This window comes from Haliaeetus leucocephalus, unplaced genomic scaffold (assembly GCF_000737465.1).
Source record: "Haliaeetus leucocephalus isolate CR32 unplaced genomic scaffold, Haliaeetus_leucocephalus-4.0 Scaffold228, whole genome shotgun sequence".
NCBI classification, from domain to species: Eukaryota; Metazoa; Chordata; class Aves; order Accipitriformes; family Accipitridae; genus Haliaeetus; species Haliaeetus leucocephalus.
The window spans coordinates 1,914,651-1,986,739 of NW_010972664.1; the positions used below are offsets into that span (position 1 = coordinate 1,914,651).

Here is a 72,089-nt window from a genome sequence, read left to right on the forward strand (position 1 = left end):
AATGATAATGATAACACTAATAAAATGACAACAGCAATAATAAAAGGATTGGAATGTACAAATGATGCGCAGCGCAATTGCTCACCACCCGCTGACCGACACCCAGCTAGTCCCCGAGCGGCGATTCCCCGCGCCCCACTCCCCCCAGTTCCTATACTAGATGTGACATCACATGGTATGGAATACACCGTTGGCCAGTTTGGGTCAGGTGCCCTGGCTGTGTCCTGTGCCAACTTCTTGTGCCCTGGCTGGGCATGAGAAGCTGAAAAATCCTTGACTATAGTCTAAACACTACTGAGCAACAACTGAAAACATCAGTGTTATCAACATTCTTCAGATACTGAATTCAAAACATAGCACTGTACCAGCTACTAGGAAGACAATTAACTCTATCCCAGCTGAAACCAGGACAAGCACTAAAAAGAATGCCTGGAAATCCCCAGATTGCTTTTCTGAGACACCAATTTTCAACTGCTCTGGTCACTCTAGCTGCTTCAGTGTCAGTAATAAGTGGTCCTTTTAAAAGCTGTAGCTCTTGCTTGTTCCTATTTCAGTGACAAGGTAGGAAGTCAGATCCTCACCAAGTATAAATCTATTTTCTACTGGTGTTAGGAAGTCCTGCTCAGCTGTACCCAAGCTGAGGACCAAAGTCTTTGCCCAGGGAAGAGATGAAGAGCATCTGAAAGGGTGGCAGTAAACAAAGCAGTCAAGACCATGATTGATGGGTGTTCAGGTGATAATCTGTGGCTGAGACATGAAAACAGGATTTGTTTTCTAAGACATGAAACTGTCCCCAGCTGCTTCTCTTTCATCTTATCATATCTTAATTTACAAGCCCCCCGACAGGTTTCCTGTTGCTTTTTATAACATTCTAGCTAATTTCACCTTTTACCCTGCTCTCCCCATCAGGCCAGCAGCTCAGCCCGTCACCCTGTGTACTCAGCACCTCTCTTGCAGGGTAAAGAGATAGCTTATCCCCCAACCCCATGCCCCCAGATTGCCGAGTCTTCGAAGATACACAAACTGATAGACAAAAAGGAACAGTGCTACAGCTGAATCTAGCACATGGTTAAATTCAAAAGCACTCACTATTTCCCAGTTCAAACCCTATCCCAGAAGCTTGTGTAAGCTTATTTTGAATTTTAAGCCTTGTGAAGGTGTGGTGATTGAGACATGTTTATGCATGTCTGTTGTAGTCAAATGCTGGTGAAATTTGAATAGCTTTGATTTTAAAACTGGGGAAAAGTCAAGATCCGTGACTGAATTTTCAGTGTTTACTTTTCCTGGAAATACCAAGCAAAATACGGACTCAGCCAAAAAGATAAAAATGCTAGTGAACTTAAGAGCACTCATTTTCCTCATGCTTCAGTGTCTGTAGAGTCTTACTTTGTCTCCTATCACAGGGAGCTTTATTTAAGAAACGATTAAATCAGCAAGATGGTAAATATTGTATGGCTTGCTTCAGTTAAATACAAAAAGTGAGACAAAATCACCTCTTGAAGCGCAAGGCTTCATCTCTCAAGCTTTGTGCTTGGAAGAGAGGAGCCTAGGAGGGTGTCCAGCCTCACTGTAGCTGCACCATTGCACTGTGCTGAGAGCAAATATCTGCCACTGCCACTCTGAATCCTGCAGTGATTTTTTCTACTACCTGCATAGTAGTGTGAAAAATTTAGAAATTTAGTGTCTTCATCTGTGCTGACTTTGACCATGCAGTCTCAAAGCAGGTTTTAAAAAATATGAAAAATCTGATGCTGCTGCTCTTCACTATGGTAACTCTTGTCCTATTTTATATTTTTAATACCTTCCTAGAATTTTCATAGCTATATAGGGAATTATGTCACATTTTCCATTAATCTTAGAGGTACTTATACCTAACTCTACTAAAATGCTTAACAATTCCAAACTTTTCCCTCCAAACATTGGTGGACTGTTCCGTAAAGTTGGATTGCTAGTACTTGCTAATATATATAAGGCAGAATGATAATTAAGTGAATTTATTTGCAGTATGTCCTGGTTCTTTTTAAATATCTTAAAGATATTTTTAAATACCACAACATCCTTAATATGGTTACAGATAACTAGAGAAGAACATTTCAGTTCACCTCAGCAGATTTCATGTGTTTGCTTCTAACATAGCTGTTAGGCACTGCAGAGCTTCAGCTAGAGAAAGAAATGAAAGGTTATTTTGGATTACTGTCATGAATGTGGTATGAAGGGGAATATAATTGCTGAAAGTGCAGGGAAAATTATGCATTTCATAGACTTCTTCTTTGTAAATGGCATATGAATTCTTAATAAAAAAAGGAATGCTACCTGCTTCATGAAACATGATTAAGAGTCAAAATATAATTAAACTAACTGCAGTTGTTGATAACAAACTGTCTGATGAAAGGATGACTTCCTGTTAGCATCCTTTAGAATTGCCAGAATAACACACTTTTCCATACTGAAAGAAATAGATTGTATTGAGGCTAAGCCTTCAGTAAGGAAGCCACAATCTAAGATGACCTAAGGTTCCTTACCAACCTTAAGTTACAAGAATACGTAGGTGGTAGGTAGCAGTGCATACAACAATGCCTTGTCTTCTTCCCTAGCTAATTCAAATGACTTTTCTTTTAGTGTATATTAATTTTCTGGAAGTTCTGAGCTGGCTCAAGAGCTGATTATGTTTGCTTGCTTGTTTTGTGAGTGTAGATTGAGCTAGTTATTGTCTTCAGTAACTCATTTTTGTATGCTTTAAAGTGTTCATGTAAAGCCTATTTGTGAAATAAGCCTTTCATAAATCAGAAGAAATTAGTTCTGTTTTCATCTCCCTCACACAAAAATGTAGGAAAAGTCACAGGATATCAATGCTCAGCAATGGCATAAATGGAAGAGTGAGGATTTTCAGTGCCAGAAAGGCATTCAGATTTCCAGGGCTGCTGCATTATTATAATGAATGTGTTTCAAAGCCTAGTAAAAGAAGTACTTCTGTCGTGACATTCTCCAAAAGCAGGGTACGTCTTGCATAATTTCAAACTAGTTTTTAGAAACTGAAAATTTATTTTAAATACTGGGTTTTCATCCCGCTTTGAAAAAATAATTGTGGGTAAAATGAACAAGAATAGGGCCTGAAAAATAAGATTGGAAGTGAAACAATGGACACACAGCAGACACACCTCTAATTCTGCTATTTAAATACTTCCAGGTATATGCACAGATCATTACGTAACAAAGACCAGGGCTTTTCAGAAAGAACTGGACAATGATTTGTATCTGAGTATTCTCTTTTATTTTCAAAGGAATTCACCTATGGTAATGAAATTTCTGGACTGACTTTCTGTAGACATTTAATTGATTGAAGAAGTTCACCTTCCCTAATACATAAGCAAAGCAAACTAGAAATTTGAACATAACATAATTCTTGCTGGAAGTGTTTACACTCCAATCCATTTGAAGAAATCTGTCCGAATATTTTTTGTGAAAGGACCAAATTAATTAGGTTAAATGACATGAAACTTCTCGTTGACTTTTGCCTACAACTTACGTTTGATAGTATACCACAAGAAATGACGACAAACAGTGCGTAGGAAGTGGGAAAATCAAGAGTTCAGATAGTTTAAGATCATGAGACAGAAACTTTTACAGATATTTTAAGGGCTTCTATATTTAGTTCTGGATTGTGTAGGTGGTTTAATACCTAGATTTCCTTCCTCACAGATCATCCTTGCTTCCATATAACTCCCCTAAAAATTAATCAGCATGGCAGTACAGCAATACATGTTATGACAGGGGACTAGTGTGTTAGCTGCCGTGCTAGCTCACAAGACAGTTCTTCTTCTCAGATAAATACAGATGGCAGCTCACATCCTACAGCAAGACGTGTACAGGTGGAAAAGGGCAAAATCAGTTAATTCTGGTGGCCATTTTAAGATAGGCAGGATATTATTCAGATTTTTCAGCCTGAAAGCCTTGAAGTCAAACTCCCCAAACTTCACTTGCAGCTGCATTCCCTCAAATTTTCTGCACATCTGACCACAGGGTCAAAACCTGAGGATTATGTGCAGTCAATGATCAACTGCAAAGTAAATAAGTTTTAACACAATTTCTTAACATTTCACTGAACTATAATGACAAAAGAAATCCTTATTCCATTTCTTCATAGCAGCATAGCTTCCTTAATTCTGTGAATCATGATCCAGTGTTTAAGCATGTAGATAATGCAGATTCGATTCCCTGCACTTCTACAGACCTCTCGTGTGATATTAGACAAATGGCTTAACTTGTCTGCCTCAGGCTTCATTTGCAAAATAGGGAGAGTATGTGATTTTACACATCAGACAGTTGTTGCATGAGCAAGAATACACATACTAGCTTGTGCACCAGAAGGGCAGGAGTTCAAACAATTTATTTGCAGGCTCTGACACATCCATTTGGATTCATTCTTTGCACTGAGACAGACATTTAGTAGAAAAAAGTGGTAAATATTGAAGCTGCATCATTAAGACTGCATCATAAAACATACATGCATAGGGGTAAGATTCAGGTATCACAGATAACATTAATTCTGCCTTCCCTTGGCTTTAAAACTTTGTTTTCTTAATCTAATGAGTTTCTGTGTGTGGTACATGAGGGTGCTATTTATTTTTATGGGTTTAGGTATTATTATTTAGGTTTATAGGGGTGTTTGAACCCAAAGATGTTTCAAAGATTTTTGTGAACTTGCACCTCCCAAACAAGAGGAGCATAATATTAACATTTCTCTTCACCGGTTTGTACATATATTAAAAAAAATACTTGCTGTAAACTACCAGGCCTTTATCTAGCTTTCAGAGTTTTGCTGCTCCTGGACCAAGACTCCTCTCCAGTTTGCTGCCTGTATCTCAGTAGAACTTCAGATCATGGATGGAGCCATTGGAGGGAAAAGTTTTGTTGCCTTTTCATCAACCTCTGCTTTCTGTGGCAGCAGCAAGGTGAAGGAGACAGAAAACACAGGATAACACATGTGAAAGAAGTAAAAATTATCAGATAAGTGAGAGTACAAGGTTAAAAAATGTTTCTCTAGAGAAGTGGTATGCAAGGTGTGAATCAAAAGCTCATATACTTTGTGGGGAAGTGAGAGGGGAAAGAGTTTGATAATATGATGAAAAAAGATCAAGATTGGTGGAGGGAATCCAGAAGAAAAGCGGGGTATTTGTGAAGAGGCAAAGCATCCATCTTTCTTCCCACAGATCACAGTTTCAGAGACAGCCTCCCCTTTCCATTCCCTTCTCTCCCCAAAGACAAGTTGCTGACATGTAAGTAATTACTTTATACCTACTGAGTACCATGACTGTCCCTGTGAGTGCTTTTAGTCCACAGCCTGAGGTAAAGTATGTTACCTTAAATCCTTAATGAAATAAATTTATGTGACTGTGCTTCACTTCATCTTGTTGATGGACTAAGAGCAAGTTCCTACCCCGTTCGTGAGGCTCAGCTGATCTGGGGCAACTTACTCAATTGTGACCATTCAATTCAGCCACAGCCCAAAGCATCCCATGAAGCTCCAAGCAAGGCAAGCAGGGCACTAACAGTGACCAGCACAGGGTGCAGCAATCACCTGGCCAGTCCTCCTCAGCAAGGAACTTGGTGCCGAATGCCAGCAGGAAAAGTGCCTCCTCTTCTTTATGGAGGAGCTCAGCATGGCTGCAGCTTGCCCACCCTCTGTCACCCACTGGAGCAAGTGACTGATGGATCAGGGTAATCACCTACACCTGCCAGACAGACGTACAGAGCAGGAGCCAGACCTCCCTGCAGTGAGGTTCAGGCCTGGAAGCGAGCATGGGAGCAAATCGACTGCTCAGGTCTCATTCCCAGTATGTGTGATTCAGCAGGTCCGTTGATGGAGCTAGCCTGAGCCACATCCTGCTTAATTTTGAAGGTATTGCCATTAATGTTAGCACCTGAATCAAGTGTTGCAACAGATAAGCCCACAGGTCTGGTACAGAGTGTTTTAAGGAAAGAAAATAAAATGTAAGATTGAAACTGATCACCTATTCTTGAAGATGAAGATTTTTTTGTGTTTCTGCTGGCTATCAATCAGCTATCATATCAGTTAGATGGGTAGAAAGTAAGTTTTAAAACCAATTACAAATAAAGCCAGCTTGTCCCTCTGTGTCACTTCCAAATTATGAATTTCACCCACTTGAAACTATGTTCAAGCAGAAAGGAAGAATAGCATTTTCCTCTAGAAGCAAAATGAAATTGAAGCCCTGCAAGTGAATATGTAGTGTACCATACTTTATTCCTTTTCATGTTAGCATTTGCACAGCAGTACTAACGCTGTGATGACACAGCGACTTAACACTCTGACATCAGTGAAGAAATTCAGGAGGAGGTGTTTACTGGTAAAAGATAGTTCAAACTACAAAGAGTTTCCTGACAGCAGGTTGCACATTAGAGTTAATCAGAATTTACTTCTGTTGATCTTGATTCTAATCAGAGATAGGCTGGCAGACTTCATGTACCTACCTTGAAAAAATCCCCTGCTGCACTTCCAGTGCTTGTGCATTAAGTTGGTCTTCTCAATGCTGAACGACGCGTGTTGTGTTTTGTGTATGAGATTAAAACAGAGAGCCTAAATTTATTTTTATATCAGTTTTCTTTATCGAAAAATCTCATATTTGAGCTTTCTGAATAGATGTGCAAGGCAATTGTCACTCTATCTGTACATGCATTTCTGGGAGTCTGAGCTTCAGCTGGATGACTATGAAACAAGTCATATAAATCTGCAAATAACGTGGTATAAAACGCCTTTGTAGCTTAATAGTAATCTCAGTGTTCACTAACAAAATCCATCGAGATGTTCTAGGCATGAACATCAAGATGTAGCTTTGAGCTACATTTTAACATTCACTCTGAGAAACAGCATGGTGTTCACTTACATGCCTGAACCCACAGCAGCATTGTCCTGCCAGTTACTTTCTGTTATCCATCACAGACAGTAATGTGCATTCTTCTTACAATAAATTGTACAGGAAAACCACCAATGACGTACATATTTCTATTTGAAATTATTACACAGATGCTGGATAAGCCTCTGGCTGTGCTTTACAAGATATCAACCTTGCTGACTTTGAGTTTTCCCAACAGGAATACCTAGAAGATATAGATATAACTTTGGCTCTTACTCTTCAAGGTAATAAGAAAGGGATTTGTTCAATAGGTGAAAGCCAATCTCCTTGAGAATCCTTCTGTCACAATAGTATAGATTTTTATTAGTGTTAGTGCTAACCTGACATGGTGTAGGTATGACTGATCTGTTCATCTACTGCTAATGCAGAAGAATGTGTTGGGATCAAAGTTTGAGATAAGTTCTTGGTACTTCATTTTCCCTTTAGGCCAGGCAGTGTTGGGAGCATGCCAAGGACACAGTCTGAGGGCCTGGCAATAAGACACTTTTTCTTACTCACAGAGTAGCAACCGCTTTTTGTACCAGACACATCTTTAAATTCAGTAGGAGCTCTGCTAGTGATAGGCTGTCCCTGCCATATTTCTTTGTGACTCCATTGACCTTAGTGGCAAAGGATTAGCATAAGAGAAGGAAGAATCACAAAAATTTTTTTTTCAGGAAGAGAAGGAAGCCTAACAGTCTGAGAGAGGCTGAATTCACAGTTCCTGGGACTTGGTATGATGAGGGTATTCCTGCTGCTCTGCAACCTGACAGTTGCTTAAACAAGCTTAGACTCTGCTCTGTTGTTGTTCCCTCATGCTGTTTCAGTGGATGTGTGGCATTAAAAATTCCCCCAATGTAAATTATTTAGCAGAGATCAAGTTTTTGAAGCTAACTTCAGATTATTAGCTTTGCTGAATAGGCAGTTTCTGCAGGCTTCATAAGAATTATACTTTGTATGGGATAGGAGTCTTCTTGATATAGTGTCAACCCTCTGCCAAATCAAGGGTGTAAACTTAAAATATTCTTTAATCCCATCTTGTTTCTCAAAGACTCCGAGTTTCTGTAGCTTCTTCTTTTTTTATTCCTGATTAAAAGCACGTAGGAGCCTATTCAACAGGAAATTAAACACCCTGTTGCATGAAGCCCCTAAGCATTTTGGACAAATTTTCAGTACTAAGTTCTGGATGCTCTCAGTGATGAGTTTGCAGTGAGTGTGGGAGTTTCAAAGATGGGACCTTAAGCATCCAGCTCCATTCCCCAGCATCCCAATGGAAAATCACAGCCTCAATCTTTGGAGTTAAAATTAAAAGTGAGTGTTTAATTTAAATAGTTATAAAGACAGCCCAGCCTTACAACATCTGGCTTCTTTCATGGGGTTTTGGCAGGGGAGAGAGGGTTTAACTTCACTTTTTCACACTTCTTCCTTTTAGTTTCTGTAGAGTCTTTGCCGTGGTCGGTTATGGAGAGATCTCTGCTGAGGAGTAGCAGTGACTGTAACAGTGGCTGGCCCTGGCTCAGATTAGACCAGGAAAGGGAAGTATCTAGCTATGTTCTGGCCCATAATTAATACATATGAGGAAATTGTCTTCTGCTCATGAACATTCCTTGAGGAAATAAAGATTAAATTTGTTAAGTAAATTATTCACTGCAAATTATTCACTCAGCTTCACTTGCTATTCTGAGATTTCTGCAATATCTGAGGAAGCTTGATCATACCAGGAGAGGCAGGGCCATAAAAGCAGAGGCTGAAGACATGATTCCTTTCTTGTACAAAATATAAGTCTTATATTAATTAAAATAAACAGACTAACACACTCTGGGATTGCTTAGCATTAGGGAAAGCAATATACAGCCCCAAGGTATCTCTGAGCCTCCGGTTGAACTTGGACCAGATTTGTCTGATGGACAATGAAATATGTGTTTCTAATATGAAAAAGTATGTTGCCTTTTATAAATATAAAGGCAGTGGTAATCATTCTCATGGGGTCATCTTAATTATTTTTAAGTGGATAGCCTTTTTCCCAATCCGACTTCCCAGAGAGAAGAGTGACATTGCCTTGGTATTTCAGGATGGAGGAGTCAATCCAAGCCCCATAAAATTCACCCTAAAAAACTTCTATTGATTTCACTGAGGTTTGGATCAGGTTCAAAGACCAGCAAGGAAATGGAATAAGTTACCTGCAGTCATGTCCAACAGAAAACTAAGTATGAGATTTTTTTTCTTTTAATTTTACATAGATGCTCATTCCCCTTTGAAAAATTAGCTTCAAATACAGAGGATATAAGCACTGAGCTTATTATTATTTTTTAATTCAAAAGAGCTCCTTTTGTAACATATTGGTTAACTAAATTAAACGAACTTAGTGTTATATATGTTTGATTTTCTTCACTTTCTTACTTTTTAAAACTAGTGTGGGTCAGCCTTCCAAGGGCAAGAGCATAATCAGGTCAGCTTTCAAGCTGCTATAATTTTTCTGATATGTGGATGAGGAAAGGAAATAGATATGGGTGGGTACTATATCTCTTGAAATGGCCTCTTTCTTCCTGTTTAATAAATATTCTACAGAAAGGAAGCTCATATATTACTCTTCAGATGAGTTCCCATTTTATTAATCATGAAGATTTTAACAGTGGCCTGAGACAGGAAATCACAGTCTAATGATCAGCAGAGTCTGATTTAATCCTCATGTTTGGATCAGATTACAAAGAAAAACAATGTACTACAATGTACATCTATGTAGATAAATAGCCAGGTTTAATTACTATTAAACATACATACAGCTTTTATAACTATATATGGCCCTACTGAATTACTAAGGCTGATTAAATATCCATGGTAAAACCTCCTTATGGTTAGAAACTTATATGGACTTTTCAGGTGTTGTTATCAGATATATGAAAAAAACATATGTCTCAGAGTTCACTATTATTAATTAATTATTAGTTATTAATAGTAACAATGATTATGAACTTTGATATATATGTTATTATTAATAACAACAATAATAAATTCAGCTGTCTTCTAGATGAGTGTAGTTCTGATTAAAATGTGAAGTGAAACATCTTGGTTAATAGGTTGAAGTTCAACACATACTCCACTGCAATCCAATAACACAGAGAACAAACTTGCATTATATTTGGCAGAATTTCAGCACCTTAACCCCAGTTCCTCCTCCTCTTCTTACCATCCCAGTTCTTCAAAGGTCTGGAAAGGAAAACCTCGTTATACCATTAACATATAATAATTATTATTTCATCAGTTGCCCATCCATCAGAGTCCAAGAAGGCCTCCAAAACTTTTCTGAAACATTTAAATAGAAGTCCAAATAGCAAACTGAAATGGGAATTCATCTAACCAGCAGTGTCTTATCCCTCCCTGGAGTATTCATATGATAGAGGAAGAATGGAGCAATTCAGCTAAGAGACTACCTGCCTATCTAGCATTGTCTCCTCATAGATGCTTCAAAAACTTAGAAGTGTTTATGGGACTGGGAAAGGCGATTCTAAGAAATAAGACTTGTGCATTTCTTACCAGCTTTCAACCATCAGTTCTTTTCATTGTCAGTTTGCATGGTTTCTTGGTTCAACTTTCCTTGAAATTTGAGTTCAACCATATTAAAAGAATGACATTGAGAAAGTTCATTCTGTGCACTGAGTATTTGGATTGACAAGGACTTCTGAATTTTTATTTGGTGCAAGAGACCTCCACAGTGACTTGCTTTTTTAAAAGAGCTTTTATGTATGCAAAACTTATGCGTAAAAGTTGCTTAGAATAGATTTGCTTGGAAAAAAAAATACTTTTGAAAAACTGTTATAAACATTTTGAAAAAAAAAGTATTTTTACTAAAATTTTTTCTTCACACTTACTCTTGAACCTTTTTCTTGCAATTTAGCTAGAAATAGATTTCTTTTTCATTTGTAGTAATGTTAAATTAAGATTTAATTGAAGCTCTGTGGTTGGCCCAAAAGTTTGGGGGTTGAAACTGAGAATCTTCCTCCATCTTTCAGCAAAAAGTTGGGAATTTTTCATGGTTTCAGGTTTTGTGGCCTATGATTCACAACAAATAAGTTTTACTTAGGATGCTCAAGACTTTTATTTGTTTGACTTTGGCAAATAATATCAAGCAAAATGAAGCAGAAATTCAAAGCTATCGTAATACTTCCACTTTCATTTAGCCTCTGGGCTGTTTTTCAAGAGGGCATAAAAGACCTTTGTCATTCTCCTCTGTCTCTTTGTTGTAAACCTTCTGTTAGACTTGCTATTTCTCCTTGTGACTTTGTCATGAAATCAAGGACAATGGAGGACTGAAAAGTGCTATTTCAGGGAGTCCAAATTCTGTGATGAATGGCAAAAAAAAAATTCCACCATGCAGAAGAAAAAGATGGCTTTAGAAAAATTCCCTTCTTTGCCAAACAGTGACCTTCAATCTCATTGGTTTTATTGCATTACTGTAGAGCTAAGGGAGAAAGGGAGACATTAGGGACCAGCTAGACCATGTACCACAGAACGGTGTGAACATGCTGGGGAATAATATCCCTTGGTCCTCAGAACAGCAGCATACGTTCTTCACATTCAAGTCACAGCAGAAGTGGAAATGAAGCCACAAGACTGAGTGGGGAGAAATGAGAGAGGAAAAGAGGATGATTTTCTTGAGGTTGTCCAAAGTATTACTGAGGCCGGATGGTGAAATAGAAGATAAGTCTTAAAGCATTTCTCACTCTGAACCCTTTCCTTATTTTCAACTCATCTCCTTAGCGCACCTCTCTCTTTTCCCCTCACTGCCTCCTCTCCTTCCTCACTCCTTCCTCAAAGAAAGATTTCAGGTCACTCACCCATACTACAAACCAGCTGCATGAAGTCACATCCTGACAGAATAAGGAACTGTGTAACTGATGTACGCTTGTGCAGTACGCTTTGCTGTACTTAGTTTAGTTACAAGCTAGTAGCAGTTGCACATCAGCTGGATAAACCTGAAATAAAAATGTTGAAGAGAAAACCATCTAACGTGTCTGATAAGGAGAAAAGTCGAAAGCCAAAGGTAAGAATGTTTCATTTTTAATGTCAAAGAATAATAACAGGAATTCTTTATGATTTTTAAAAGGAGGATTTCCTTCTAAATCTTAGCTTCAGGATTTCCTGATGTGCTAGCAAGTGCCACAGTGGTATAATCTCAGGAAGCTATTTGTATATACTCACTTTATAAAAGTAATGATCCAATTCAAGGAATCACCATTGTGAAGCTGCTATAGCTGTGCTGAAGAGTCCTGGTACCAGACTTTGTGTATTGTTATATGCTCTTCATCAGTCTTTTAACAGACAGGCTCACAAAAATCCCCTGTCTTCCTTTCAACTATGATAAACTGATGATGTCCCATGAAAGAGTGTGAGAATCAGTGAAGAATTAGAAAAGCTATTAAATTTGTTTCTTATTTTAATAGATTTTTCTTTTGGATCATCATAACCAAAGGAGGAGAGGGTACCTGGCAATCAGTGTTTGTTATCTTCACTTTTCTGCGAATTATTATATTTTCAGCCTGAAATAAATACTCTGAATAAATTGATAATATGCTACACTGGACACTTTGCACAATCTGCAGTTGCAAGAAAGAGAGAATTTTGCAAGATGCATAAGGATGTGTCCTGTGCTGTGCTAGAAATTTATTTTCAGTCCCTGGACTGGGTGCAGGATGACCTTTGCAAGTGTATTGTAAGCCTGAAGAGAAATGGCTACTGCTAGACCCGAGCGCATCAGTATCCATTTCTATTTCAGTTTGCCAGTGCTGAAAATTTAAATAAGAGATTAGAAAAGCCTTTTGGTATATCTCTGCTCTCAGTAACTCGCTGTCTCCTAGTTTACAGACCCATCTTCCCATTGGTTGGGAATACCCCTCACTTTGTGATTTCTGGCTACTAAACATTATCACAGACACTACTTCAGCAGGAATGTCTTCTGGTTTTACTCAGCATTGGCTTTTGTGTACTGCACTTGCAGTTTTAGACTATGACTCATTAATAACTAAAATTAATGCTTTTTCCATGGATTTGAAACAATTCTGAATCCATTTTCCCATGGATTTGAATGGGGTTTTAAGCATTTCACTGGTTGGTATGGTATGTACTTTGTTTTGTTCAATCGTCATACTGTTTTTTAAAGACAAGGCAGAAGTATAATTAATATCTAATTACACTATAGGTTAAGCAAGAAATGACCATGAGACACTCTGTGGATGGGCTTTGTTTTTCTGTCTGTTAAATAATTTCAAAACCAAATTTTGGTCACTCCCTTCTTCCAAAATAATACATTCCTTAACAACAGTCTGATATTTTTTTTTCCAACACAGTTAGTTAGTCATTCATGAATGCACTCCATGCTATTAAAATGCTGGTATTGTGGCTTCTCAAAAATATACATATATATCATGGTTATGGATTTGATTCACCATATGTGTAAAGCAGGGGTGAAAAGACTCTAACCACTTGACTGAGTGTCAAACCTGCTGACTTTGTCATATTGTAAATGTTTACAAAAATGGAAAGGTCTTGGTGAAGTGGCTCAGGATGTCTTTCTGCCTCAGTAGTGTGCTTTGGAATACTTCACCTACTGTAGTCCCACTTTTGCACAGAAATGTATGAAATTTCCATGATGAGAATGTTTTTGCTGAATGTGCTATTCACAAAAATGGCATGGGAGGAGGCAGCCCCATGTCACACGGAATAGAAATCTTAGCTTGTTGTAGCATGTTTCAAAACATGCCCAGTGGAAGCAACACAAATACTAAAGTTGCTTAATATTGAATTGGGTAATGTGGGGCGCAGGTCCTTACCTCCCGACAAAAGTTACAAGGTTTCACAACTGACTTCCCTAGATCACTTCCTGGCTGCCCCTGCTCTGTGCAGGCAACATTTGGTATCTCCTCATACTAGCAGGGCAGGATGCTGTTGTCACTGTGGAGGTCTTGGGGTACCTCACCTTGCCTTTAGGCAACTTAGATGTCCCAGTGTCTCCAGTACATCCACATGGGGCTGACACAAGACCTGTGGGAGAGCCATAAGGTCTGGAGTGTTAAGTGAAAAATCAGGTTTGCTACCTTAGGCCCTCAAAGGACACCAAAATGATCTTTTTATGTAACTGAATCTTAACCATGGTGACCAGTTGTCTTCATCACAATTGTGTGAACTTCTGTGCATTAATTCAAGTGTTTCACCAAGATTTTCATTTTAATCCTTTTGATTTTATTACTTTCTAATGTGAAGAATATTGGCGTACAGTTATGCCTTTTGATAAAGATGAAGGAATACCGTGCAAGGCTGGTGTTAAAACCCTTCTTGAGGCAATTCGCTGTTTCTGTATAAAGCCTCTAGCAGGGGTGGGCAAGTCAATGACCAATGCTGGACTAATACAGATTTTCAGTATCTAACTGCCAGTTCATTATGTGCAATGCATTTACTTTACTTTATTTACTACTGTGGTGTTTAAGGGACTTCTGCAGACACATTAGGTGCTACACAGGCAAAAAGTAGCATCTTACAACTCTCAGTGTCTGCTATGAAAAGGTTGATACTATGCCATGAAATAGTAGTGTTGCAGGTTTTTTTCGTTATACAGCAGGATTTCTGTAGTGCTGCAGTCATGGTAATAACTTCTTTGCATATCTGGCAGATTTTTCATATGCATGGATACGCATATAACTACTGAACGCATTGTATGTAAACTATATAAATAAACATTCATTGTTAGGCAAAAAAAAATCTACACCCAGTGTCATCCCAGAGACGATTGGGAGAGAAATGGGAGAGAAATGTTTTCAAAAGAGGTACTGGAAAGATTCCCATCTTTTGCCAATGTTTATCATTGTAGCTACATGTACTGCCGTGGAACTGTACATTTATACCTTGTACATCAGCTGAGGACCCAAGTAGCTGAACTATAAAGGAAAAGTCCCAAGGCTTAAAAATACCCTGCCTAATATTGAAGAAATTCAACTAATTGAAGGGCTAAGCTCTCTATTTCAAGCCTGTCCAATCTAACCTATCTGTCTATCCAGCACCTTTCCGGTGACTTTCTATCACAACAGAGCCTGTGCACCTCCTGTCAGGGCATCTACCAAAAGGCAGCTCTCTCTCAGCACTTCCTTTCAGTCCTCAGCTGCCCCCCTTTCTTTTCTGTCAGGTGAGACATGGCTTAGTTTATATGGCATAGCTGTTCTGAGCCGCGGTATTATTTGTGGGCAGGTGAGGTCAAACAATCTAGTTCTTGCACCCAGCCCTGAGGTTCATGGTCATGCTGATGGCCAGTCAGCCTTAGCTCCGTCAGCTCACTGCAGCAGAGCACATGTCTCCTACATTGCTGGAGTTTTAGCTGCACAGCAGGAAAGTACTATACCAAGTAGGGGGAAGTATGCTTTTACTAGATGTGTTTCAGCTATGCATTTGTGCAGTCTGTCCCACCACCCCTTAGAGAGCTGGGGAGGAAGACAGCAGTTGACTTACTTAGAAGATGACAGACCGACCCCTAAAATGACCTGGATTTTAGCCTCTTTGACCCTTATGACATTACAGATGTCAGTGTATCTGGGGAGTGGCATGAAGCAGATTTAGAAAGATGGTAAGAAAAAACATTCGCTTTTGTATATGCTTCAGGCAGCACCATATCCTGGCACCATACAAATAAAACAGGGTTAAAGCATTTCACAGCTACTCTGCATTCCACTTTGCACTGTTTTGCACATTTGACCAGGTGCAAATGACAATGGAAGGTGCAAATAATCTGTAAACCATCCCTGCATGGTCTTGCCCACTTTACAGGATGTAATGTGCTGGGCAGAGCCTATTTCTTTCTCTGTCTCTCTCAAATTCCTACAGACACAGCAAACTTGAGGACTGCCTGATGATTCCTGGCTTTACTTCAAGCTGAAGCAAAGATGACTTTGTGCCTTTTTTTCTGGCTTGACTGAAGGCTTGTGTCTTTATTCTACATGACAGTTGATCTATGTTTATGCTAAAGGTTTGAGACGTTTTTGTTTCCTCATTCTGATTCCAAATGTGCTTGGTACTTGAAACTCAGCTTACTTCTGGTGTGTAAAGACATCCAGGGTCAATGCCTGTGCATTTTGTTTAGGCAAAAATATGTCCAAGCTTCTAATTAAATCGATATTCGCTTACTTAGGTGATAAATTATTATTTGTTTTCAGGGTTAAGAGAAAATAGTGGCAAATCCAATGGGAGGAACTATTTTCATCTGCAACTTTGTTCCCTAGTACTATTTCATACCAATAATTTTCCTTTTTTATAAGCTTTAAATGAAACCCTGCCTCCACAGAAATCAATGCACATTTTTGCCATAGACTTTAAGCCAGGATTTCCCCTTTTTATATATTCTTCACAGAAGCCCTGATTGTCATGGTTTAACCCCAGCCAGCAGCTAAGCACCACGCAGCCACTCACTCACTTCCCCCCTCCCGCAGTGGGATGAGGGAGAAAATTGGGAAAAGAAGTAAAACTCGTGGGTTGAGATAAGAACGGTTTAATAGAACAGAAAAGAAGAAACTAATAATGATAATGATAACACTAATAAAATGACAACAGCAATAATAAAAGGATTGGAATGTACAAATGATGCACAGTGCAATTGCTCACCACCCGCTGACCGACACCCAGCTAGTCCCCGAGCGGCGATTCCCCGCGCCCCACTCCCCCCAGTTCCTATACTAGATGTGACGTCCCATGGTATGGAATACACCGTTGGCCAGTTTGGGTCAGGTGCTCTGGCTGTCTCCTGTGCCAACTTCTTGTGCCCCTCCAGCTTTCTCGCTGGCCGGGCATGAGAAGCTGAAAAATCCTTGACTTTAGACTAAACACTACTTAGCAACAACTGAAAACATCAGTGTTATCAACATTTTTCGCATACTGAACTCAAAACATAGCACTGTACCAGCTACTAGGAAGACAGTTAACTCCATCCCAGCTGAAACCAGGACACTGATGCTGATTCTGAAAACACTTAAATGAATGCATTAGCTGTGATCCCATTGATTTCAATGGGATTTGTCATCTGAGTAAAGGTTATCGCTTGCCTAAGTGTTTGGAGCCTGTAGTGCAGACAGATGCTATAAACAAGTTTTTTGGTGCTGCTTTTTTCTTAGATAGTGGCTTGTGACCCTCCAATGGGGAATACTTATTAAAGAAAAGAAAACAGAAAATAGGTACAGCAAACCTAACAACCTAAAATAATCCAAGACATAATTAGATCTTCTCTAGGACAAGATCTGCAGTGAAGAGATTGCTCAGTGTTAATGAATATTAACTAGGATTTATCCTTGAGTGTGGAAAGCTGAGGGTTTTAATTTTATTTCAAAGGTAAAGACTGGTAGAGTTCTGAAAATAGCAAGTTTTATATTCTTTCACCCTGAAATTTTGAGTGCATAATAAAAGAGTAACTGCTAATGTCACAGATGCTAATTTTCACAACCATGACTGAAGTGATGTTCGTTTCCATTTGCATTTCATTCTAACAATGATAAGAGGTGATGAGTTGACGATAAGCTGTTTTCACTGTACTGCCCGCTGTGCAAATTTATGCTTATAGGCAAAGATGACACATAGTTCTGTCATTAAAGGTCTTTACTGCATTGCCTCTTGAAGAAAGACTGTTTGTCAAAATCCATTTGAACTCTGTTAAATAAGCAGAAATGGGTGACAACATCTGGGAAGTAGTTTTAAGAACCTGGTTTATGGGGAAATAACCTGTGGGTCTTTATCAGGGAGGGTTCAGAGAAAGAAAAAAATTACACTTTTAATAACCATGTATGTGTAGGTGGGGAAAAAAGGGATTGCAGGTGACACTTGAGAAGGTGTTTCCTGTCTCCCTCAGGCTTCATAAAAAATTAGAACAAGGTTAGAGTTAACCTTGGATTATTTTTCTTGTGTGAGTGGAAGGCTCTACAATCATATTACTGCCCCTCTTACCTCTGGTATTTTTTCTTCATTTACGTTATCATTTTGCTTCTTGATCATCGGCCAATGTTTGGGTTTTTTCAACAGCAGTTTCAGAAAGTTGTTTTTGTCTTAACATATATGTTAGCATATCTCTTCTACTAAGGTCTTGACATTTGAGGAATTTTGTTTTCTCACCAGAAAGTAAGGGTCCAGTCTTTGTGAAGAAAGAACAGCTCGCTTTCTCTTGTCCCTTGGCCCCTCCACATTTTGATGCTTAGATCAACACACAGGCTCATTGAGGGCTCACACAGCCCTTGACTAGCTTGTGTGCCAAAGGAAAAAAAAATGACATCTGTGGCCTGGTCCAGTCCTGGCCTCTTTTTGTGTGTTCCCTTGATTACAGCACCTTTATATCTTCACGAACTTTGCACAAAATTCAGATAATTTCTTATTTCTTCCCTGTCTTGGTTTTCCTTCACTAGCCAGGCTTAAGTCCTTAATAGCAGAATATTTTAAAACAAGTGAGAGCAAATTTCCTGAAGGGAATATTTTCAAATTAATATTCATTTTGCTTAGAGTAAAAAAATCCAGTTCAGTTCTTTGTTTCCTAAGCAAGCAAAAGCATTTCAAGAAGTATGTCTGAACCACTTTCTCCAGCCATTTTTAGAAACCAGACAATCAATCACATCATTTATAACTGTACTGTCTGATAAATACTGTAGCACAGCTACCAAGGTGACATAAATCAGCATTAGTTGCCATCTAATTCTTTAATTAGCTTTATAGAGCAGTTGACTTATTTCAATATTGTGTTTCTAGGAAACCACAAATACCCCAAATTAAACATTGCCCAGGATATCTGTCATTGCTGGAAAAAAGCAGTCACTATGTGCGGGGAGGACAGGCAGAGGATGTGGCCTACAGTTTTCTGTAGGTTTCAACACTCTTCTAGTAATCTGTGTCATAGCATAAATCCAGACTGAAGTTGTTATAATGCCATCGCTGGCCAGCTTGTATAAGCAATTTGCAGGTGGCTACAAACACTTCAGCCAGAAGAATCAAGCCCTTGATGTGTGGGCAGAAACCCCTGGCAATACTCCAGAGAAGGAAAAAAAAGTCATCTCAGCCTCTGTAATCACAATATCCCTTAACCTTTATCTTCTGAAAGCTTGCAACAGAGACAGCAGAGTTACTTCTCTTGTTAGAAACAGTTATACTCGCCTCCACAACTTAGCAATGTCATTTTTTTTGCTAGAGATATTGCTGCTTGGCACCAGGCTACAGATTATATATGCACTGAATATTTAGCAAGTCATATGTCCTTTAAACCATCCTAATGGAAAACTTTGTTTCGTGCATCAGATGAAGGTGTCTTATATGTGTGTTGATATTCCACAGGAAGATGAATGACCACCTACTTTATTCACAAGTGAATCTCTCCTGTATACCTGCTTGTTCTTACCTTTCTAGCTTTTTATATCTTATGCCACTTAGAGTGTACCCAAGAGCATGTTCTTACTTTTTCTCTTATTCCCAAACTTGAGGCTGAAATTCCAGCCTAGGGAAAAGTTTTGAGATCTTTAACTGCTTCAGAGAAGTTTCTTCTTTGACTATACATATTATATACTGTACTGCCACTTTTTTCCCCATACCTCTTTGGTTTATTCCATGGATACACAGAAAGCTGGATAACGACTTCGCCTGAACACAGTCTTCAGGCTGCTTAATTGCCAGTCGTAACATCTCCTGGGATCTTTCTGGTAAACTGAATGTCAACTGCAAAGGGTCTGTCATCTCTAACCATCATCCAGCACTGAGCCTGACAAGCTTTCTCTGGGAAGAAGATCCAGTGATCCACCTACTGTTTTGCACCATTATGTCCTCTGGATGGAGTTTTAGTCCCTTTCCTACCCCTTTATGTCTTCATCCCTTTCATCATCTTCACAAGAACAACCAAGTAACCTCACATTCCTGTACTAGATTTCCATGGGCTGCTGAATGGTTATTTCCTTGAGAACTGTAGGAAGTTGTAAGTTCCTCTACTTGGTCATGCTGACCTCATTCAGAAGGGTAGGTTTGCTGTTTTTTCAGGTATGTTGAAAGGCGAGTGAGACATGAGGCTACTGGAATACTTGAGTACTTGGCTTTAGGTTTTCCTGCAGTGTTTCTCATGGCTTCTTCAGGAAGAAGAGAAGCACTAGAGGAATGCTGTTCAACCAGAAAACATGGAAAAGCTATGGTGCAGTTTCATGCCTTCCCTCTACCATTATGTTTGAGATAGAGATGGAGCCATTGACGATGCTGCTTGTCATTGACAGCCTGCAGCCGTGAAATAAAGAAATCGGCTTCACTTAGCAACAGCACAGCCAAAAGCAGATGTGTGAAGATGAGATGACAAAGTGGCCGAGACAGCTGAATGAGCTCACGCAGCTTGACTCTCTGCTGCCTTCACCTGTGCAAAGCAGATGCTGAGCTTTACCACTCATGAATTGCTTTCACTTGCCACAGCTGTGCTGTATTTCTCTTATACTTCTGTCTGTCTGCCTCCTTTTTTAAGATCAGATATTAAGTCCAAAAACCACTTCACAGAGCTGGAAAGGGGACATGGTTCACTGATGGATGAGCAGCTCAGAGCCTGTCGAGAGGGTGCATGAAATGACTGATGATGGCAGAGCAGGCAGTCAGCTCTAGTCATTAAGTACATGGCAAGGCTCTTCTGATATTGTCTGTTGGGGTGTTTCCATGATTTTCTTCCTGTCTCTATAATGGAGCTTATATTTGCTTGATTAATAACTTTTGCTAATTGTGGTAAAATGTTTGGAAACTATGTGTTTGGGATTTTGGTTAGTATCTGAAGGAATCGGAAGAGGCAACATGTTCCTGCCCATTCATGAAAGGTTAAAGCCTTGTACCTGGCACAATCCCCTTTGCAGTGATAGGCCAGATTTGAGTAGGATTTGGAGTATGGCTTTGAATTTGGGGTTTAAAGAACACCTCAAAGCCCTCACTGCTGCCTGTGCCTCAGTAACATCATCTCATTGGTGAGTGTCTCTCAACTAACGTGTGGTTTTCATGGAGGCTGTGGGAGCAGGGGAGGGCTGAAAAGCTCGGTCTCAATTTTGTCATGTGTCAGAATGAAAACACACTTCAAGCACCTGGTACATTTGTTTTTCATGAGGTGAAACCGTAGTTTTCCACTGAGCTGTGATCACAATAACCCTGTGCCACACAGATAATCGAATGGAGAGAAGGGAACTGATGTGCCCATACTAGACTAGTACCATTTGCTGTGCCCAGTACCCCCAGTGAGCTGTTGATTGTATTCATTCCTTTCTGGTATAAGAGTGACCTGAACAGAATCAGCATGCTATCTTGTCTTCAGACAACTAGATTTTTTTCCTGGGACTGCAGTTACAGAACTTATGCTACAAAGAAAACCCAGAATTTAACACATCATAACTTCTGCACTAAGAAGTATTCTTATGCAGTGCTAAATCACGAGGAAATGCTGAGCTGGAAACCTTCTTTCAGCTTCCATACTGGTCCAAAAGCTTATTGAATTTATTTTATGAGTTCAAATTTCCAAGGGGCATATTTTAGATTCCTAGGCATATGTTGTGCAAGCATGTCCAGTTTTTTAAGTCTGCGAGGTTGCAATGAAGTGCCATGTGTGCTTTCTTCAACTAGACAATAAGGATAACTTTTGTCCGTGGATGGCAATAAGCCAACATTGGAACTCAGCCTTCTGACAAGGGAGGATACATGAAGGGGAAAAAATGGTCATCATTTTAAAGGAGTCAAAAGTTAACCCACTGTAATGAGTGGGTTTTGTCTTAACATATCTTTTGTTTTAGTTGGTTTTTTGGTTTAGTTTGGTTCTGTTTTCCAAGATAAAAATAATGTAAATAAATGGACATATAGATCTGATGAAACACTAAAAGTCACAGTGCCTGATGATAGATACTGCACTGAATTTTGCTTCTCTACTGTAGTGCATCTCCATTAAGGCAATTTCAGCTAATCTCACTATGGATGCATTAATCAAGTGTAGTCAGGATGTCTGAAGGAAGATAATGAGGGGGGAAATTGGCCTATTGTTTGGATCTTACTCTTCAGCTAGTTAGTTTGTTTATCATGTTCCATAATATTTGTATCCTGATAAATAAGTTCCAGTCACAATTAGTTATCATAGCAGATGACTAACACATCTTCATTTACTTACAAGTTCAAAATTACTCCATAAATAGATCAATTAAATTTGTGTTCTCTTTACATCACATGCTTATACAGATTTTCAGCCTTCAGTATCAGTTAACAGTGAAATGGAAACAAGGTGGACTAGTAGTATTTTAAAATTTCCTCCCTTTTAGCCAAAGATGCAAGCATCCGTGGTGACAAAGTCCCTAATCTTACATCTTTTTGTCTGAGCACTAACATCCTAAATGCATACTGCAGTATCAGCAGTCTCTTAGTGCCTTCCAAAATTTCTCCTTTAAAATGCCTAAGAAAAGATTTGTTCATTTTTTACTCATTTTTTACTCATTTAGTATTACATACTGTATATCTGCCCCACATAAAGCTGTCACTAGATTACTTTAAAAAAAAAAAAGTTGAGATTCCAAAAGCCTGGTATGGTTGGAGACTGCTGAAGATGGGAATGTTTATAAGCTCTGTGATATTAACTGCAGCACTCAACCTCAGGTGACATAAAGCATGCAAAAAAGAACTTTCTGTCAGTTTTATTATTTCTAAAAAGGTTCCCCTTGAAAGAGAAGAGTGACCTTGCTCTGCTGAGCTGACATATGCCACTGAATTAATGGCTAAGCTTTGCTGTAGGGAAGCTTGCAGAAACATTACAACTCCAATGGCTGAGTTTGCTGTGAACATTAATCAGGTGAACCAACATGATGTATCAAACACTCATTTAAAAGTAATAAAAACTAACTCTCTTCCCCCCCCAAGTTTCTTAGAATTAGCTTATTGTTGGTCATTACCTGTTGTCAAGGGTAAGACTGCAAGACAGCGGTAAAACTTGTATAAGGGTTTTCTAAAGTTTGCTTACTCTTCAGAAAAACCAAATGAGCCTTTGGGATGGTCAAATTTAACTGTGACTTAGAGGTTATTTTTTAGTCCTGTTTCCCTCTGGAAGGTCATTTGAAGGAACACCTTCCACTGAAAACGTGCCTCTCCCTAGCAAAGAATGCAGAAGCTGCCTTTCATTCTCAGTGACTCCCTGGGAGCAGGACTAGGTCCCATGTCATGCACGAACAAAACGTTATGCTAGGCAAGGAGGCTCTGGCTGCCATCGAAATAACTGCTGTTAAGGGTCTGGTATGGCTGTGGTGCAACGGCCGAGTCACAGGGGCTCTGACCAAAACACTGTCATACCAGGCAGGAATATTTTCTGCCTATCCCCTGCTGCTCTGTTCTGGGGTGGGCAGGCGAGTGTGCTGCAGTCAGCAGCTGTGGCCGCTTCTCAGGCTTGCCGAAAGGAACAGCAAAGCCCTTGGGCATGCTGTGTCTCCCTGTGCTATTCTGCGTGCCGTCTATGTATAGCACACTGAAGCCGTAGGCTCCTTATCGCCGCTTCTGCTCTGGCATGGAAGCTTGCATGGCAGTCGCATAGCCACCTCTTCTGGGGAAGTACGCTGGCTGCCCCACTCCATGTGTGCTGGACAGGAGTCCTGGGAGGCTGCGTGCTTCTCAACTCATCTTTGGGCACATATAGTTTCACCTTGACTTCAAGCCTGCAAACACTCATGTGAGTCATTTCTCTCATACAAGAAATCCAGCTGAACCCTGCAAGGTCAGGACCTAGGTAATATGCAGCATTAATAAAATCGTGCTGTATAAATAAGCAGGGAAAGGACTTTAATTGAAGCAAGGTGATTCGGTTTTAAAATATGAGAATTTATCTCTGAATTCGTCTGGTTCTGAGAGGAGAAAGTTTCAGGAGAGGAAAGATGTTGGTATTTAAGAGATTAAACATCAAAGCCTGCAATGCTTACGTAGTGTTTAACCAGTCTTTACTCAGACAGCGCTCCCCTTTACTGCAGTCACAGGTCTGTGGAGGGTGGATTTCCAGGCTTGTCCCTCAATGTTTCTGCCCATGTGTAAACGAAGGGTAAAAAAGGATACTAGGGAGGTAGAAGTGCACATCATGCCAAGTCCTTAACTGTCATTTTCATAGCTCCTCTGAGTTTGTCACACATCCTTAACCTTCTTTTAAAGTCATTTTCTTTTCATGGTTTTGTGTGCCACTGAAAGTCACTTTTAATTAAATGTCATATAAATAATAAAGGCTTAATTACATAATTATTGCAAATACCTGTGTGCACACTCCCCAAATTGGACAGACTGCCAGAGGAGCACTTGGAGTGACTTTTCTCACCGGGAACGGAGAGTGCTCTGCAGCAACTGGGCAGGAACAACGGTGCTCAAAATTCAGGGTCAATGCGCATTTAAAGGAAGAGGAGTCAGATCCCTCCCCCCATGCACATTTTGCAACACTCAGTTGCAAAAAACTTTCTTAGTGTTAAGATCGGTGTTTCTTAAACTGCTTCCTTATTTAGTTCCTCATAAACTTTTTAATCAACACAGCACATTTTTTGCCAGATGAAGTTGCCTTTTTGCTCAGACTTCCTACGTGGCTTGCCTCTTCCTGAGGAAGACTTACAGACCTTGCAAACCATCCTGTCCTTGTTTAACTTCATGAACGGTAGCTTCCCCCTTGCTCTCAGCTGCATCAGTGCCTGCCCCATGCGAGGTGCCCTTTGAAAGCACTTGAGAACTGAGTTTCTAGTGGAAACTCTGACGTGCGGGCTGGGTTATCAGCAGCTACATGCTTTGTGTCAGCATTGGTTCAGGCTTCAAAGACTGAGGCTGGTACCAGATAGAGGTACTGATAAAACAGCCACCCAGTGTTTACTTTAGAGAGAGAAATTTGTTGACCTGGAGGAGTATGATTAACTCATTACTTTATACTGCTTTTCTTTTTCGTCATTTTCCATCATTAAAATTAGGGTGTTTGCTCTGATGCTTCATGGTAGCACTTTTGTTCAAAGACCGCTTTGCTCCCGTCTCTCCCCACCTCCATGCAGTTACTGAATACCAGACCATGATAACAACCAGTCTTTTATAGAGTCATTTTTACACCAGTTAAAAATGCCATTTTAGTCGATTGCCCTATTTGAGTTAGCAAGAACAAGCTGTATCTTTTTTTATTGCTTTTGACTGGCGAAGTACAAGGTTTAGGCCATGTTTCGTGTGGGCTATAACGTTATATTAATAGCTTGGTTAGTGGTCAGAAGTTCTACATGTGTAACTAACATGTAAATAGGAAAAAATCCCTGAGGTAGAGAAGTCTTCTCTTTTTTTGCTTCTCTATTACTCTTTGGAGAGTTACTGAATTTTGTATGCAAATTCTCATTCTTTATACAAAAGTGAGGAGGTTTTGCTGTGGTGGTGGGGGTTTTTTTCACAGACTATCCCAAAAGATAAAAATTCCTATCTTGCCTTCTGGGAAAGTAGGAGACAATTTCTTTGATTACTTATGCAATAAGATAAGCTAGCAGAGTGGCAATATTCATCCCTACTTTGGTAACTCTTAATTTCATTCTCAGAGTAGTCTCCTCCTTCTGAAGGGACTAGGAGCATCAGAGAATAGAAGAAATGAATCAAATTCTGAGCTCCACTTATCTCCATTGATCAAAGCAGCAAGCACAGACTGTCCCCTTGGCAGCTGCTGCAGCTTCTTCTGAGGAGAGAGGGAAGAGTACAAGTGTCTGTGGCAGGCGAGAAAATTGGGCAACATGCTGAGCTCCTTTTTTGTTACTCCCAGTGACTGCATTTGCCCCTATACTGCTTACATGGTATGGATAGTCTAAAGATGAATGGAAGCTAAAAATGAAAATACATGGAGGAATTTGAAGAGATTTACTTGTGCGAGTGGGTCAGTGCAAAGCTATTACGCCATGCTGGACTTAAAAGCTATTTTGAATAGGACTTGAAGCAAAACATAATGGGCCAGAATTTCTCACAGCAGGGAACCAGATCTCTGAGAAGTGTGAATTGTCCAAAGGAAAATATGAGATTAATATCACCCATTATGAGTATTCAGCAGGATAACTGCTGTCAGTTTTGGCTCAAAGGTTGTCTTTGGACATGGAGAATCTCTGACTAGTTTATCATAAGAACTAACTGACTTCCTCTATGGTATGCCCTACAAGTGAAGGATGTTCTATAATGGAAAGACATAGATTGCAGAACCTCTTCTCATTGTTTTTCTATTTGTATACCAATCCATTTTCTGGAGAAAATGACAGGCTATTTACAGACACACCAGATCACCAACTGCAGACTGTCCAAATTAAAATAAACAGCAATTACATAGCACTTACCCCTTTAAAATGATTATTTAAAATTCCTGGATTTCAGAGAATTGAAGATATAGGAAAAGATGGAATAAAATACTGAAAAATGTCTTTGATATTTTCTATTCTGCTAATTTTGTATACCGAAGGGGAAGGGATGAAAGTTAATGCATTGATTTGTAGAAATTATTTGATCCGTCCTTGTGTGGGAAAATAGAAGTGTTTCTCCCCTGCCCATGCCTCCGTTAGATTTTACTGAGCAAATTCATATTTGCTTAACGTATCCGTTGCTAGCTCTTGCATGAATCCAGCCAGAAAAAATCACTTAACTTTATAGGATGCTGAATCCTGGTATCAAAAGTCAATAGCATATTTTCTCCTAGTAGCTTTGCATTTACTTTAAAAGCTTCCCTTCACCTGAAAATAAGGCCTGTCCATATCTTCACAAAGTAGGTGTTCCCTGACGCTAATGCAGTGACTGACACTACTGAAAGTAATAGTCCTGTTCCCTTTGCAGCCCAGAGCTCCTAAATCTGCTTTTCACTATCAGTATAATGGGGTTGAATACATTTTTAAAAGGTGGTAGCTATTGATCACTTAATGGAAAAAGTTAGTATAGAGAATTGCTGAAGCAGCCCTATTTAGTGCTCTCCAGTGCAACAAGACCATTATCTAGAATAGTGGAAATCATCCTGTAACCCTTATTAATATTTAATAGGGATGAAGCAACATTGAAGTACACTACAAAATAGCCCAAGGCTTCTGCACATGTAGGATATAAGGTTGTTTCAAGGGTTGAAAAAGAATAACTGATTTCCCTGTGCTCAAGCTGTTTACAGGTAAGATCAACAATAAACAATGTTTGTCTCTTGTTCCTTTTAAAGTATTTGCAGCACATCTGCACTTTAATATACAGTTATTCCTACTAGACATCTTGAAGTGATTGAATGCAACAGAAAGGTCAGTGTATGTTTAGAGATCGCTGTGTGAGCCTATTTTATACTTTCCTAATATTGCTGTGAATCCCAGCCTCCCTCTTTCTATCCCTCCTGCTCCATGCTGCAGGGCACATTTGGCTGTGTTGACAAGCCAGTGAAAGGTGTTAATCCTGTCTAATAGAACCATAATCCTTGGGGCTGTGTTTTTATATCATAGTATTGAGCTAACCCCTTGTCACAGGATATTGTTCATCTACTTAATAGAAAACTTATTTATGGGAATTTTAGATAAAATTAAAGTGTACAATCCACACTGTCCTTTTCAATTTCACAAGATAAAAACAAACAAATAAACCACTATGTTTAGCCAACAGAGATTTTCTGAGAGATTACAATCAATTAAGAGGAGAGCTGTGTGATTTTTTCTTTTCTTTTCTTTTTTTCCTGCAGTGAATAGTAAATGTCATTTTACTTGTCCAAAAATATTCACAAATCTGGGTCAGCTTCTTCAAATAACCTTTGGCTGGAAATATTTTTCAGGTTAGCTGTGCCCAGAAATGTAGTGAAAAAAATGATGTTATTTCCTTTTCTCTTAAGCTGCAGTGCTTAGAACATGGACCCAAAAAGTGGGTACACTTTCCTCTTCCATCTGGCTGTGCTCAGGGCTCTCCCACTGCTATGTCCACATTCTTTTTTTGGAGGGGGGGGTGGGGGAAGAGCTGGTTAATAAATAAGTGTGGGAAAACAGGGGAATGAAACAGCAAGGAGCTTTTATTTTCGGTTGTGTTCCAGGGGATGCTGATTTACTTCTTCTCAAATGGAGACTTTAACACAGAGTGTCTTCATGGTTTCCTGTAGCTTTTCTTTGTCATATTTTTGTTCTCTCTGCAAACTGTTTTTAGTTTAAAAGTGACTGTGTGTAAGAGAAAAAGGAGCTAATAGGGATAGTGACCCTGTGATTTATGAGCAGGGACAGAATAAGATGGGGTCCTTCCTGGATGGAAACACCCAGGGGAGCATGTGTGTGCTCTGCATAGCTGGTATCATTTTGATGAACTCCTTCCTTAAGATCACGGTTGCAAAGCCTGAATACCACCTCGCCACCCTGTGTGGCATCAGGATCCTGACACTGTTACTGAGAAGTCCCGCAGAGGACTAACTGCTGCCAGGAAAGGAGAGCGTAAGGAGATGGAGCAGAAGACAGCAGCTTGGTAGCTGTGGGCAGAACAGGCACAGGGCTGTACCAGCACTGAGAAACTTGCCAGCAGCTCAAGCCGTTACTTAGGTCTTGGCTCAAGCAGGTCTTTGGTTTTCCAGCTTCCCAGAGGACAGCACTCCTGCAGCGTTACTAACCCTGCCGCCTGGGTAGGGAACTGGAGGATGAGCCTAGCAAGGGTGGTGTTCCCTGCAGCACTCGCTGTTTGGGCAGCTCTGCTCCCCTTACCATCAGCGAGAGATTTCTCCTTGGCTTCTCTTGAAGCAGGTTCGTGTCGGCATTAAGCGTGTCTGCAATGCGAAGGCAGGCAATGGGGCTGGCTATTAAACCAGTCCTTTTCTCCCCCTCTTTTGTTGCCCAAAGGATGGTCTATCTCAGTTGCCTTGGAGGCTACCTCATGAAAACCCTTACCTGGCAGAGAAGATTGAAAAGTGTAATGGTAGAGCAGAGCCAGGATCCCTCAGGCCCTCCTGAGGCTGGTGGCATTCCTGGATGGAGAGCGAAAGGAGGTAGCTGGAGATGCCAGGGGAAGGGGGCACGATCGGTGCTTTAGAAACCTGGGGGGAGATGAAAAGATGGCTCGTGTGGCTTGGGGGGAAGGCGGCAATGGAGCAAGGAACTGGTTTGGCTGAAATCATGTGGGCAAGGTAAATGGGTGAATAAATACAGAAAAACCTGTAACCAGGTAGTCTGAAATCTCTTATGTGTCTTTTCTCTCCAGAGGGGATTTTGAATACTCAGAAATATACTAAGACGATGTTGCATAGTATATAACAGTAAACCCTGCTTCAAGAAATCTGATACTGCATTAAAAGACTTTCATTTACTATGGAAGAGTGAAGAACTTAAAAAAAAGGAGTCTTTCTGGATTTAGCTTTGAGTATTGGTGAAGATATAAAAACAAGCTCTTAAATACACTGTAGAGTTGAGAAACGTCCAAATTCTGGCTGTTATTAGGGCCACACTTAAAGGGGCTTCTGACTTGTCATCAGTGCCAATTTGATGCAGTTTGCCACCATGTGCAGTGCAGTGTCAGACAGTTTTGCCTGGGCACGTCTGGCAGGTATTTCTGTGTGACCTCTCTTGCAAAAACCCGCTGTGCCACTTCCCTCCTTACCACGTCAATTATCCACACACAGAAAGGGTGAAAATTAGAAGGAAGTAAAAGCAAGCCATTCACGGTCTCTTAATGCACAGCTGAGGTGATGCAGCCTTTCTTATGTGTTGTGGCACAGGGAAAAATTGTACCCATGTATGTTTAAAAATCAGATTTTCAAATTGGGGGATTGGGAAGAAAACACAGAGTCTGCCTGATTATTCTGTTACTTACTCCCTCCGCAACACACGCATTTGGGAAAAAATGTATTCATAATCCTCGGCCGTCCTTGCTGGTTCCTGTTGGCAAAGAACTGTAAACAGTCTCCCCAGCTGCAAAAGTGAACTGTATAAATTGCCATAGTTGACACCACCATAACCGACTCTATAGCTCATATAATATTTATGGAAACAGCTTTTTTTCTAAGCTGACAGACAGCAATCTTACCTAGAAGTAACTCATAGATACCTGTGTATAATTAATATGAAATTGATGTAGAAGAACTCAGTCATATCCATGATCTAGTTAGTATTTGAAGCAGTATTGGTTCTCTTACTCATTTTTCTGCTTCTGGCTGTAAAGTCAAAATTTTTTTCCCCTATAGTGACCTCCTAGTTTGTTTCTAGCTGGATGTAGCAGTTCACAGTCCACTGATCTGGGAGGAATTTTTAACATAAACAGGTGACTTGACAGTTGTATTTAAGTCTTAATAACAGACCAAAACATCATCAGTGAGTCAAGGTTTGTCTTCTCTTTTTTTACAGCGCACAAGCAGCTTTGGAAGCTTTGACCGTTTCAGGCATCACTCGATATCAAAGGCAGATGATGCAGCTGAGGTCTGTATAACACAGAGTTTTACTTTCTTCAGTTCACTTTCCCACGATAGTTATGAAAAAACATTTGGAAACTATTGTGTAAATTTTACACTAGTGAGAACTTTGCTTGTGTACTTACATCTGTCTGGGTGACTGAGCCCTTGCCAAAATGAACAAGAGAATCACACCTAAACTTTGGTACTTTGATGGGAAGATTAGAAACAATTTTTCAAAAAGACTGAAGTGCACTTCTGGTTGGTGCATGCCCAAAGTAACTGGAAAGTGTATGCAACCCACAGATGTGTCATTTTTGTCTTCAAGAACCTGCATAAATCCCCTCAATTCTTGTTTGGATTACGGACAATAAACAATGGGAAACAACATTTTCTAGCATAAAATATATTTTCTTTCTGTTATTCATATGTACGGTGGTGTGCTGCAAACCTGTTTAGGTACACAATTCCCCAGGAAAATGGCTATGATTTACTTTTGTCATCCTAAATGCATTGGTGTCCTTAATATTTTTCTGTAATTCCTATTCCACTACACTGAATTTAATTTTCATGGTGAGTTGTTGCTTACTCTTTTATTTCAAATCAGATATGTGAGTTGGAGACTATAAGTGACATTGGAGATGCAGTACAAACTAAAGCAGCAAATAATGGAGGAAGTTTGGGTAAGAAGATGAGAGCCATTTCCCTTACTATGAAGAAAAAGATGGGTAAAAAGTACATCAAGGCACTCTCTGAGGAGATGGTAAATATCGCTTAAGAATCTCGTGTTTGATAACAATAAATGTGAAGTAAAAATGTTAAGTTCATTTTTCCTGTTCATGGTGCAATTGTCATCAGTTACGACAATCCATAAAAACATGGTAACACATACTGAATTAGAACAGCTTTCAATATGTACCCTTTCTTTCATGTGCATGTTAATTTACTCACACATGCACATATACAATTAAAGCATCACATAGCAAGAGCCCAAGATAGGCATTTTACATCATTGAATTTTGCTTTGTCATCAAGGAGCATTTGTATAAGCACCACAAAAAAATCTCCTAATGTGGACCCAAGGGAGTATTGGATGAACCCCATCAGCAGTCTGATACTCAACTTGTACAAAATGCTTAATAAGAAGAATTTTTCTTTCAGTACAAGAATTATTTCCAAAGTCCATTTTGTAGAGGTCAGCCAGCATCCTAGAGCATGACAAGTCATATGCCTTATCTGCTTTAATCTTAGTGAACCTATCTTTATTAAACATAAAAAAACATATAATGTTTCACACACTTCAAACCCTGTTTTCTCAAGGTTGTGTCAGTGAGTTCCAAATTTAAAAAAAAAAAGGAAAAAGGACTTGTCATACTTAATCATTCTAAAAAAATCTAGCTAGTCTGCATCCTATCTCACACGTGTCAATATCAAATAAGTAGGGAAAATAAGTAAGAAACTTCACAAGTAGAAAATAGAGTTTCACAGGATGTCTTGAGACAGTTTTTGGAGGTCAAAGACAAAGATTCCTATTTCATTAGTTTAGTTTGCATTTTTTACTAAAATCTGAGAGGTTGCAATCCATGATTTTTATATTATAAGAAAGAAAAATCAGAATTTCAACACTTACCTTCTGCACATTTACAGCAACGATTCACATGACAGAAATTCAATGAATCATCTGATTGGACACACATGTAGCATAATCTTCATTCTTGCAGGAGATGATGACAATCAATACTGGCCCACTGATTAATCTATGGGTTATGCTGCTGACTGGTGTAATAAGCACTGTCCTTGTTGAAAACCAATATAGTCTTCCATTTCAATGCTATACCTTATAAGTACCTCTAAGGGTCTCTACTTCTTACATGCACTGTCATCTTTGCTTGACTTCATCAGCCAATGGATGAATAATTAATATTTCCCCAAATATAACGTAACATCCTAAGTACTGCAGGATGTTTCAGGTGCATCAGAATATCACGCACATTGACAATGTAAAGAAATCTGCTGAAGAAATTCCTTCCTTTGAAAGGTCATCATTATTTCATTTAGTTGTTACATCGCCCCTAGCTTACCTGTGATTGAAATATGGATCTTATTGTTTTGAATAGGCTGTGATTCCTGAGGTGTGATTTAATGTTATAAACTCAGGGGGCCAATTTCATACACCATTAGATTTTGTGAGAGAAACACACTTCTGTTAATTCTGAAATGCACTGGATTTTGAGGCCAATGTGTAGGTCAGGCAATGTGGTGAGCATGGTGCTAGAACACACCAATGTCGTACGTGTGTACAAGCTGTCTCCAGAACACCCTGGATTGGGTGCCAGCCTGCCACCAAGCACCCATGATTTTCAGAAGTTCAATGCAAAACACAGCTGCATCAGCTAGCACTTCACCATGTGCTTTCAGAATTAAACTTATACTTCCTCCTCTGAGACAATCAGAAAAAACAGCTTACCTGGGTACCCGAGAATTTCCCATTACAAGCCTTTGTCACTGCTGTGGTATACTGCAGTTTTCTGACATGGAGAATCAGTTTAGCTGCTTGAGCAGGAGTGGAATGAAGTAAGTGGGACAGAGAGGAGACAGGGGATTTCTCCAAGATCATAAGGTGCTAGGGGTGGTGCTGGTCATCCTTAGCACCAGGCATCAACTTCTAAAACGCTTTCTCTTATAGAGTGGTTCTTAATAAAGTGTAATGACAAGTTCATCTCCAATGATGATTTACAAGAAAAAAACAACTGTTTGTTTAAAATACATCTCCTGGTAGTTAACATCTGATTTTTCTGTTAAAGAATGAAGAAGGAAAAGATGAGAGTGACCCTGGTGGTGGAATACACACTGAGAAGGTCTCCCTAAAAGCCAGTGACTCTATGGAAAGTCTCTATAGTCTGAACAGTGGCCAGAGCTCATCTAGTAAGTACAAGATATCCATACTTCTTATTCAGTCACTGGATCAATATTGTTATTGTTTAAGTCTGAGGTATCAGAGCTGGTGGTCAAAAATGTGATAGTAGAGAGCTCTTCAGTCTGGCAGACAAAAGTGTAATTTGATTAAATGGGTGGCAGCTATGGTAGATATACCTCCCTCCAGAAATCAGCTGAGTGTTAAGAGGGGAAATATTAACTGCAGTAAAAAAATAACATGGATTATAGGAGATTTTGCTGGTACATATGCCATAAATGGTTTTTTTGGGTTACCACTGCTATGGTGCTGGCACCTATAGGGCTGCAATCACTGGGTGCAGCCACACAAGCATCCTCTCTGGGGGCAGTGGCTGTGAGTTCATCCTTCGCTCTGCAGATGTGAGGCAGACAAAGGAAAAGGTCTCTCTGAGATAATGGGTGACGGGGGCCTGACCTGGTGGCTTCAGGTCATGATGCAGAGAGACACAGTCTGCTTCTCCGCAAACCCACTGAAAATCCTCCCTCAACAGGGTAGTCTCAGTCAGAGGGCAGATGAATCTCTAATGATAAGTGGAGTTTGCCTCCACCTCTCTATCTGCTGCTCTGCTGTGGACATCTGCTGGGCAGCAGGCCACAGCTGTCCATGATGACGTTGCTGTGCCATCACTGCAGGTACCATGTGAGCCTTAAGTGGGGACTTGAGCTGCAGTCCAGACCATTTGCACTAAGTAGTTAATCTGGCCCTGAGATGGAGCTGTGCACTTTAGCAATCACCTCAAACAAAACCATTTTTATGATCATTTTCTATGATATGATTTGTGAAAATTGTATATGGGAGTTTACTTCCAACACACTGCTGCTCTTATCTAAAAACATATTTGGATGGGATATTGCAGAGCTTGCTCAAATTTGCTTGAATTACTCTGCCGATATTTTATTGCTCGACTTGGATAAAATGACAGGCAGAAATGTTGATAAGATTAAAATTTCCCTCTGCAATGCAGGTTCCTTTGATGTTTCAGCTAGTTCTGTAATGAAATAAAATAACTTCTACAGTACTTGTTTTCATTTCTCTGAATAAACAGGAGAAGTTCAGCAGAATTCATTCCCTAAATTGCACTTTTAGAGTACATTTTACTAATCTGCAGAGGTAATATTTCAAAAAGTCTGTAAGTAAAATGTGTAGTCTATTAGTATCATCAGCAGAAAAAGATTATTGTAGAGAAGATGTTAATGAAAGGTGTCCCACTTATTTTCTTCAGTCTCTTGTAGTATGCCTTTTATTGAATGTATTTTTCCTGGAATGTGTCAAAATCACAGAGTACACTCTTTTTCTAATTCTGTGCTTTTGAACACTTTCCTCTTGGCTACTGTGCAGAATTGCATGTCTGGTCATTTGGTGCAGGAGATCTCTCAACTTAACTCTCTTTAAGGTGGGGTGACCAGCTGCTCAGATGGAACGAGCAACAGGGACAGCCTCCGGTTTGATGACGAAGTCCCTTACAGTGGGCCCTTCTGCGGTCGAGCCAAAGTTCACACAGACTTCACACCAAGTCCTTATGACACCGACTCTCTAAAAATCAGGGTAGGACAACCACCAGAATTTCTTCTTTTCCACTAAGTATACCAAGGGGACTTTGTTTACATGTGAAGAATATGTTTACTAATGCTTTTTTAACCATTAAGCACGTGTAACACTCTAAGAGCAAGACCAATCTGGTTTTGCAATGGTTCTATAAGGACTTAGTTCAGACAATCCTGCAAAGCCAACTGCCAGTAAGGGCTTTTTAAGGCATAGACTGCAGGTAGGTATCTTACTGTGGTATCTACCTGGATACCACAGCTTTCCTCAGACTAAAATACATATTGCTTCCCCCATACTAGGTCTGGAGTTAAGAAAAACTTGAGTCTCATGGGATGTGATGTTGCCTCCCCAGCTTTTTCAGTCACAATAATGATATACCAAAAGCTCAGTGGTGCCCATTGTCTTTAATGAAAAGAGTTCGCCTTTCCATTAAGTTTTCTTTAAATGTACCTTTGAACTATGAATTTTCTTTGGCCCTGACAACATGGCAGGGGCGTCCAGGCTATGTGAGTGAGAAAAAGGAGCTCCAGACATGGGCCCAGTTGAACATTACTAAAAAAAGCCCAGCCCTTTTCTTCTTCCATTCACAAATACATTCAACATCATCATCATTCAGACTACTCATTTCTGTAATCTGGACTTCTTTCTTTTCCGTCTTTGTAAACAACTTTATATCCAGATTATATTCACACTTCAGCATCTTCTCCTCTTCTTCACAGTGTTTTCTTTTTGTCAAAATCCTGATCTGTATCTCACTGCAGTCTCCCTCTCCTCCTCTCTGGCCTACATTACAGCCATTGCTCGGCCAGTACTTGCAGTCTTCACCACTTGCCCTCCACTTCCACCCACACCTAGAGCATTTCTTTCAAAACAGCTTAACTGGTCACAAAACAGAAAATGTCTGGTGGCTCACACAGGTTTTGTTTTTAGTCACTGGGGTGGTGTATTTTAGAATTATGAACTAATACTTAGGGTTGAAATCCCCTAAATTTATCTCACAAAATTTCTGTACCCTGAATCTGAATTCAAAGTGCATCTTCAGCTTGGCTTAGAGCCACTGCCTAATCCTGATCTGCATCCACATCTGAAGTTCCTGAGCCTCCATGAGTGTGCAGAGTAATATGTGTGCTTATAGAGCTTTAAACAAATGTTTGTTTAGTTTCCATTTTAAACATCCTCATAGCTCTGAGCTCCATATTCTAACAAAACCAGGTCACTGGAACACAATCAATTTCTTAATTGTGTTTGTATCGAAACCAGTGTGACCACTTTACTTGCAGTTTCTTGACCAGATCAGAAAAGATTTGAAAGTCTTGGAGTTGTTCACAGAGATTTTAACAAACTGAGTTGGATTTTTAACTTTGCCACAGAATGCCAAAGAAGTATGTACCTGGGGATTTGTTGGATAACTTTAAAGACTTTCATAATTTTTATAAGTTCCGTGGTACCTGCCCAGAAGAGAGGACTCAATTCTGAGGTCATGGGAGCAAGTTGTGTAGGGGGTGTGACATACAAGGGAGCCTTTCTACTATGAGAATTACTCAGAGTGACTGTTGTGCTGAGCCCAGACCTTGGTTCCCACAGCATGGCTGTGAACACCTTTACCAGAAAGCCCTCTCGAAGTAGCTGTGTTGTCACTCTTTTTTTTGCACTCACATTTGTGAGTGAATGCACAAGTGTGGATAGCTGAAGCCTTTCGATCTGTCTGCCAAGGCACCTTCCACTATTTTCTCAGTCAGTTGTGTTAATAGTAGTGGGAAAATTTCTCAGTCCTTTGGGAAGGACAGACAGGAAGATATTAAAGGAGTTAAATGTTCTTTATTGCCTTTGAGAAATGTACCCAGTGTTTTTTACTGTCAAATGGGTAAGAGTCTACCTTTCACATAGCTCAGTTATCAGTTTTGAAGACCCTTGAGATGCTGGACAATAAGATTACTGTGTAAATGGTTTGGCACTTATTTGGAAAATAACCTCACAGTGTTCCCTTGCTTTTTGCCAAAGCTATGCCCACTATCCATGGCAAAAGTTGATTGCTGATGCAACCCTATGCCTTTTCAGGGACCAAGCAGAGCACAAAAATGGTGAGCGGGGCTGCTTATGCTCACGTCTCCTTCGCAAAGGTTTGGAGTTAGGACTAACTCAATTTTCTGTAATTATTTTGCTGGGATTTCATAAAAGCAAAAGAGTTAAATCTAGGTAATTTTAAAAAGTTACTTTACACTGACTAGTTAAGATCCTGTGCTGTCTGTGCTGGTTTTGGTCCATAAAGGAAAAGCTACATGTAACAAACCAGATGTGAAAGCAGTGGCGTGCTTTTTTTTATTTTTTCTAGAAAGGAGACATTATAGATATCATCTGTAAAACCCCCATGGGCATATGGACAGGCATGCTGAACAACAAAGTAGGAAACTTCAAGTTCATTTATGTGGATATTATCTTGGAAGAGGAAGCTGCACCCAGAAAGGTAAAGCTGCACAGAGGAAGCAAAAGGACCAAGCCCAAAACACTGCAAGACCTCCTGGATTGTGTCCACCTGCAGGTCAGTGAATGCGTTTCCCAGCTGTATTTGAAACATTTCATTTCTGTGCACTCAGGTTTGAATGTCATTAACAGGCAGAAGTAGAAAGGCAGGTTTCAGCAGTTTTGATGTCAGCAAAGCAAAGCAGCTTCAGGTCTGTCTTTTATCTGATGTGAGTGGCTTACAGAACTGCATTTTACCACATCATTTGGTTAGGCTAAGAGGCTCCATGAAAAGAGGCACAGTGGTGACTTGTCAAGTCTCCGTAACCTGACTGCAATTGTATGCCTAAGTGTAGGAGGTGTGTGACTGTGGACACCTCAGGGACAGGACTGCAGTCAGAATCCAGTGCCAACATTTAGAATTTGGGTTTCTAATTTCTCGTGATCTTTAGGGAGCAATAGTCTTTTTGCACTATGCTCATGTTGCGCCTCTCCCTCTCTGCAACCCTAGTTCTCCACTAAGTGTCAAAGCATAATTAGGTCATGATTTACAGGTAACACTTTTAATAATGGTTATTGCTTTGGTGCTGATGCAAACACTCCTTTCCCTGGAGTATGCCCAGAGTTTCAGACTGTGTCGACACACAGCTCAAGGGGGATCATGTGTGACACAGCATGGCTGAGGGCTCCCTCAGCTTCTCACCCTTGCTTATATTGAAGGGCTGCTTCTGTGCAAAGGCAGAGCACACCCTACCTCAGAGGCCCTCCTGGACCCAGCATGGGAGGCACTCATGGGGTGACCCACAAAATTCGAGATGCTCGGCAAATTAAATCATTTCTGGCAGAGCTCTGTCTTGGTCCAATTTGCTGCTGGACTCTGTTAACAGACAACTCGGGCAGAGATGCTGGAATGGCCAGGAGGACCCCCAGGCATCTCTGCCTCTGTCCTCTCTTGCCAAATGCAGGCCAATCAAACTGGAGAATGGAGCCCATTTCAACCTGACAAAAAAAGTAAAAGAGAAATTGTGCCTATTCCTCTACTAAATATAGTGCTTGTTTACATGAAAGGATTTGCTTGTTTCACTTTGTAGGAATATGCCTCAACCCTCTTGCTAAATGGCTATGAAACTCTAGAGGACTTAAAGGATCTACAGGAGAGCCACCTGATCGAGTTAAATATTTCAAACCCAGAAGACAGGGCAAGATTGTTATCAGCAATTGAAAATCTACAAGACTATGACAGTAAGCGTTTAAGCTTTTTTGAGTCATGTGCAAGTTTTAACTGAAGAAACATTTAAAGAAATAGCGATTCTCACACTGATCTGTTAAATTATTTTTCTTTTAAATATGAAACATGGAGTCAGATGGGTTTCTTATTTGTTCAGATAGCAAACCATACATCTCTTCTAGATATGTATATGATTACTATACTTGTAACACATGAGTGATTTAAAATTTCTTATTTATAGGTCCTACAACTATTGCTTAAGAACAACTCTATTTATGGTGGGGGACCCAACCCCCAGACAGGCTAAGTGACTTCCTAAAAGTCACAAGGTCTTTGCAAGAGCAGAAAATAAACCTCCTAAACTCTGTGCTAGTATCTTAACCAAAATAGAGCTTATTTCAAATAGCTACAGTAAAGAATTTTCTTGAAATTTTTTTAAACAACATTCTGCAGAAGAACACAGTTTTTCCTCCCCTCACTTTATTCCACACTTAAATCCTTATCCAAATCAGTTTCTTTTGTAGGAAGGTTCTGTAAAAAAAAAAAAAGATATATATACTAATAGCTGGTTTGCACTCTTTTCTCAGAATGAATCTGGCTAAAGTTTCTGGTGAGCTTCTGAAAGCTGATCATACAGCGCATGTATATGTATGTGTATTGGTCACCATTAAATTTTCTTCACTTGTTCCTTTCACTGGGAGTGGAAAAGCTAGGATACAGAACAGAAAATACTGTTCTCATGATATTTTAATGATATTTCCAGCCTCATTTCTAATTTTAAATAATTTATATCAAATTCGTAGAAACTACAGCTAAGCATCTACTTAGCCAAAACAGATGTTTTCCTCTTCATTAATACTTGTGCATACTCATCCCTATGCTAAGTATTCATTTCATCAAATGTGCACTTGCAGTTGAGAAGCATCTGAAAGAAAGAAAAGGAGACCTGGAAAAGCAATGTCTTCCTGGGATATTTTTATATCAGTTCTTGTCAGGTGTCCACTTTTTATCTCCTCAGTAGGTAGGTAGCTTTCCAGTTCTCACTCCAGCACATGTACATTTGTATGCACATACCTGCATGCACATATATACCCTATGTTCTTCAGTACAAAAATATCTCTGGGCTTCTAAGCATGTCTTTGGCTACCTTATCCCTTCATCTTTCCCTGTAGATGTTCTCTAATTTCCCTCTTTGTGTCTTTGCTGACCTTATCTTTTACCGTGTGTTTGGGCTTTTTCAGGACCCCATTTGTACATTCAGTCTCTCCTGTTCTTAGTCAGCTTCCAGGGAAAGGTAAGGTTCTTGCAAACACATTGCAGAGGCATTAAAAGGGTTTTCTTCGCCCACCAGGTTCAGTAGTTCTTTCTGGTCTACAGCTTTGTGAGATGACAGGCTAGCAAAGGAGTCTTGAAGAGCTGTCTATGTAGAACTAGTGATCGAAAGAGTGAATCCAGGAAAAAAGGGTTACATTTTCCAAGAATTGTATTGCAGGGATCTAGCTGGAAATCATTTGAAAATATGTTCATTTCCCTCGTCTGCCCTTAAACTGAGTATACGTATATTTGTGTATACCTCTTGGTAACTAGCCGTGCTGCACTTTTTGCACCGTTCATTGTATATTTTTTCTATATCAATATTTAAGGCAAAAAAAAAATTAATGAAAAATGCTAGATTGTAATCTTGCAGTTTTGCATCAGTGTGAAAAACAAAACCAAAAAATAATGGTTTTTAACAGACCACACAAATGTCACATTATTCTGGAGTAGCGAGGGTATGGTTTGCTATTTATATTCCTTGTGTAGCAAAAAGCATAGCAAGCAGCCTTGGACACCTAACCTTTTTAGAAGATGACACTAAGTTTTTCTTTTTCTGAAGGTGTCTTAATGCTTAATATTCTACATACATCTGTGCAAGGACCAAACCTAACAAAGTCCTTACATGTCCCATACACTGAAAATCAGTAAATTTACCTTAATTATCCAAATAGGGTTCTTCCTAATTGGCAGCATGGGATTAAGTCACTTCTCCAGGCAAAACAGTGTCCCTGATGTTATCTGTATGGTAGTCTAATAGTTTAAATTCTTGTACTGGTTCTGGAAATAACATTAAATCTTACAAAGTGGCCCATGCTTCAAAATCAGTGATGACACTGTAGTCTTAGATTAAGAGATGGAGTATTTGCTTCGCATCCACTTTAGATAGGTATAGCCAATTTATCTAATATTCAAATTCAATAAAATAATATTCCCATAATTTATGAATACTCACAGGGACCAGAACCAAGACATCTTTATATACTATGCAAGCTATAAGCATTCATTTAAGTCTAGTTGAGTTTCATAAGACTCATGTATATTTTAAGGTAAGCCATGTATAAGTACTTTACTGGTTTGCAACACTGTCTTGAATCAGGACTGAATCAAATCCTTGCCTTGTCTGGTTGCCAAAGGTTCACAGCATTTGTCACATGACTGGTAGGGACAGAACAGAATTTAACAACATGCTCTAAAAAGGAAGATACTAAAGACTAAAGATTGATAGAAGCTATCTGTTAAGTCATTACAACAAAAGACGGGGAGTCAAGATGATCTTGGGGATAAGCTCAGCATAAGTCTGACTTCGTCCGAATCATTTGACCTCCTTTGTCCTTCTGTCAATCCAATTGGAAAATTAGGTTGAAAGAGCTGGATGTTATTGTGAAAGTGAATTCTGCATCTGAACTGAACTTTCCTAGGTCATTTTTTTTTCCCTAAGTGGGCCTCATTCAGTCCAGCATAAATGATTTTTTAATTAAAATTGATTTTCTGCATTGCTTAGAAGTGAGCAGCATAATTACCCACAGCTACAAGGTAATCTGTTTAATGGCCAAGAGTATTCTAGATATAAGTTCAGCATTTTTCCAGGTGAAAGTTCACTCTTTTTATAAGCTTTGTGAAAAAATATACTAAGGCCACAGACCCTATATAGTGTTCTAAGTCCATCTTTCTCACAGAGCTTGGAAGACTTCCATGTCTTTGGATTACATTCGTGCTTCCACGAAGCACATGTTTGATTAATGGATGGAGTCTCAGGTATGGTCCAGAGTTGAAATGCAAGGGTTTCTGAGTTTTTGTGACTGACTCTGCTATTATTCAGAACAGCCAAGCATGCTGGAATATAGCCTCATTTTACTAGATTTACTATAAATGTAGTAAAAAAAGATTTAATATTTCTTTAATGTGATATCTGATATTGTGAAATGTCCAGATGTTTTTACGAGGGTTTTAATTTCTTTTTCTCTCCTTGGCTTTTTCTTGACATTTATTGTATGTTATACTAAGTGATTTCTTCATGCCGCATACTTGTGACTATATAATTCATGTTGCAGAATAAATAGTTACTGAGTTTTCTAACCAGAAGACCTGCAGCAATAGTTTCCACATTATATGCTTCTTAAAGCCATCCAGAAGGTAGGATTTCTGACAGTGAGAATTGTTTCATCTTACATTTGATTTAGACCTGAATGAATTTGAAAGGAAAAACTTTATCCATCTTATATCAGGAATTAAAAAGTAAGTTTTATTTAGCAAGTGCTGCCACATAGGTTTTTTTTAAGCAGATTTTGTTTCCTGGTACTGTGCTACCTTCATTCTACCTTTCCTGGGAGTCCAGGCCCAAATTCACCATCTTCAAGTACTTCACATAGCAAGGCTATCCTAGAACTGCAGGGCCTTGTAAGCTCCTCACGACCTTCCCCCTTCCCAGGTCTCTTTTCAGATTTTCTATAAGTTGATCAGACCTATATATTTGGGACAAAATGATTGGTTCCCATGAATTCATGGCTAGGGAGGAAAAAAAAGCTCTTTTTCATAAAGTATTTCTTAATAGCTTTCCATTCTTCTCCCAGATGGCTTCTAGACAGGAGATGGATGTCTGTGCTTTTGTAGGATGCTATTTTTAAAGTGAAGAAGTTGCTGGATGGTTAATGAATAAAGTAATAAAAGAAGTTTAGAACTTTTTTCTTGACTGCTTCCCAGGACATACATTTTTATGTGTGCAAAATAGCCTTGATTCTCTTCTCACTTAGATGATGTAAGTCAAGAGTTTCATTCCTGAAGTCCAGTAAGTTACATTACACTGAAGCAATTCTGAGTTACAGAAGAATTAGAGACTTCACTGGATATGTGCATACAGTTAATTTTATAGAAAAAATAAAAAAGGTGCATATATGCAATTTGGGGGATAATATTTTATGCTTATCTCCCCAAATGCACTTCCTTAGCTTACTTTTCATGTATAAGTGCCAGATCATACTCTAAATCTCACTGTTAGTACCAGATAAGGTTTGTTCCTTATTTATTGTACTTGGACAGCAAGATAGTAGATAGCTGAGGACATGAATTTCAGTTCTCAGTTGCATTCCTTACATCAGGACCTAGCATCAAGAGTATCATTTTACACTGGGCAGTCCCTTTAAGTACCTGGGATTACACAATATCATGTCAAAGTCAAATAGTGCTCAAAGACAATCTCCCCTTCTGTATTGTGGTACAAGTCATTGACCTGGACATAATATTTCCAGATTTCCCAAGGAAGGTCATCCTTGCAAGAGTATTAGTATTTTTCACCTTTTTTCAGGCTTATCTGTTTGCTTCCAGATTTTAGAGAAAAAAGAAGCTTCTCATTTCTGTTTTCACCATGGACTCTCCTCTCACATCACTTCAGTATCCCTCCCAGAAAAGCTATGCCACTGACTTCAGTGAGTTCAGTTTTTTAAGTTGCATGTGTGTAAACATCCACAAAAGATTTATTCCTTTGAGTCCCCGAAGTATTGCATGCGTGTACAGAACCACTTCAGGTTTCTCTGCTTCTTTTTCAAGAAGTAGCACCATTTACTGCTTCAAAATGATCCTTCCTGAGTTTGATGCTTTGTGAGTTTTAATTTCATTTTAACACTTAGGTGGTCTGACTGGTGCTGGCACTACAGGTTGATACATGGCCGTCTACGTACCTAGGAGGTCTAACATCAGCCTTGAAGACACACTTTGTTCTATTTAGTTATTGTATGGTGCTGCTCAGTACGTCACCACAGGAAGGCATGCAAGTGACTCAGCCTAAAGCATTGTGCTCCTAGCCCAGTTCTCCTCCTGGGCAAAACTCTTGAAGGCAGACTCTCAGAGGGCACACTTATGAAGTACAGCTTGTTGCTGGGTGACCTTCTTTTCTTCCAAGACAAAATCCAAGCCTCCTGCCACTCCTCTGGTTTAAACTGACATAACCGCACAGGAGTCAGTGTGACCTCTGTACATTCTTGAGCTGAATTGCCTTAAACCTAAGCTTAAAGTGCTTTCCTAATCAGGACTTTAAACTCATTAAAAAGGGAAAAAAAGTTGGTGAAGGAAAAAAGAGATCTATTCCTGCATGTGTCATGCACATCGATGTCATTGAGTAACAAATATTCATTTCAAAGATCTAAACGGCGAGGAAGATAAGTATGCATCACACATCTATTACTAAGGCCTTTAGCCTCACATTTTTTTCAGAAGCCTGAATATAATCCTACCGTTTAAAGTAGTATTAGAATATATGTGTCAAAATGATGCATATCTTGGACTTTTCTGGCCATATCATAGACAACAGTGACTGAAAGCTATTTATCTTATATGAAACTGCTTTACTGTAGAAAAAATGATAGAACTTCCATTTGTTGATAAGATAGCTATTTCTGATGATTCTGCAACATCTAACGGCAGTTTAATTTTATCAATTCCTGTTCCCTGAGCATTGTATCTTTCTTCTGATGTCCAAAAGATTAAGACAGCAAACTTACCTTTACTAATGTGGAACTTGAACATGTATGTGTTAGAGGAAGGAATTAAGTAGAACTGAATGTAAGAGCCAAAAGCAGAAAAGAAAAAGAAAAACATCTTTTCTTGTGAAGCAACATCTAAAATTGAATGCTACATATATTTATAGTACTCAGTATCCTGTTCAAGTGGTTTAGTAGTTACTGCATAATATTTAAGGCTGCTTTAAAGAGAGGGGAAAAAAAAGCACCAAAGTTTGCTTTCAGTCTTTTCTTCTTAAATGGGGTGGGGGGATGTTCTTCAACTTTATCTGCTCAGAATAAAAAATAGAAAATATTTTTACTGTCTCGAACACCTGAACATTTTTGGTTTTCAGTTTTTCTTGTAAAAAAATTCTTCTAGTGTTAGGGGAAGAGACAGAATTTTTACATATCTGTATGTTTTCTAAATAGAAATATCTTATTCTCCTAACTGACCTAAATTCAGATTTAAAAAAAATCTCAGTTCCAGGCTTGCCTGTGTCTTTTTCCCTGAAACACACAAGGCAAAGACATTGCTGCAAAAGAATTTAGGATCTGTTTTTTCACATAGGAACTACTCAGATTATCACAACTAGTTGCAAGGCACTAATACACTGACTGAAACTGCATTTTCTTTTTAATCCACTTGGTCTTCTTTCCATCGTAAAACAAACAAAGTGGATGGAGGTTCCTCTTTGACCTTGAAAATGTAAACAGGATTAACACTTTTTAGGTCACTGCTTCCCAGGGCAGCAGATGATGCTACAGAAGCTGATATAAGCACCAGCAAGCAGCATTAGGCTGATGAGGGGATTACAGAGGAGGGCAGGGGAACCCTGCCTGCAACCGCGCAGGAGGACTTCGCCCAGCCACGGGCTGAGCTCTGTCAGCCCACAGCAACCAAGACCTGGGTCATCTTGGTGCCTGTGGGATGGGTGCAAGGAGCTAATGACACAATTTAGACAAGGCTTTACTGGAGCATCTGCTGTTATTTGTGCTAAAGTACTTCTGTTGCTACTAATAGCAGCAGTAATACCTTCACTGGTGTAATGCCTTTTGTAATTCCTTCCTGACTTAAATCAGAAATCAATTGGACCCTACGTGATCAAATATTTTCCCTGCAAAGAAAGATAACATTTGACATGACAAACTATGTTCTGTAAGGTGAGAAGGCGATCAAACAGTTACAGATATCAATTAAATCTGATGAAAGTTGTACTCTTTCACACAAGTGCAATTAACCATTAATTTATTTGGGAACAAGGTGGGACTTCTATTCTTTGGAAAGTATTTAAAGTAATAGGATTTTTTTTTTTCCCCAATACATAAGGTTATGCTTATAACCTATTCATGCAAAAATGACTAAGTTGAGACATTGGATTCTTTTCTCCAAAATCAGATTAGTTTATTAACTTAATTAGGCAACTGAAAGTTAGAAAATGTTAAACAGAATTAATTAGTCCAAACAAATCTACAAGACTTCCATCAGGACCTAGAAATATTTCTCAATATATCAAAATGCTTTGTGAAACAAGTTCACTGAAATCTCGCACAATGAAGACAGGTCCTGACTTTCCTGCTGTTCCATTTCAATATTTTCAGAGTGAAACATTTCGATTTTTCTTTTCTAATTTATTCTTGTTATACAATATAACACAAGATTTAAAAAAAAAATCCAAAGTGTAAATCTTTCCCATGTTGCCAAAGCTTATAATTTCCAACAGCTGAAACAAATGTCAGTATGGAAATTTTATAATTCTGACACTCTACCCTGGAGCTAAACTAGATTAAGATTTTGATGAAGGATAAAATCCTTCATGTACTAGGACTTCCATTCTGCCTGTACTTGAATTGAGACAGCTTAAATCTGACTAAAGATTCGAAGCTAACTATTTAACCATGGAGTAACAATTAAAGTGAAATAAGGGAAATTTCTTCGCAAAAGCAAAAAGGTACCATTTTTCTGAACAGCTAAAATCTGGGGTAAAACGCTCTGTTTCTTGTGAGATCTGTTTCTTATACTTTGTTTGGCAAGCAAGCCACAGTTTGAAGCAAAAATACAGTTACAGAAGGGAGATAAGGAAAAAGAAAAGTATGGAAGTGAAAGATTTTATATTTTATAACTTGTTTTCTGAAGACATTTACTGTGAGTAAACCTCATGTATTTCACAGCCAGCAAACAGGAGCACAAACTTTAACCACAAGATATATTAGATTCATGATATACAGGTATAGCCTGCCTGTGAGGCACCACCTTGTTGAGCTTTTTTTGAGAGGTCTGTCGATACTCTCCCTGAGTTGCAGATTTTTGAGTTTGAATAGATTAGTCGTACAGCAGCTGAACAAGGACAAGCTATTTGCAAGACAATTTGCTTCTATTTAGTTTTGGAACAGTGTTCAAAAACCATACAGCAGGAGTTAGGCATCTTAGCTTTTTCTGAGGGCTTTGTGTTTTGGAAAATAACCTTTTGGATATCGAGCTAAGCTTAGGAAGTTTCCATCAGCCTAAAGGACCTCAGTCTAAAGGATGAGGCCAAAGTCTCTGGCATTCATCTCTAAGCAACATACTGCAGGATCAAAGCCAACCTCAACATTAGCTTAGATGTTGTTATACTCATGTAATCATATTTTTAGTTCTTTGATGCTGAGGTTTCTGTTTCTGATAGACAAAAGATACCGATCTAGTCATGTGTATAGTACCAATTCTGTTTCTACAGATCTTCATCATCAGTCATGTTTCTATCTCAAAGTCTTGTCCAGGATACTTATTTTGACAATTTTTTTCTCGCTTTTCCTGTTCTTTCTAGTTGAACAACAGCAGAAAAGTGAGGGTGGTCAGGAGATGCTGAGCTTAAGCCCTCACCATGGCTTTGACAAATCACAGTTAAATGACTGCCCAAGAGATTCTGGCTGTTATATCTCATCAGAAAATTCAGATAATGGTAAAGAAGAAATAGACCCAGAAACCCTGTCTGACATGGTGCAGTCAGTAACAATCACTGAGTCAAACTGATTCAGTCCTGCTGCTTTTCTGCAGATTTTCAGAAAAGACAATCAGATTTGCAGGTGTGATGCACAGAAGCAGAAGAAAAAAATCTTCTCAACACCAAAAAGCTACTTCTGTCTGATGTATGATGCTCTAGACTGTTTAATAATATCTCATGCTTTTCTTTTCAATGAATCCACAGACATTTCACTGAAAAAGTTTATACATATGTATTTATAAATATTTGTACAGCAAATGCATCTTCTATAATAATAAAGAATTGGTTTAGGTAGCGGTACATAATCTGGACATGTTCATTTCTGGAACTGTCCAAAATGTAAATATTGTACATATTTATTTTAAAAAGATATGGATTAATCACACTGTCTCTATTTTCAGATGTGTTTTGCTGTTATTTGTACAGAATGTATTTTCATTGATATATCATCATAATAAAAAGGTGGATACATTCACATCCTACTTTGAAAAGTACCGAGCTAATTCTCATTAATATTAAAGCTGTTTCATACCATTCTTCTCCAAAATGGGCGCTAAAGTAGACTATCATCTCCTGCACTTTATCTTTGAGGTATGAAAGAACTGTAGTGTGAATCTGAATCAAGCTCTCTGTGTTCATTATCTTTTAGAGAACATAGCCATCTGAATGGCTTATGCACTGTCAATTTCTTTACTCTTATTTTCACACCTGTTCTCATTCTTCCAAAGCATTATACAGAGAATACAAGCTTGGAGAAAAAAAAAAAAAAACAGTATCAATGATATGCTTTTATGATGATTTTTTGTGAAGATCCTACCTTTTGTGCGTGGTGTAAAGTTTGTTAACGCAGTATTTGTTTGTATACAAACCTGGAAGATAATGTGGTTATTGTGCACTATTGTCTTTCATATGAGATTTTATTGTCATTTCCAAGTATATTTTGCACTGAAATACACATTTTAACTGCCTGTCTTCTTTTAGAGTACTTCCTTCAAAAATAAATAGAATCATGTGTTTGAGCCCTTTAAAAACGACTTGATTTTTAATGTGGTCATTAGATTTCAAAGACTGCTCTGTCTAAGACTAACACAGTAAATGGCAACTCCACTGAGCATTTTTATCATGCATAACAATCTGTGTATCAAATCAATAGAGAAACTTTTTGCTCACCAATTAGTCACACAATTTTCATAATTTAAGGCATTTTGCATTTATGTTAAAAAGTTTCCACATATTGCTGACAGCTTAAAAGAAAATCACCTTCAGAAGAGATGAAACATGGAAAGTTCCACCCCAAAAAGAGTATTTCTGAAGAAGCTATAAACAAGTGGAAAGCTTTTCTCCCTCCCCCCCATGGAAATGCTTTCTGTAGTTTTCATGAGCCCTGAAATCACTGTTGCTGTCAGACTCCTAATACACATATCTGCTTCGAAGGCGACACTATAAAAACGGCAATTTTAGAAAATTGCATTAACTAGATTTCAAAGATTTGGAGTAAATAAAGTCTGTTTAGAAAAATAAATAAGAATGGCAAATGCTAAGACTTGGTTTTGGTTTTAAGTTATTTTTTTATGCTCACAACAATTGTCATCATTTAGCAGCAATGACCCTACATTTCCAGGCATGGTGGGGATGCAGAATCCCTTGAAGGGATGAAGTACGTGAGAGCTTGTATCAAGCAGCTATATTTGTTTCTTAGGGCTTTTCCAACCAGCAGTGTGTCATGACATGCAGAACTGACTTGACTTAATATGACTCTAATAACTTTTTCTGAAATAATGTAGTTGGATTGGCTTCTATCATCTCCTCATTTTACAGGACGAAAGTCAGCCTGAATTCCTCTAAGAGGGGCTTATCTTTTGGCTTTTGCAGCAGAGGCACTTAGTCTTCCGGTTGTTTCTATCTAGACATCTGTGAAATTGCTGAACCTGTAAAAATATGTTGAGGCGAGTTTAAATATGATTATGACTGTCAAGAAATGGGTCAGTTAGCTGTGTCAAGGACTAACAACCACTGAGACCAGAGATGTATCCCGATACAAATATTCTGAGAAATGTTTATTTGCATAGGCTTGCAAATGAAAATAGGCCTCCGTAACTAGTTACAGTGAGGCAGGCAAGGCTTTCAACAGAGCAAAACACCCAACAGCTGCTATTATTTTACCAGAATCAAACCCTGCATAATTTGGGCTGATGGCAAGAGGATAAATGCATGCGGTTAACTAGGTGGTAACTATGGACACAAGTTGTAGTTTAACCACTCCTGTCTCTAATCAGTAAGGCTTTGTCCAAAGGTCTTGTTCAGAAGAATGTGTCAACTGAAAGCTTGTTCAAGACATTTGTAACTTCCTGCGAAGGCAGAGCAGATTAGATCTCAAACTGAGAAGCTTCCGTTCTCTGTAGCTATTCTGAGAAAAAGAATGAGGAAACTTTGTACCACAAAGAAAGAAAATGCGTGTTTCCTACAACAAGCATACCCAACCTTCTTTCATCTCGCAGTGGTCTTGTTAATCACACTGATCATGGATTAAACTCTTTGTAATTTCACAAACAGTCCCCTGACTGGCTTTGGTGCTGGATAATATGAATAGATGATAATTCTAGCAACAGTTGGAGAAAGTCTGGTGGAGAACTGAGCTACTTTTGAGGAATCTTTAAAATGTCCCAGAGACAGGGAAGAGAAGCAAGCAGCAGAGGGTTTGTTCCTCTCTGTCACTTGCTCAATGGTGTCATGTCCCTTTTCATTTTTATTAACCTTCCTCTACAATTAGGGAGGACTACAAGGTTTGAAAGTCTCTTATTTGGAGATAACCAAGAGTCCACTGTTCCCTGCAGCTACGAAGCATACAAAAAGATGCAAAACCAATCAGTAATAGTAGAGGTGAAGCTAACAAGGTTAACCCTACTAGCCTTTAGCTGTTGGGGATTTCCCCTGCCGCAGAGGGCCACAGTGCAGGTGCAGCAGACTTCCCCCGGGGCTGCAGCACTGGGCTGGCTGCCAACACATGTGCTGCTGCCTGCCCGCCGCAGAAAGCTGGTAACTCAGAAAGACTTAGGTGACCACAGAAAAATTCAGGTGGTGGCAGGCAACCTCATGCCCAGGAAGAACCACCTCTGGTCAAAGTTAACATTGCTTTTAGCGTCATTGCCTCATGCTCAGTCCCATTTGACTGCTCTTTGCAGCTGGCATCGCATTAAAGGAGGGCTGCCCTGCTGTCAAAGAGGGTAGCAGAATGCCAGATCACAGCCCTGCAATCCATGCGGACTAGCCTGCAGATCCCAGGAGTCAGCAGCCTGCTCTCCAGGTTTTGTAACAAAACTTCTGAAAGTCAGTGGGCATAAATGCATCAGCATAGAGGCTAGCAACAAGGAGGGTTTTGCGTTCATTTTGCTGAGGTGTGAATGAGCATGTGAAGCATAAGGCAGAACATGGGCATATCTGTGGAAATTCTGGAGAAGACTGATCTCCAAGGAACTTAACTAATTACTGGCTGCCAGCTGGACTTTGCAGCACTCGCACAACCCTCTGAGCCCAGCAGTCCAGCCAATTTTCCACCCACCTGACTGCCCAGTTATCCATCCCATATTTCACCAATCTTACCACTGAGTAGCCAGTCTCTCTTGTGATGTGAGGAAGCCCACAGCTCACACCTGTGATATAAAAGGGGCCTTCATACCATAGTGCTTGCTCCCAGGTGGTGGCAATTAAAGTAATTTCTGGCATTGTCAGGGGATCTGCATCACTCTGGTGGAGCCATTAGAAAAGAAGGTTAGTATGGAGAGCACAGGGCAATATTGAAAAAAAAAAGGAAACCTCAGGTGCTGTGAACCAGATAGGCCAGTTTTGAGATGCCACTAGCTTCACAGGATGAGTACAACCTTCCCCTTTCCCTGGAAATTAGCTGTTCTATTAAGCCAAGGTCAGTACAGTTCTATCTGCCCACAGAAACACACGTAAATCTGTGGTGTCAACAGTTAAAAGGAAGATGTGCCATAGACTCTTTCAGTGCATTGGGTCACATTAGCAGCTTGGTGTCTGTCCTAAGACAGCCTCAATGGCAGTTTTGCAACTGAGTAACATGTCATCATAGATGGCTGAGCCTTCCTTCATGTCAGAGGGAAGTAGTTCCATCATGTCTAGTAACAGCATGGCAAACCCTGTGCCTCTTTTTCACAGTTCAAAACTGAGGGTTTGGGCTACATTAGCTACTGAAGAGGTTATTTGCATCATGCTTTGATGTCTGCTGGCTGTGTATGTTGTACTACTGCTTTGTGCAATGACGCTCTTTGGTCAGTTCCAGGAATACATTACATAGGATGGTATGAGCATCTTCTTTTGGTCTAAGAGTTCCTGCACGAGGTGTTCACTTGCATCCCTGATCTTTGCTTCTTGGTAGGCAATGAGCAGATTTTTCCCTACAACTCAGGGAAGAATGTGGAAGAGGCTAAAATATGGCTGTGTAGAGCATTCAGTTTGTATGTCTCCAGTGTTTGTCTTACCTGATGAACCCATCAGCCTGTAGCTCCTTGTCTGTCTCTGAAGTCCTCAGGGCTGGCCAGAGGGCTGGCACTAGCTAGCTAGCATCCTTTCCACAGATGGACAACAGTGATTTTGTCAAGCTCTGTATTTTACCTGGCTCTAGAAGAAGGGCTTGTCTGTTCACTGGAAGACCAACAAAAGTGGTGTCAAATCTTCTATTTCCTCCTGTCTAGGAAAGGCCAAGAAATGCCACTACAAGCACATGGCAAAAGGGACTGAGAGATAGTAATACGTTCAGGGAAACAGAACTGTTAAATCTACAGGGTCACATCATGTATGCATGATAAACAGCAGTCATTGCAGGAACCTGAATTTCTTTGGAAATATGTATTCTCTAGAAGGAGGAAAGAGGTGGGAGGAGGTCCATGATAAGCTAGGGGGATCTGAGATGGTCATCTCATTTTTTTGTGGCTAGGCAGAGTGTGGTCTGACATGCCTAGCAATCTCTGCTAGGCATGAGATGTGTTTGCTGACTGCATGAGCACAGAAAAACTGCCTGTGCCAGGAAGCCAGGCACAAATGAGGGACAAGAGGGCTGAAGGTCAGGTGGTGTTCCTTAACAGTTCACATACCTTGGTTGCTTAATTTAAACCTGGCCAGTGTCCCACAATGCATGTGTTCCCTGGGTAGAGCCCACATGTCCTCACCTCCTAAGGTGCATTCCCCATGCCAACCAACTACATTAATGCCCTCCTACTTACTGGTGCTTTGATGTGGGGCTGTGGCAAACCCCGGGCTTTCTCAAATGATCCACATTCAGAGATCTCAGATTTCAAAGTCTGATTCTCCATGACTCCTTTGTGCTCACAGTGAGTGAGGGTTAGATGCACTCTTACTACTGTCCTATTACAGAAGCTGTGCAACCCAGGTTTTCCAGAATACCTATCTCTATTCCTCAGTCATGGCTTCTGGAGATGTTCCCCACATATGGGCGGCCTCTCTTCTTGTGTGCCATACATGAGTTTTTAGGGTGGAACACCAAAATGGTAGACATGTTGTGCAACTCAGCATTGGGACACAGAGACAGGTCAAGAGTGTGCAGGACCATGGAGTAGTTTTGACAGACTGTGGGCAAGCTGGTTGACACTGTTTGGGTGCCAGTCATGTCCCTATGGCCGAGGGAAGACGTGGGAGGGCTTCAACCTGAATCATTCCCAGGCCTTAGCTTGCCTGCAGAAGGAGCCAAACTGTGTGAAACATAGCTACCCTGACTGCAAACTAACATTCAAGTGTTGAGTTACTTGGTGACTTGGGATCGAGTTTGAATACAGCAGCATATACTCCACTGTCATGACAGAGCCTCTGCTGCTTCTACTCTCTCAGTTTTTGATGCACCCTCATCTGGACACTACTGGCCTGCTTTGCTTGGGTGCCCAGTACTCAGTGCAGGTCTCAGTGACTGCTCCTGGAGCTGGTTAGCTCAGCCAGAGCTGAAAATCAGGCCCCAGCCTTTTGCCACTTTTCCATGACAAGAAACAAGGTACTTGTAATTTGTGCCTGTGACACATCATATCACAAATCCCTCTAAAATGTTCACCATCATATTAGAGAGCAGTCCCTTGCTGGGACTTTTTTTTTATAAAAAAAAAAATCCTCCAGGGAAAGCACTTAAAATATTATCAGCAACAACCTTACACTTTACAGAATGCAAATGTAAAAGAAATGGAAAGAGAAAGCCACTCGTGGGGAAAATATGCTATAGAGAAAAATGAATACAGAAAAACTGAGGAACTTGCATGCTTTCAAAGAAATCTCTCTGTATATTACCTAACTAAACTACTTTGCCTCCTATGTTTGCTCTCATCTTTAACATAAGAGGTGAATAACTAACACCATTCTTTACAGCGGTGTATTAAAATAAAATGTAACTTACTGGAAGAAGAGTTATTTATCTTTAAATACCTTTGTGGTAAAAATATACAGTAAATACTTCTTTTATTTGCTTGCCTATCTGTCTAGCTACATAGCTATTTAAAGACAGCGATGAAGTATCAGAAGGGGCTAGAACATTATTAGTGTAACTGATAGCTCTGCACCACTCAATAAATGCTATGAACATGCCTACAGGACATCTACCTGTCATCTTAGTTCTTCTTTATTTTTAAACAAAATGTATTAGCAATCTTTGCTCATTTTAACTTGGTTAAGCAAACCATGCTTTATAACCTAGAAAAGGCTTCCATCTGGGGCTTTGGAGGGGTTGTTTTCTCACTTTGCTTTCAGAGTGAAAGGAAAGCCACCATTAGTGGAAGTGGTTGAGTGACCAGTGACTTTGTCAGCTATGGCTTCCCTTCATTAGAGAAAAAAAATGGTAAAATTGACTGGTTTGGACCGAATTTGTGGACATATGTAGAACTTACTTAGTTAAGGGATCAAAAATACTCTGTGTTGCAAAAAGCATTAAGACTGTGGCTATATTGGCCAGGCCCTGCAGGTGGTTAGTGAGGTCTGTGAAAGGAAAGACAATGTCTCAGTGTCTAGCAGAACAGGACCCATGTATGAGAGAAGCTGTATATACTCTGACTTATACTTTTGATATAGCAGTGAATAAGTGTTTACCATAATACTGGTTTGCCCCGTGAGACAGACCATCCACCTATAATTCTTGTATAAACTCAGTCTCTGCAGTACCATAATTTCATGTTTTGCTCTGGAGAAAGACCTGAATCTTGCACAACTAGCAGAGAATTTAGATATTATTTACTAAAAATAAACAAATTTGTGTGAGATGCAATTCAACAATTTAAGATCCTAGATAACAGGATTAGCTACATATTGTACAGTACTTCACAGTTTCAAAATTGAGTACAGGGGATCATTTAATTAAAACCGATTCAACTGAAAATCCTATTTATCTGAAACCAATGTTTGTCCTATCTATAATATCAACAAACTATTCACATGAGCAACTAGCAATAAACAACAGAAAGGTGCACAATGAATGTCAATTAACATAATTTCCTTTCAAATAAACTTGCAGTTTATGTATACAGCTTTAGTACTGTCCTGTGTATCCATTATAAAGGTCAATTAACCTCAATTGCAACTAGTCAGCTTGTTCTAAAACAAAATCAGCATAAGATACCTTTTTTTTTTTTAAATCAGCATCTCAGCAATTCAGTTGCCTGGTACTGAAGAAGTTCTAAACTGCTGAAAGTTTTATGTTAGAAAAAGTAAAAAAAAAAGGGGTGGGTAAGATTAGCTGAAATCGGTGAGGTATCACAGTGTGGCTGCATAAAGCTTTTTAAAAATATTCATTATTCAGCATATAATCATACAGATTCAGAACAACAAAGAGCTTTGGTAAGTGTGTGCCTCAAAGGATGAAAATCTTCCTAAGTAAAGCTTTCAATGCATACGCTAATCCAAGACTACACTAACAAATCTCTTGAAATGGAAATCCTTGCTGAAAATCGCCTGTGTGCTTTAAACACTACCAAAGATTTTTTTTCCCCTCTCCCCTTTGGCTGCAGAATGTCAGCATTTATGGTAAAAGTCAATCAGGTACTCACTTGTTTTGCTTAATCAGGAAGAAATGGTACCACGTGAGCACTGAGATCTCTCATCTGGAATTGCACAAGCATCACTAACTCAAAGGTCCATCAATGTTGTAGAAAGCAAAGGCAAGTGATGGGAAGTCTGACATACTGGTCTGTGAAAGAGGCATATGTGTAACATTTTAAATGAGAATATTTGTAATCACACTCAGGAAAACACAGGTGAATCACTGGACTCAGAGGAACACTTGTTTTCTCAGATGTTAATAATTACATTGCTAATTAAAACAAAAAAAAAACCCCAAAGCTAAACAAACCCGAAACCAATGTGGATTATTGATCACTTTGCAGGACATCATACAATGGCCATTCCAGCTGCTGACCACACCAACTATTGAGCCAGGCTTATATCCAATTTGTAGCTGTCTGAGAGGATAATTCACTTCTTAAAAAATAACATGAAAGGTAGTGTCTGACATCATGAATCAGAATTCTGGCCTTACCAGACGCTTCTAGGGTTTTTTTGAAGCTGATGATAGTTATAAAATGACTATGGTGGTGTCTTCTCTCTTTAGAAAACATACGAGACTGTACAAAGACCTAGGGGGAAAAAAAGATTCCTTACTCGGAGTGTACTAACCAACCTCCATTCACAGAAGGTTAACAGGGCTCTGTGCTTTCTGTGTCCTTTATGATCTTTGTCTTTGCTGTAGGCAGACAGCGTTCAGTACCACAGTGCAATTTTCCCAACAGTACTGCTACTGAGGCTCATGGAATATTAAAAAAATATGCGAAAACTTGAGAACATAATTATACCGGATTTAAAACCGTAGGAAAATTCACCTGCATTCCCTAAGGCCTATGAAACACTTGCTTACTATTGCAGTCTGAGAAATACAGAATCTCTTAACTACATTAGAGTATCCTGACACACTGCTTCATCCTGCTTCAGTGCTTAAGTCTTCCTAAAGGTGATCTTTACTTACCACTTCATTGCTATAGCAAACATCAAACTCCATTACGCTGTTTCACTTATTAGGATTACATCACTATAAAGAGCAACTACTGTTCATAACAAATAAGAGTCACAGCCCTGTTTGATGGGTGTGTGCTTTCAAAATTCAGCAACAAACATGAACACAGTTCATGACTACAGAAGAAGTGAAAATTTTTCTTTTCATTTGTTCACATTGCTAAAAGAAGCCCTCCTAAAACCAAGTCAGTGTTTTAACCTTAACATTACGGTTTCAGCATGAGAAAGTGAAAACAGATGCTTGGCTTGGCTAGCTAACAATGAATGGTTGACCTGTATAGACCAGGCTAGAAATCTTCTGCTAATCCCTAAGTTTCATGTGAAAAGAGAAAATGTGCAGTTATTGATCCAGGACATGCTGAGATGCTGCAGTTCCTTCAACTAAAAAAAATATTTACTATGATCTCTCACTAGTTGAAAAACTTTGCAATGAAACAGTTCTGTACCCACATAAGAACTATTTGCTAGAGGAAAGCATGCCTTGTAAATCATGGGGTTTGGTCTGGCAACATTATAAGAAATAGACCATCTGAGTCAGCCAGCTTGGAGTAAGGTAATACCTCCTAAAAGGCATCCTGAACATCATCAGGGTCTTGTGAAACAACATTTTGATTAGCTAAGTGAAAATGAATCACAAGTGTTGGCATACAGCTATGCCATCATTTTATTCGAAGAATGATCAATCTGTAGCAGAGTGATGAAACATTAAACAGAAAGATCAGTTCAAGACATTATATTCTTACAAGACTCCTAGATCCTCTACTCAAGACCTGATAGTTTCCACAAGACTTATCAGACATGAACGATAATTACAAAGATATGGTAATTGAGGGCATTAAATCAAGCATGCGAGCTAGATCTGCTGTCACAGCAAGAACTTCTTCATTGAGAACTGGCAGAGAAGGATTTTCTTCCCCCTCAACTGGCACAGCAGGATCCTCATCCAGCCACTGGCACAGTAACAGGTTCCACTTTAAATCTATCCATCCACACCCTGTTGAAGTAATTCAGTTAATTGCGTGCATCAGTCTTTGGAGAAATCTTTCATACTGCTAGTTATGTCCTTGGGTAAGTATGGTAGCAATCAAGCACTGTGGTAGCACACTGCTGCCTGCTAGATCTGGAGTCGCTGCTACAGAGCCAAGATTCCACTTAAGCACCAAGGAACCAAGAAGCCCACAAGTCCATCTAAGCTTTTAAATGCTATAAATTACTCAAGAAGGGATGTACCATAAGCATAAATGTTCACCATGCCGCAAAGCACTTTATGGGGGGGAAAGCTAGCCAGAATATGACTTGACAATTTAAAAAATTTGAAACTAATGTGACTTTATTAACTTTCTTTTTTCAGCTTTAAGGGAAAAAGAAAGAAAGAAAGAAAGAAAGAAAAGAAAGACCAAGTAAAACCAAAAGGATTGCAAGGAAGGCCAGACAAAACATTCACCCAGACAGCTGAGCCACTGTTCTTCTACAGACTGTGCCAATATTGACTTCCACATAAAGTCCTATTTTTTATAGAAAAGGCTAACCTTCCACAGTTTACTTACTCATGAAATATAAGGTGAACAGAGACACTGATGCAAATGATCCAGTATATTAAAAAATGCATTGAGCCAGGAAACATTCAAAGTTCTGTTATAAATTATCTTTTAAGGTCTGGGATAGCAGACATAGTGGCTGTGCCAAGCCCTATTAACTGGAATAGCTGGATTTAGAAGGAATCTGCTATTAGGGTTGGTCTCTAAAAGATATAGGGGCTTCCTGTCCCACTCATCCTTTAAAGATTATTTCAAAAAGGTTATAGGTAGTCTATTGTGTTGTTAGGAGCTGAGTAGCAAAGTAGACATGGACAACCGGAAGTATATGTTTCAAAGGAGCAAGGTATAATAACAACTGTTTGATCCCTTCCTATCCTATCCTATCCTATAAAAGTTACTGCTATAATTTATTAGGGTGGGTGAGAAAGAGGCTAAGTGGGCTTGGTTAGCTTTTGAAGTGAACTGAAAATGTTAGGCTGTGGTGTTCTCCTTGCCCTATTGCCTTCAGACAGCAGTCAGAGAAGTAACCAAAGACAAGCAGGGAAGAACTGAGTTTATATGCTGCTGATCTGAATAATAAAGTTTTTCTGCTTCTCTCTCTGGCCTAGGACACCAGAGAGATGAGTTCACACCCCCCTTCTTTATTTTTAGCTACTATTCCACTGAGTCAGAGCATTTGTGGTAATGCTGGGAGTTTGAAAGAGCAGGACCCTATAAGAAATTCTCCCAAACTTCCCACTGACTAGGGACCTGAAAGGCCTGTAGCTGTTCGTTCCTAACTTAAGGCTTGCATGAAATAGCCTATGTGGGGCAGTAATACAGTGCCAGCTCTCTGTGCAGATAATTTCATTCTGCTGTAATACAGCAATTCTCTCCTCTTTATGAAGAAACTAGGGTTGTGGAGGAAGGTTTTGTACAGAAGAGCACTTCCAATTAAGCCCCAAACAATTACAATACTCATGCACGTATTTCTTGGAAGAGGCAAATCTTCACAAAAAGAAATTACTAAATTCCAGAATCAGAGCGCTTATAGATGGGATGAGTCCCTCTCCCTGTAGGACTGTCCCTTAGTAGATAAGTTTATCTTGCTAACATTTCCTGAGGTGAATGGAAAGGTTCTGATACAGAGTGGGACGGTCTTCAAAATGAATTGTATTTTTCCTTTAAATATGACTAATGTGCTAGCTGGTGAGAATTGAAAGGAACAAAATCAGAAAGATGAAAAAAAATTTCCTTCGGTATGAGATCTGATATAGAGATATTTACTATGTAGGCTGTGCTGAAAACCCTCTAACACTTTGCAGGGACCATTCTGGTCCTGCTTACCTGCTGCGGTTGAGGCAGGACAGGGTTAGTGTTGGGACAGCAAGAGAAATTCCCTGAGAAAAGGATTTCCTCTGGCAGGTGTATTGACCCTGGCTAATAAGAAATGCCAAAGAGATGCCAGATTTGAGAGGAGGTTTGAGGACACCTTGATCCAGTGTCCCCACCTTCAGTGAGTTTATGTGAATCCAGTGTCCCATACCTTTGCAAAGCCAAAAGAGACAGCAGACTATGCAGTCAGCTGGGTTTGGGCTTCACAGTTCTTTGCTCAATATGTGAAGCTCTTACGAGGGCCACGCAAGTTCATCAGTCAAGCATGGAGCAACCCAGACACCATGTCCTCACGTGTTCAGCCACTCTTTACAAGCTGCAGTATTTTAATACTGTATGAAGTAATACATCCAGCCAAAGCAGGTTTCTCCTATTTCTGCCAGAAGGTAAATTAGCAGTAGTGACTTTTACAACTACACTTTCTCAGACATTTTAGAGTCAGTTGGTAACTTATGTGGTCACTTTCTTAGCAAGAAAAGTGCTTGTGCAGTATCTGCCATATGTGCTCTATCTGGCATTTAATCATTCTTTTTAATTTAACTGAGAAAGATAACTGCTCTTGTGTCTAGTCTCTTCAGGAGGTGAATTATTTCCTGTGTAATTTCACATTGTGTGGCAGGAAAAACAACTATGCTGCTCATTTCTTCCTGTCTCCTCATTTTTAGCTCTAAGGTATAGAGCTCAGTACTCTTGCACATTATGCTAGAGGTCTATTAAGCAGCATACTGGTGCACCGATCTGGAAAAATGTAGCAGTCAATGATGCTGGCTGCATTCAGCACGAGCCTCGTAAATTGTGGGCACGTTCTCTGCATTGCTTAAGAGGTGCTGAGGTAAAAGAGAGAAGCTGTGCTACCTGCATGCATGATTGATTGCCAGCACTGAAACGTTCCCTTGGAGCGCGCTGCTGTTCCTTTGCCACCTTTGCTCCAATGGGCATTTCAGCAGGGGAGGCAGAGATGAGAAGGAGAAAGAAGGGTGCAGGGGATGCAGCCAGGTTATAGCACGGTCTGTCCGTATTCATTGTGACTAAGGCCTTGGAGATGCCGCTAGGTGCTGCATGTCAGAGCAGCTCCCTGGCTGCCCCAACCTGCCTGTGGGCTGGCAGCCAGGCAAGGAGTTTGGAAGCCATAACCAGTTCCTCCCTCTGCTTCAACAAATGTGGACTCAGCAAAGCTGAAGCTCTGGCCCAGCGCCTTTGCTGAACACAGAGCCTGGGATGTGGGTGTATTTTTACCACTTGCATTCTCCCTCGAAGTCTGAGACTGGAACATTTATGCAGAATTCATTTGCTGAGTTTTTAATTCTTTGCAGGCAAAACAGTGTGTCAGCAGGTATTGTCTTGCTCTCTGAAAGAAGTAATCATCTTTAGCAGCGCTTCCAGTCAGAGGGTCTCCAGGGCTGACTCCAAGATCTGCAAAGTCAAAGGGGATGTTTGAAAGAGAGGGCTCTGGATTCAGCTCCAAAGCCTGTCAGACATTTTAAGTATGTCACTCGGCACTCCTTGAAAGTATCACTGTCCCTGTATTATGGGCGTAAATTGTAATGTAAAGAGACCCAAGTTTTGCTAAAAGACTCCTGCGCAAAATGGTGGCGGCTGCTATTACGAGTGATATCCTGTGTTTCTCTATGTTATCCCTTGATCATGTACCTCTGAGGGTATCAGCACCTCAGCTCTCACTGGTGTGAGCTGGCACAGAATTTGGAAATAACCTCTTAGCTGCTGTCTGTGAGGGAGCTTCGAAACAGTGCCTGCCTGCCACAGGCAGCAAGCCACCAGCTGTGAGGCCGTGCTGCCCGAGCAGTTCCCATGCTACCAGGCGGCCCTTGCAAAGCGGCCTCGCCCCCCAAATCTTCCACACCAAGTGCCCGGAATACAGGCACGAAAACAAAATAAAACCCCTTGCCTTGATAACCATTTCTGAATTAAGATAAATACATCTTCCACTCTCTGGGTGTGACTGAAAAAATTAATGTGCTCTTCCTCCCCTGACCCTGCTATTTCTGTCACCAGCATGCTGGTGGCAGCCATCCTCCCCTCCGCAGACCTGTCCTTCTAATCCATGCGAGGCTCCCTGTGCAGGTTTCAGAGCTACAGTGGACTGGGGAAACCCAACGGCCAACCTGCAAGGCTTGACTCCTGGCAGGCCAAAAAGGGCAATGGTGAACCCTCACTAAAAATGGTGGGCTGCATCTCACCCGAAGGTGGGCCCTCGGTCTGCGCTGCCCACGCACCGCTCCCTGACATGGGCTTGCAGGAGCCATCCTGGGCTTAGCACTTGGTTTTACCCAAGAAGTAACATCGAACTACGTGGTGATGTGGGGAGACAGCGCTGAAACTGCCAGCCTCACACTGCGTGAGGACAGCCAAGCTGAAACCTCCTCGCCAAGCAAAACCTCCTGGGGGCTGGGGTCTCTCGCAGCCCCGGGTCAGGGCAGCGCTGGTCTCCATTAACACCACACGGGGAAAGTGTCCTGGCTGCAGGGGCTGCCGTGAGTGGCACGTGGGGCATGGGTGAGGGGAGGTGACGGCCCCTGGGCAGGTGTGGGGAAGGGGAGCGCAAGGCTGTAGCATGACAGCTTGTGGTGAGGAGCTCCTGTGGGGCAGGGTGAGGGACCTTAGAGCCTACTGGAACTTCCCAAGACCTGACAGCTCAGCTGCCAGGTGCTCCTCCATGTTGTTAAGTAGATGAGGAGGGGAGAGCCTCTCCTTTGGAAAGGGGGATAATTAAGACATCAGGACTCAATTTATTTGTCTTTGCCCTAAAAATGTTGCATTAGAAAGCTCCTGTTTTCTGGGGGGTTATGAAGGACAACAAATGGACAGAGAGGCTAGAGGACTGAGCTCTGGTGAAAGCCATGCTAAGGAATACCTCATGTTAAACAAGCAAGATAATTATTCTGCTCTACTTAGCATCAGCTAGGCCTTGTTCGGAGAATGGCAATCATTTGGGGGCGTTGTGTTTTAAAACAGACAGAGAAATTGGAGAGAGTTCAGATGAGAGCAACAAAAATTATTAAAGAGTTAGTAAATAAGACCTCTGAGAAAAGGTTACGAGAGCAGGGCCTGCTTGGTCTGGAGGAAAGAGGACTGAGGGGAAGCATTACTGTCTACAAATATGCAAAGGGCTGTTATGGAGAGGACATAGACCAATTATTCTCATTAGAGAACAAGGACAGAACAAGAAGTAATGGGTTTAAGATGCAACAAGGGGGAATTTAGATTTAATATTAGGCAAATGTTATAACTATTGGAAAAGTTAGGCAACGGAACAAGTTTACAGAGAAGATGGCGGAATCACCCTTACCAGAGAAATATGTGGCTGAGATTAGAGACTCGTCTATCAGGGCTAGGCTAAGACTGATGAAACTCAGAATCCTTCTGCAGTGCACAGGGATGTTCCTGAGCCCCTCACAGGCAGACGACAAGGGCTCCTAACAAACAGAAAGCTATCGATTCAGAGGAAAATGAGAGGCTTGTGTATACACATGTGCATGTGTATGTATATGAATACTGCTGAAATTAACACCATACAATGAAAGAAATGTTATCAGTAGTCACATCCCTTATTGTTATCCCATATTTTGTCCCAAAACGCAATGCCTCCATGTCAGTCTTTCTCCAGCACTATCGAAACCATGACTGGGACATCAGTAAAACTGTATATACAGTTTTGGGTCCCAATTCTGCATTCTTTTTCCTACAGGATGATGAGCTGGCAGAAAGCTCACAGAGCTTGATTTACAACCAAAAGAACACACACTGTAGAAGTTACTGTGCTACTGCCATGGATGCTACTGTGACAGCTTCATCATTTTCACCCCTATGCCTAGCTCAGATACAACTGCACAACTAAAACCAGGTCCTTCCTACTCAATGATTACCTTAACTGCAAGCCAGAAGTCATCCAAGGCACGAGCAGGGAACCACAGATGGTAATGCAAGCACTGAGTCACTCCTACTACTACCTGCAGTGTCTGAACATTGTAGAGCCTGATAAATGCCACTTTTTTGCTATGAAAATAGAGTGCAAACAGAGAAATAGCAGTATCTGAAATTCAAACATTCCCTTATATTTAGATTAACTTCTGTGAAATCCTAAATGCTTTGAAAATCAACATAAGGGACCACTGTGCTTTAGAAGTTTAACAACTATCAATAAATTTGGTGAAATTTTTCCAAGACAGACATGAATTTCTCCTTTTGTCATTAAAAGGATGTCCAACCTAAATCAAAAAAGCTCACACATTTGGTCCACTCTGAATCTTCAAAGGCTATTCTGATAATTTTGAAAATTTTGGACTAAATAATACAATTAATTGCAGGCAGGCAGTCTATGTACCATTTAGCCTAGATCAAGGTTTTATGCTGAAGTTATAAATTCATTTGAAACAGAAAAAAAAATGGGGTGGAGCTATCAGAAACAAAGTATTAGTCCAGCTGTGAAACACTGAAAAGGGTGACAGCGTAGTCAAGTGCAAGCACAAACTACTTATTTGCTAATATACTGTAGTCATCTGGAAAGACTCCTCTCCTTGCTGTAGGTCAGTGCTCTGCAGAGCTTATCATCACTGACCAAGCTCTTTGTAACATTTTTGAGGCTATTGTAAAGGCAAGCAAGAAGCATGTGTTGATAAAGAACTGATTTGAAATGTCAGCCATATGGGAGAAAGTGCCAGCAGAGCTAGCTGGCTTTTTTTTCTTTCTTTTTTACAAGTACACGAGGATTAAAACCTTCCTGGTCAGGAAGCAAACCCTGAGGAAAAGAAGCCAAAAGTCTGACAGGGCTGTGAACCTCATAGCCATAGCAATAATTTTGCAAATGACTGATAATAAGGAGTCGATAATCCAAAGGATGAGCTCTGAAGTGAAGAGCGGCAAATTACTTTGAGGAGAAAATCAATTATCTCCAATGCAGTTTCGTGGCTGCACAGCCTACAATATGCAAATGTACAGAAGTTACCATAGTCACAGAAACCTGAATATCAAACTTAAAAGAAAAAAATCCAAAGAATTTTACAAGAATCACTGAAAAAGTATCCTCCTCATGAATGGATGCATATCTGCTTTATTGACACAGCTACATTATTCTAATATTCTTCATCACAAAGGCTGACAGCCGTCTAGAGATGTCAGCATCTATGAAAGAGATGCTGCACTGTGGTGAAAGCAGAACAGGGGACTGGATCTGGGAGACAGTACAGAAATCAAATTATCATCAAATACTGTGGGCAGATTTTTAACATCTTTTCTCTTGCTGAGTGGTGTCTTGCTCCATAACTGGGTCACTGAAATTAATGGAACTACTTGCAAGTAAAACAGTACTCAACGTGCCTTAGAGCATCAGAGTCTGACCCACAGTACATATTCAAATGTCACCTTGTATTTTAATGTACCTCAGACTTGAGGGGTTTTTAAAATTATTATTAATTTAGAAATAGATTCCTTATTGGGATCAGGCTCTTTTTTTTGTCACTAGAAGCACAAATGTCTTTAGAGGGGACATCTGAACATTTGGCCACTTGTTACTAAAAAAAAATCCCATTTCCATGTGTGTAATCCACATTCCCTGAAGGTTTTTTAAGAGCAAGATGCTTATTGTTGATGAAAAGGGAGAAGTGTAGCCTAAGGGCTGCTGGCAACTCCAGGTGGATGGAGGCCTCCAAGGGGAGGGTGCGTTCCTCAAGCATCTGCTGGTGAGCCAGGAAAACGACTGTCTGGGACAGACCTCATTTACATTGCAGTTAAGCATTGGGTTTGGGCACTTTGGTTAAAATGCATTTAACCTTTGGATTTAAGGATAATAAAATACTATTATCCCTGTTGGGGGATAATTGGCAAAAGGACTGTATCAATTGTGCTTAGAATGAAGAGTTTCCCTAATTATAAGCACTGCCTTCATGACCACATGAGGGAAACCTCTGAAAAGGCTGGGAAAGAAATGAGACAAGAAAAGTTTTTTCCCAGAACATCTTATTTATGAGCAAGGATTTTTCTCAGCCTTGGTATATCACCGGTATTTTCTAAAAATGGGAACAGAATGGTGTCACTTCTGAGATGTCAAAAAGAGCTGAAAGTACTTGGACTCAAGCCATGGAGAGAGAGTAACCAACTGAGGGACATGGATAAGGACCTCCTAGCCTTATTACATGATCTGAGAGAAGGGACAGACACTTTTCTCGGGGTCAAAAAAAAAAGCAGTGAGAGACCTTTGTGCCCCACAGGTGAATTTCCCCAATTCTGGACAATACATTTTAAGACATAACAGAGAAGATGGAAAAAGTATTTGCAAATTGCCTCAGTACTTACAGGTGTGAGAGGCGGATTGGGGTTAAGACTTCCCTTGGAGGAGGAAGTCTCACCTAATACCATTTTACTGTTTTTCAAGCTTATTCTGTGACCCCTTTTGTACCTGCCAATAATGGACTCTTCAAAGATACTCACTGCCAGTGAATATGTGGGGTTGAATAACACCTTCAGAGATAACTTCATTTAGTGTCCCAAGCTGCTGGGATAGGGCACTAAGTTGGAGTTACTTAAATATTCTTTAAAAAAAAAGTGACTCCTAAAAACTTGAATATAGACCTTACTATTACCCATAGAACTTCACTGAAAGCATGGTGAGTTGTAAGAAGCTGCAAACTTGTCCAGGCCAAGGTCGACCCAAGTGTATGTACTCCCCAGGCCACATGCCATGAAAGCAAAGATTGCCTCCAAGGATTGTTTAGGTCAGGCCATGAAGTTCTGGGCTTTCAGACCCCCTCTCTGCTGGGGTGTTGTTGCTGAGTTAATTTTCAATCCCAAATTAAACTGACACTGCACCAGCATAAGCACGAGCACTAAATCCCCACTGAGGGAACTCTTCTTTTTTCATTGGATATAAAGTACAGCTGAGTGGCCCTCAAAATAAACATTTATGGCAAAAAACAGTCAGTCATGGCTGAGACAGCTGGATAAGAACTACTGTGCAAGTAGTGCCTCAATTACACTCTTCACTCTTTTGGAGCAGCACTGAGTTATGCACACTTGCTTGCTATATTATATGACGTGTTCTAATATTGAAAATATGTATACGAAATAAATACTAAAACCAAGATGTAAAGACTACACACTATATCCCATGCCTCTGGGCATTCCTTTGCTTAGGCTCATTAGTAACAAGAATTACCATACTAGAGAAATACATTGGTCTGCCTAACACCGCAAGCAAAAAGAGCTGTCTCAGAAGGAGGAGCTATGAAATATTTACATATATTAATTCTGTGAAGGCATATATAGGCCTTAGAAAAGTTTTGCCCTAACACCTATTTTGTACAAGTTGGCCAATGCTCTGCAACTTAAAAATCATTATCCCTTCCATCAGCTTCTGTTCTTATTCTTATTGTCAATCCGAAAGTCCAGCCCAAGGTACCCACAACATTTAGCCTTTTATAAGACAGATCTCATCAAGAATTCAGCTCACCAAATCTTGACAAGAATTTTCTTTTTTCAAGTAGCATACGCAGTATGTATATGTATTTAAAGATAACATGGGAGTTGGTTGTCTTAGTAACAGGATCTTTCAGCCATTGTGTTTAGTATTTACTCAGCACTGGAAATGTACACTGTATTGAGAAGAAACGTGGTATTTTTATTAGTCTGCCCCTGTGTATATGTCCATCAGCAGCAAATGCATGCTGTGTAGTTTGACTTTCCATTTCTGAGTTATGTGAAACCTCTGAGAAGAGAGCACGCAGAAATGAAACCAGGGCACCTGGTGCAATGTATTTTTGTTACAAGTATTTTGAGAGAAAAAAACTGTTGTGAGAGTTTAAAGCACTGCACTAAAGATATTCCTTGTCTCACAACTATATCTCCAGGAGCAGAAGAGTGTAAAAGCATTTCTATTCCATAGTTTCATATTCTGATGAAAAAAATCTACAGAAAATAGTTAGGAAAGAGGGTATTTTTACAGTGCTAGTTTCCACAACTGTATTAATGTACGGTAAAAATTTAACAAGCACTGTTAAATGCTGTTTTATCTGACATTTGGGGGGCGGGGAGTGAGGGAATATACATATAAAGGGCTATTTCAAAGCCCACTTCAGTCTGGAAGAAGCAAGGCATCAGTTATAGCTGCATCAATTAAAATGCAGGAGAAATTAAGCAGGAGAGAGCCATTTAATTTTGGGTCCAGCCAGGATGTCAAAAGGATTGTATCTCTTCTTCTGCAAACATGCCATGGGATTTTTCATCCTCCCAGCAAGAGACCAGAGTTGCCCTCAGATGCTAAGGAAAAATCTACACCTCCAGCTGCCCAGTACCTCCTGGGAGGGTGCGGGGACGGAGGCCGGGCTGACTGGGGACAGAGTGCCACCTACCGCGGCACCAAGCCCCGTCCTTCCCGCCGTGGCTGTGCAGAGCCTGGCATCAGTTTGCTCCGAAACCACGGGCAAAACTCCCCGTGGCTTTGATGGATTTTGTTTCAAGCCCTAAGGACTGCATCAGCCCCTTCCCACTAGGCTAGTGCGAGCCGATGGGATCGCAGCACGTCACCAGCGGTGCAAGAGTGTGTTGCTCAGGACCTTGTAGTCCCAAACGCACAGAGCTGATGCTGGGGAAGACTTAACTGCACGAACTAACCTGGTGGTCTGTTTCTTGTAATAGTCTGTGTGTTACCTCTTGCTCCTAGGTTAACCCGGCTATTGCACCAGGAAATCCACTCCTGGGCTGCTCTCTCTCATTATAATTTCAGACTGTGTAAAACACTTCTGTATTATATCAATTTAATAACTGATATGGCCTCCGTCACGGTATTATATCATACCCTTACAGGATGATGGACTCCAGTCTAATATGGCTTTTCCTTCTCTAACTACTGTGATCCTCTATCCATTTTGCCATTCAGATGGAACAGAGCCTGCTCAGAGAGAGAAGCAGAATGTTATAGTCACAAAGAATAAACGTAATAGCAGACAGAACATTTATTCTGTATTAAAAAAATAAGAGCTGGAAAATAGACGTGGAAAGGCACAATGGTGGTGAGAGCAGGTTGAACCAGACAGTTCCACTGGTTAAAGCACTATCCAACAAATGCAGCCTTTTTTTTTCATCATGAACAGTTTTCTCCCCGATCCTGACTTTCTCAATTTTGTTTCGCTCTAAATACCGTTGCATAGATGGGTTTGCAATGGACTTTTTGGTTAACTGCTGAAAATGAGCCAGGAAGTCTATGGTACCAGACAGCATTATCGGACTGTGCGCTTTCCCCAGAGGGGAAGGCACATGATTTAATCATGTTTCCTATGTAGGGCTCTCCTGATGCTCTGGCAAAAGCTGGTGGTGCCACACAGCACAGGTGCAAGGGAGGTTGCAAAGCACCCAGCTGGATGGAGATCAGCAGCAGGAGGAGCAGAGAGGTGGATCAGTTTCTCAGCAGTAAGCACTTCCCCCAAGTCATTTAAAATGTTTGTGTTTAAAAAAGAAAACTGCTTTTTTTCTCCATTTCTTTTGCCATCCTTTCATATAGGATAGAGAAAGCTTCCTGTTTCTGTCATAGAGGAGGAAAAAAAGATAGATAATACACATTGTTTAAAAATGGCATAGAGATTTTAAGCTGATTTTCCTGACAGGCCCTCCATGAATTGTCTCATTATCATAGGCTGCAAACTAAACCGCATTTTTCTTAGGACTGCCTTTTACAGGAAGAGCTTTGCTCCTAACAGTTTATCACACATCTGAGCTAAAATCTATCAATCTGCACTAAAAAAATCAGAGAGTTCTGAGAACCGGGGAAAGGTTTCAGCTAGTAAAGCTTTTTGTCTAATGAACTTTCCAGAAAAAATAAATAGGCTTTGCTTATCCTGCTCAGATTTTAGGGCCATGCAATTCAAAACTGAAATATATAAACCAGTCACACAGAAACAGGCTTATCCATAGCATTCTTACCCCCACACAGAAATCAGAACAAAGAAACAGAATGGCAAAAAATTACTAGCCCTTAGTGACTGAAGGTAACATCAGTGACTGAAGGTGTTATTTTATGGGAGATCTACTGTACGTAATCAAAGAGGTTTAACTCCTTGGCTCCCAATCACATACCCTTCGGAAATATCCAGACATGCCATATTTTCCCTATATTGAGCCAGAATGTGTAATCCAGCCTCAAAAACTGTATATTACTAACTGTGTCTGTACACAGCGTGATATAAAACTATCGTTTTGCTTTAAATGAATGTAATAGCAACAAGGATGCAGACATGGATCTTTCAATTCAGATTATTTATTACCACTGAAATTGCAAACCCCTTCTTTACCATTTGTTTTTGTTTTATTTTGCTAATATGCATATTGCAGGTGTTGTAGATATGTAGCAGTTGCCTAACTACATTCTTTCTGAGTAGCACATTGTTATATATCTATATCTATCCTACAGTTCTTCTGTCATACCTAACTGCTGCTGAAATGAAAGCATGGAAGATGGTTACCATAGCATACAGCAGACAGAGAAGGACAGGTAGCACATTGTATTGTTCCTCGGATCCTTTTCAGCAAAGTGAGGGCAAGGTATTGATGTTGCATGATATGAACTGAATCTACGTCTCCTTGTGAGAGAGAGGACAGCTATGGTGGGAGTAAACAGGTAAGGAAAAAAAAAAGGAGTAAGTTTGTTGTTCTGCAGCTGAAGCTGTCAAGGTCCTTAGGAAAGGGAGAATCTGAAAGAATCAACATTTATCAGCTCTGCTCACTTTGGGACTGACTGACAGCAAGAAAAGAGCTATTATACTGAGACGGAAAACATTTGGGGCTTCTCCAGAACATATGAAGAGATGCATTCTCTGTCGCAACAATTCAGCAGGAATTAATGTACTTCTATTACATCTTTCTGAGATTGCAAAATCCCTCCCTCACACTGCTGTTTAACTGTAATTATTGGTACTGTGGGACCACCTCAGGGTGTCGACAGCCACAGCTCCCTTTCTGCTATGTGCAAAGAACAGCAAAAAAAAAAGCAGTCCTGCCCAATGAGACTGTTTGTACATAGTCAGAAATGTTTCTTAGAACCACGACACAAACATACTGTTGCATTTTTATCAGTATTTTGTATTCTGTAAAAATATTCTGAAGCTTGAGGGCTCAGTGCCCACAAATATGCTGGCATGCAGATTCCACATATCTTGTAAAGTCTACTACTGTGCTGGTGTGTGCATATGCAGTAGCTGATTTTTCAAATAGGCAAAAGCATGCACTTGCATATCTGAGCAGCAGGATTGAGCCAAAAGCATGGCAAAGAATTATTGGCTGCAAGAAGGTACTGATGCAGTCCAGCAGACCTATACACAGCACAATCATTCAAGAAAGAGAGAGAAAGCTGGCATGGGATTTTTATTTTAGTGTGATTGCACAGAAAGACTCATTTCTGCTCCTGTGGATGGATCATTTTCTGTAGCAGTGCACACTTCTAGAATGGCTCTAACTTTACAGTATCTGCTTCCAACAAACTTCTCTCCAGGCTAAACAGACACTTGCTACTCCCATGACAGTGCATGGGGGAGTGATGCTGAGAAAGGAAGACACACTGTGGCTAACATCTTTGCTTGTCTTGTAAGAGTAATCTGACTAATGTCAGAATGATTCCATCAATATTGTCAGAAATAGGTTCAAGAGCCCTCCAGGTACATTGCAAGCCTTGGCACACGCAACAACTAATGCAAAGTGGATGCCAACTGACCAGAGGTTCTGGGAAGGTATGAAGCAACACTAAGGACCTTGACTTAAGCTGATGAGCCCAAGTTTTCTTCTTCTGTGTTCTCAACATTTCTTTCCCTATTTCAGACAGACTAGAGTATATAAGAGGCATTGTGGGATATGCTGTCAAGCGCCATTGGTTTCACGTGTCGCACTCAGAAATAAAACCAAACTGAGTTTGTATAACGCTAGATGAGCTTGCTCACATCCTGGTGATATTTGAATTATGTATCCATTAAACTGAAGTATGCTGGATATTCATACAGTAATGACAACTCTGGTTCCTTCAGGACAGATATGTGTTATAAAGATCATTAGGAAATGCCACTAACACTTTGCCCAAACAGCAATTATAAATGAGGACACTTCTCTCCCATGATTTTTGCTGACTTTCCTTAATACAGATTCCTTTCCTTAAAAGAATGGAAGAAGGCTGATGTTGTGAGCTCTCTGGAATAGTGTTTGAGACATCTTGCTTCAAACTGTATTTGGCCTCCAGGCTTGTTTGTTCTCAAGTCGTTGAGTCACTGAATTTCTGTGTTCCTCTGCTTCACACTGTGTAGAGAGGAATAATACATTCTCTTACCTATTATTTCTACTGTATACTTGGATTAGAAATCATTTCCATCAGGGACTAGCTCTTCTATCAAAGTAGGCATGTCATAGTTGCTCCTGGAGTACCATAACACTATTTATAAGGGAGAATTGAAATAGATCTTCTGTGTCAGTGGAAAGATTCACTGTAAAGGCCCAGAAGTCCTTAACCAGTGTACAAACCCGCTGATGTACTCTAGGTGATACCTTCAGGAAAAGAACAATCGTAAAATAGATATTCTGAGACTTTAGCCTCAGTACCCCACAGAAAGAAAAGCAAGACTTCTCCATCCACACATATTTGCAAAACCTCTTCTTCCTTGCCTAGGGAGCTTGCTGTTAAGGCAGCTATATTTGAGTGCATTCCTCTGTTTATCCTTTTGTTGTCACTTACTATAGACAAAATTGACAAGCCTGACTGACATCTGTATGGATTTCATATACACAGCAACAACGTGAATGAGAAAATGGGCTCCTGGGAGACTGCTAGGAGTCTTGTTCGTTACCACTATCATGATTCATGCAGAT

The 72,089-nt window shown here is 40.0% G+C and overlaps 1 protein-coding gene across 1 annotated transcript; it reads left to right on the top strand.

Moving 5' to 3' along the window:
• The first annotated feature begins 11,771 nt into the window (after window positions 1-11,771).
• Window positions 11,772-47,610, top strand: SAMSN1 (SAM domain, SH3 domain and nuclear localization signals 1). Its single transcript, XM_010567231.1, has 8 exons — window positions 11,772-11,952; window positions 30,236-30,307; window positions 30,887-31,042; window positions 33,084-33,204; window positions 34,629-34,780; window positions 37,113-37,319; window positions 38,332-38,482; window positions 47,083-47,610. Exons 1-8 carry the CDS (start codon window positions 11,896-11,898, stop codon window positions 47,286-47,288), a joined length of 1,122 nt encoding a protein of 373 aa, XP_010565533.1. The 5' UTR covers window positions 11,772-11,895; the 3' UTR covers window positions 47,289-47,610.
• Window positions 47,611-72,089: the final 24,479 nt, after the last annotated feature.

Coding starts and splice junctions, on each gene's coding strand:
- SAMSN1 (XM_010567231.1), top strand. CDS start 11,896: ATGTTGAAGAGAAAACCATCTAACGTGTCTGATAAGGAGAAAAGTCGA. Junction 11,953..30,235: donor AGAAAAGTCGAAAGCCAAAG/GTAAGAATGTTT, acceptor CTTTTTTTACAG/CGCACAAGCAGCTTTGGAAG. Junction 31,043..33,083: donor AGGCACTCTCTGAGGAGATG/GTAAATATCGCT, acceptor TTTCTGTTAAAG/AATGAAGAAGGAAAAGATGA.